The sequence below is a fragment of the Rhinoderma darwinii genome, chromosome 1, assembly GCF_050947455.1.
Source record: "Rhinoderma darwinii isolate aRhiDar2 chromosome 1, aRhiDar2.hap1, whole genome shotgun sequence".
Lineage (NCBI taxonomy): Eukaryota > Metazoa > Chordata > Amphibia > Anura > Rhinodermatidae > Rhinoderma > Rhinoderma darwinii.
In genome coordinates this window covers 150,471,770-150,543,858 of record NC_134687.1, presented here as the reverse complement: position 1 = coordinate 150,543,858, position 72,089 = coordinate 150,471,770, and the positions used below count along the sequence as shown (strand labels likewise).

The following is a 72,089-nucleotide window of genomic DNA, read 5'->3' as shown; positions in this document are numbered from 1 at the left end:
CTTTTAAAGTGTAGCTAATCGTTTGGCAAACTTCTGACATGTCATAGTGACATGTCAGAAGTTTGGATTGGTGAAAAATGAAAAATGTAGCTGGTCATTACAGTGATTTACGGGGAGTATATATACTAGTGTATATATACTAGTCCTTCTCAATGAATTAGAATATCATCAAAAAGTTAATTTATTTCAGTAATTCAATTCAAAAAGTGAAACTCATATTCTATAGATTCATTACACACAGAGGGATCTATTTCCAGCATTTTTTTCTTTTAATGTTGATGATTATGGCGAACAGTTAATGAAAACCCAAAATGTAGTATTTCAGAAAATCTGAATATTATATAAACCCAATTTAAAAAATTATTTTTAATACCGAAATGTTGGCCTACTAAAAAGTATGTACAGTATATGCACTCAGTACTTGGTCGGGGCTCCTTTTGCATGAATTACTGCGTTAATGTGGTGTGGCATGGAGGCGATCAGCCTGTAGCACTGCTGAGGTGTTATGGAAGCCCAGGTTGCTTTTATAGCGGCCTTCAGCTCGTATGCATTGTTGGGTCTGTTGTCTCATCTCCCTTTTGACAATACCCCATAGATTCTCTATGGGGTTTAGGTCAGGCAAGTTTGCTGGCCAATCAGGCGCAGTGATACTGGGGTTATTAAACCAGGTATTGGTACTCTTGACAGTGTGGGTAGGTGCCAAGTTTTGCTGGAAAATGAAATCAGCATCTCCAAAAAGCTTGTCAGCAGAGGGAAGCATGAAGTGTTCGAAAATTTCCTGCTAGACACTGCGCTGACTCTGGATTTGATATAACACAGTGGACCAACACCAGCAGATGACATGGCTCCCCAAACCATCATTGACTGTGGAAACTTCACACTGGATCACAAGACACTTGGATTAATGCCTCTCCACTCTTCCTCCAGACTCTGGGACCGAGATTTCCAAATGAAATGCAAAATTTACTTTCATCTGAAAACAGGACTTTGGACCACTGAGCAACAGACCAGTCCTTTTAAATGCTTAGGAAACCTTTTCAGGTGTTTTGTGTTGATTAGCTGATTAGAGTGTCACACCATGAGTCTACGATCTTCAACTTTTACCCAATATTCAAATTTTCGGAGACTAAATTTTGGGTATTCATTAACTGTTAGCTATATTCATTAACTTTAAAAGAAAAAAATGCTGGAAATAGATCACTCAGTGTGTAATGAATCTATAGAATATATGAGTTTTACTTTTTGAATTGAATTACTGAAATAAATTAACTTTTTGATATTCTAATTCATTGAGAAGGATCAGTGTGTGTATGTATGTATGTATGTATGTATGTATGTATAGATAGATAGATATAGAAAGTCCACCGTCCAGCAGCACCAGTCAAGATATGGGTGGGTGCGCGCCCAGGTGCTCGATCACAGCTCCAAATCTCCTATAGTCGTCCAAGAATAGGCAGCACTCCAAGTCACAGTGAAAAAAATTGCCTATTTATTAGCACATTTTTTTTCAATGTGACTTGGAGTGCTGCCTATTCTTGGACTATATATATATATATATATATATATATATATATGTATGTATATGTGTTTATATTTAATATATTTGACCCTTCTTTTTTTTTTTTTTTTTTTTTTTTTTTTTTAATAGAGCGAAAAAGACTTGGGATTGGTCAGTCCCCTGAGATGAATACTCTATTTCGTTTCTGGTCCTTCTTTCTCCGAGATCACTTCAACAAAAAAATGTACGAGGAATTTAAACAGCTTGCTGTGAACGAAGGCAGAGAGGGCTACAGGTGAGCAGTGTAATATTTCATAAACTCCATGCGTATTAGAGAAACCGCACCCTCGACACTACCGTTACTGTAAAACCTTGTGTTTACAAAGATGCATTACATCATGGTACATGTATAATTGAGTAGTTTCAGCTAGAGGTAATATAGAATAGAACATTGCTTAAATGAACTTTGTGCCCCTAAGGCCATGTTCAGACAGATTGTATTTGTTGTTGATCTTTGGTGTGGATTCCTGCACGAAATCCCACAAAATGCAAGAACAATAGGTTTTACAAAACCAGTAGAAAAAATGCCTACTGTGGAGGGCTCTTAATCTTACATTTCTGAACTGCTGACTAGTTGTTGAGGAGCAAGCATTATCTTATACGATGATTCCATCCTATTATTTGTGTAGGTTTTTTTTGTTTTTGTTTTTTAAATTTAATAAAAACTGAGGAGGTTTTTTTCAGCACTTGACATAAACGTAATAATATTCTCTTGCATATAGATATGGGCTGGAGTGCCTGTTCAGATTTTACAGCTATGGACTGGAAAATAAATTCAGACCAGATATATTCAAAGATTTTCAAGAAGAGACTTTAAAAGATTATGAAATGGGTAATTATCTAAAATATTTAATTGATCCAACTGTACACTATATTCTAAGTGTCATAGCCTTTTATTATTAGTACATTTATAATACAGATTACAGGGCATATGCATGATTGTGAATATACAGTATATGTCTAAAAGTATGTTTACACCTTAACATCACACCTATATATTGTTGGACGTCCCATTCCAAAAACATGGAGTTGCAACCCCCTTTTGTGGGTTTAACCTACTCCACTCATTGGTAAGTCTTTCCACAAGATTTTCTTAGGTCTGTGGGAATTTGTGCCTAATGAACCAAGAGGGTATTTGTGAGGTCAGGCACTGATGTTGCAACGAGAATGTCTGTCTGGCTTGCAATAGACATTCCAGTTCATCCCAAAGGTGTTCGTTAAGGTTGAGATCAGGGCTCTCTGCAAGCCATTCGAGTTCCTCCACAACAAATTCATCAAACCATGTCTTTATGGACCTGGGGTACAGTCATGCTGGAACAGGAACTAACAAACGGTTTCCACAAAGTTAGAAGCTTACTAAAATGTTATTGTATGCTGTAGCATTAACATTACCTTTCGCTGCAAAAAAGGGGCCTAGTCCAAACGATAAAAAAAAAAGCCTCATACTACTTTACCCCCATCAAATTTTACATATGTATCGCGGTAAGTAGCGTTCTCCTGGCATCTGCCAAATCCAGTTTCATCCATCAGACTGGCAGATCATGAAACTTGATTCATCTTTTCAAAGAACACATTTCCTCTGCTCCAGAGTCCTGTGATGACGTGCTTTACAACACTCCAGCCGAAGCGTGGCATTGCGCATGGTAATCTTTGGTTTGTATGCAGCTGTTCGACCTTAATTCCATGAAGCCCCCTTCCTGAGGCAGTTTGGTACCCTGTAGTGAGTGATAAAACCGTAGATAGCGATTTTAACACATTACTCACTTTAGCACTTGGCGACCCCGCTCTGTGAGTTTGCGTGTTCTACCACTTCATGGCTGAATGGTTGCTCCTAAATGCTTCCACTTGACAATAATAACACTTAGTTGACCAGGGCACTTTTAATTTCGACCCATACTACTACTACTACCACCGATGTTTGTCTATGGAGCTTAATTTTATCTACATGTTTGCAATGGGTGTGGCTGAAACATCTGAAATCCATAATTAGAAAAGGTGTCCACATACTTTTGGCCATATAGTGTATGAACAGAACCATTGGGAGCCTTAACAAAGCATGAAGGCATACAAAACGTCCATTGCTTTTTCTCTTCTGAGTTCTAACCTGCTGTGCTTAAACTGGAATAAAATAAAGTTAGTCTGGGTGACCAACTCCATGACCCCTTCTTGTCTTTTGGATATATTTGATAGACATTTTTGTCGCACAGTAACACCCCTAGATTAGATGAAATGCCCCATGTGACGTCCTGGTCTAGCCTGTAGAGCAGTGCCGATCATATTACGAATATACTTCAACCGCAGCAACATTTTGTTTTTACATTAGTTTTATTTCCTTTTAAATAGGTCAACTGTATGGATTAGAGAAATTTTGGGCTTTCCTCAAATATGCTCAAACCCAAAATTTGTCTGTAAACCCTACATTAGAGAACCACCTGAGCAAGTTCAAGAGACTGGAAGACTTCAGAGTTGATGTAAGTGATTGAAAACTAAGCCAATGAACAGTGATAATGGAGCATCGGCCTCTTTATACAAACAAGTTGAGTGTATTTATCAAATGTTCAGCTCATATACTTGATATTATGTAAATGTATTTAAAAAGTTTAAAGGGGTTGTCCAGGATTAATTCTGCTCAATCATATACACTGCCACAATGTTCTGTAACGTATGCCTACTGTAATATCATTAACACCCTACTGTAATATTGTTTTGTTACTCTACGTTACAGATCTATCTATAAGAAAGCAAGAGCTCTTTGATAGAAAGCTAGAAAAGCATATATGTATTTTCATATGGGTATTTCTCTATCTTTTACAGCCACCAATAGCTGAAGAATCTGGTCGACACAGACCTCTATCAAATTCTGCAAATGAAGAGACTGGCCGTCGTAGGCACCGTTCAGGGTCTTCAAAAACAGGGGCTGTCTCAAAACACTCGGCTGCTATACATTGTCGTGGTCCCACAGATTTCCACCATAAAGTAAACGCTCATAAGGCCTTCTACTTTGAGCGGAGAAATGGACCCTCTAATCCAAACTAAGGGTATGTTCACACGTGCACGTCCGTTACGGCTGAAATTACAGAGCTGTTTCCAGGCGAAAACCGCTCCTGAATTTCAGACGTAATGGCATCTGCAGGCGTTTTTCGTAGTGTCCATTACGGATGTAATTGGAGCTGTTTTTCTATAGAGTCAATGGAAAACGGCTCCAATTACGTCCCAAGAAGTGACATGCACTTCTTTGACGCGGGCATCTTTTTTACGCGCCATCTTTTGACAGCGGCGCGTAAAAAAAATGACGGTCTGCACAGTACATCGTAAAACCCATTCAAATGAATGGGCAGATATTTGCCGACGCTTACAAGCAGTATTTTCGGCCGTAATTCCAGGCGTAAAACGCCTGAATTACGTCCGTAAATATTGCGTGTGAACATACCCTAATAGATAATGCCGCAGTATTTTAGCTAGAGATGCTTCAGAGTTGTGTGGAAGTTGTGTGATCAGCATGACCAGGACAAGCAATGAAGTTTTAAGTGTTGTGTATTGATTGGTTTGCAAGGTAAGAAAGTATTTTTATACATGAGATGGCTCAAATGGTTTTCAGACTTTGCATTCTTTGTACGTATTCAGGTATCAGAATGCCTTATGTTTCTAACAAGTGCTTAGAAGCATTTTTTAAAGAAGCCATATTAGGCTGTCCTTGCCTGATAATGGCATATTTCTGTAAAGAAAAATAGAATTCCAAGGAATATAAACATTTAATGCATTATAGTATTCCGTCCATTGCCATCATTTTTCCTTTTGTTTTTTTTTGACATCCTAAAATTGACAATTGCAGACACATCAGGTGCTATGGGCTTTTCATTGTTCTTTCCCATAACTGAATTTCTACAGACATAATTATTACAGCAATACATTGGAAATATAATGCAGTTTTCATAATATATTATTTAAAGAAGACCGGTCGGCTCTCCTGACATGACAACAATGCTGGGAAATCTATTATTGAAACTGCATTGTGCCATTCCCCTGTTATTACTCATGGAAATGTATGAATAAATTAACAGCAACGTGTTTCCAGTCTTGGTCAATATGGTGTGTCCCTGTACGGTCAGTACTGATTGGACAGTGTCACCTTGTGCAGGGTCATGCCCATGTGACCAGGGGAATGGTAGCACCCAGTTGTTAATTTATTCATACATTTCCAGGAGGAATAACAGGAACAGCCCAACACAGACTTATAAGAAAAGATGCTCCAGCATTATTTCATGGGGTATAAAGGTATCTACTAAAACAGACTTGTCAGGAGTGCGAACAGGTCCTCTTTAATGTAAAATTATTATATTGATCAATGTTCTTCTAAATTGTGTAAGTCATTTTAAAACATTCAATGGTATGGTCATCAGAACTAAGGGCAATCATGTATTCTGACTATATTTTTAAGCTAATTCTGTTTCATGTGCAGTATATTGCTTGATATTCTTTTAGGTAATAAAAATGGTGTAACTGTAGGGCATATTTTTCATGGGCAGGCTTAACATATGGTTCTTTTGGATTGGATTGTTTTTTTTCTTTTTAACTCATTTTAAAATCAAATATTGAATTTTTTTTTAAGGGCCTCCCTTGAAAAACTTTTTGTTTTTAACTAAACAAAATTATGTGCGGATTCACTTTTTTTTTAAAATATATATATTTTAATAACATTCGGAACTGATACAGATCTCCAAATTACCTGCGTATAAATAAAGTGCAGTAAACTAAGCTTCCACTAGTGGTAGCTGCAAGCAGCCAGAATTTTAGCATTAAAGGCTATGCACATCCTATATTTATTTTTATTTTTTATTTTTTCCTGTGTGTGATTTGGTGCAGCTTTCAAAACCCTTTTTATTAAAAAATATTTTAACTTTTTGAGATACAGCTGCTTTGTATCCGGTTTACAGAGCAGCTGTATCGTGCGCTAAGACCTGAATCCGTCAGGTCCACGGGACTGACCGGTTCAGTGTCAGGGTCCTGTTATGAACTTGATGTGATCAGTAACAGCTCGATCCTGCGTGTCCGAGACACGCAGGACCCACTGACCTGACGGATACTGGTTTCAGCGCTAGATACAGCTGCTCTGTATACAGAATACAAAGCAGCTGTATGTCAAAAAGTCGAAATTATTTTTAAAGACACTCTGTCACCACATTATAAGTGCCCTATCTCCTACATAAGGAGATCGGCGCTGTAATGTAGGTGACAGCAGTGCTTTTTATTTAGAAAAACAATCTATTTTTACCACTTTATGAGCGATTTTTAGCTTTATGCTAATTAGTTTCTTAATGCCCAAGTGGGCGTGTTTTTACTTTAGACCAAGAGGGCGTTGTACAGAGGAGTGTATGACGCTGACCAATCAGCGTCATGCACTCCTCTCCATTCATATACACTGCACTAGCGATATAGCTAAATCGCTATGTGCAGCTACATACACACACTAGAACATTACTGCAGTGTCCTGACAATGAATATACATTACCTCCAGCCAAGACGTGATGTGTATTCAGAATCCTGACACGTCTGAATCTTTTCTGTGAGATTTCCAGCAAGGCAAACGTAATCTCGCGAGATTACAATGTAAACTGTCATTTAAAACGAGATTACGTTTGCCTTGCTGGAAATCTCACAGAAAAGATGGAGGTAATGTATATTCATTGTCAGGACACTGCAGTAACGTTCTAGTGTGTTTATGTAGCTGCACATAGCGATATAGCTATATCGCTACTGCAGTGTAAATGAATGGAGAGAAGTGCATGAGGCTGATTGGTCAGCGTCATACGCTCCTCTGTACAACGCCCACTTGGTCTAAAGTAAAAACACGCCCACTTGGGCATTAAGAAACTAATTAGCATAAAGCTAAAAATCGCTCATAAAGTGGTAAAAATAGATAGTTTTTCTAAATAAAAAGCACTGCTGTCCTCTACATTATAGCGCCCATCTCCTTATGTAGGAGATAGGCCACTTATAATGTGGTGACAGAGCCTCTTTAATAAAAAGTATTTTGAAAGTTGCACTAATAAGGCCAAGTTTACTCTACCGTTAATATGCATTTACCGCTCTCCCGTTTGACTGAAGCAAAAGTGCTGTCTGCAGAACTTTTGTTTCCGTGATAAAAAACGGAAACCTAGCGAACAGAGACAAACTGAAAGTAACTGAAACAAAATAATTACCATTGAAATCAATGGTAATTCTAATGGAACCATTGCTTTCCTTTTAATCTTTCGATCTGTTCTTCCTCTGACTGAAGAGAGGTAAACATATACGAACGGTAGTGTGAAAGCCTAACACTGACGTTTTTATTTAAAAAAATAAAAAAAATATTTCAAATGTGTACGTAGCCTTTAATCCTTTCCTGCCAATGCCAGGAAAATGGAGCTCCGACCAATACACAGGTATGTAAAGAAGTTAACCAGCACAGAATGTTGTACCTAATGACATGTTAAAGATGGGGAGATTCCTTTTAGGGTGCTTTTACCAGTGCCGAATGTCACACTTTTTTTTTGTCCGGAGGTTTTTGGTCACATGACTTCTATGGGTGAAACAGATTCTTTCAACATGCTTCGGAGAAGCCGTGCGGCCAAAAACGCGTTGTAAAACTCATGCCGAGAGGTAAATGGCCATGCGGAAAAAAGATGGTGCCCTTCGGCACGTATCAAAGCACCCTTCAGAGCTGTAGGATACAGACCACAAGTGAAATAAATTGTTGATTTCATTCAGTATTCTCTTTAATTTACAGATGCACATTTGGTATCTGGATCTCATTGTCTTAAGAGTAAATACAGTTGGTCCACAAAGTATCTCTTTATATTTTTAGCTCCTACTTCATCTTACAGATAACGAGAAATTAAGTTCTGCATTAAGTGTACATAGAAATGTCTAAAGCATAGATGGGTTTGGTTTGCAATTAAATATGTAGAAATGTGTGAAATTGTGTCATTTTTCCTAAATAAAAAAAATATATTTTTCTGCAACTGGTTTGTGCTTTTTTTTTCCTTCCACGGTGATAACTTTATATAAATTTGTAATTCTGCTTTTGAGGACCATGGACACATACAGTAGTGTTAAAAAAAAACAAAAAACTAGCAGTCCAACATCATTAACCTGATAAATCTGTGTTTTTGTAGAAGTGATATTTCTACATAGCAAATAACTTACTTGTAAGTGTAGTAGAAAAAAAACCAGAGCCAACAATTCGTACATGCATGCCACTCATTCTGAGTAATGGAATCATTAATTGAAAGGGGCTTGTTCAAAACAATAGCAGTGAGGAGTTAAATTGGTGGTCGTTCTTTCTGTGGAATAACGAGTGTAAATTTTGGCCCTTATTTAAAGAGGCTCTGTCACCAGATGTTCAAACCCCTATCTCGTATTGCAGCAGATCGGCGCTGCAATGTAGAGAACAGTAACGTTTTATTTTTTTCAAAAACGAGCATTTTTCGCCAAGTTATGAGCATTTTTATATTTATGCAAATGAGCCTTTCTGAAGTACAACTGGGCGTGTTTAAAGTTAAGTCCAAGTGGGCGTGTATTGTGTGTGTAACATCTGGGCGTTTTTACTTCTTTTACTAGCTGGGCGTTGTGAATAGAAGTGTATGATGCTGACGAATCAGCATCATCCACTTCTCTTCGTTACCACCCAGCTTCTGGCAGTGCACAGACACACAGCGTGTTATCGAGAGATCACGCTGTGACGTCACTTCCTGCCCCAGGTCCTGCATCGTGTCGGACGAGCGAGGACACATCGGCACCAGGCGACAGAGGCTACATCGACTTACCTGCAAACGCTGATGCTGCTGCAGAATCAAACCCCTATCTGCAATACGAGATAGGGGTTTGAAAATCTGGTGACAGAGCCTCTTTAAGGTAGGAGAGTGGCAAATGTTGCACATGTTGGTTATAGTGCACTTCCTATTGAAATACTGGGAAAAATGGGTCGTTCCCGACATTGTTCTGATGAAAAACGTACTTTGATTAAAAAGTTGATTGGAGATGGAAAACAAATAGAGAAATGGAGCAAATTATAGGCTTCTCAGCTAAAATTATTTCAAATGCCTTGAAGTGGCAACCGAAATCTGAAAGACGCGGAAGGAAGCGGGGAACTACTGTTCGAATGGATCGAAGAATAGCCAAAATGGCAATGGCTCAACCAATGATCACCTCCAGAAAGATCTAAGAAGATCTGAAGTTACCAGTGAGTACTGCTACAATCAGAAGATGATTAACTCCTTAACGCCGAAGGACGGATATATCCGTCCTCAGCAGCTGCTAGTTCGCGCAGGAGGACGGATATATCCGTCCTGTGATGGCGCGGGTACTGAGACTGTACCCACGCGATCAGCGGCAGGAGCACGGCTGTTATACACAGCCTGGCTCCTGCTGCAACTGCCGGAATCGAAGCGCGCTCCGATTCCGGCAGTTTAACAATAGTGACAACATTTAATGTGTTTGACAGAGGGAGGGAGCTCCCTCTGTCACCCGATCGGGTCGCCGTCGGGTTTCCATGACAGCCGGGGGTCTAACAAAGACCCCCAGGTCTGCCTTCAGCATCTGCCTCTTAGGCGATGTCGGAGGCATGACCTAATAGGTTGCCTGTCAGTTTTACACTGACAGGCAATAATGCTTCGGTATACTAAGTATACCAAAGCATTATATATGCGATCAGGAGATCGCATGGTGAAGTGTCCTGATGGGACTTTAGAAAAAAATGACAATCAGTTAAATAAAGTTTGTGAAGAAAAAAAAAAAAAAAGTTACAGTCAAAGTCAAATAAAACTACTTTTTTGGCCCAAAAAGTGGTTTTATTTAGTAAAACTGTCAAAACAAATCACACATACACATATATGGTATCCCAGCGATCGTAACAACTTGACCAATAAAATGAACGCATTAATTAAACCGCCGGATGAACGGCGTCCAAAGAAAACGCAAAAAACAACGGCAAAATTCTCTCTTATCTCCCATTCCCCCCATAAAAAATAAAATAAAAGTTAATCTATAAGTCCTATGTACCCCAAAATAGTACTAATGAAAACTACACATTGTCCCGCAAAAATCAAGCCCACATATGGCCACATCGACGGAAAAATAAAAACGTTACGTCTCTTGGAATGCGGCGATGCAAAAACAAGTAATTTTTTTCGAAAAGGCTTTTTATTGTGCAAACGTAGGAAAACATATAAAACCTTTACATATTTAGTATCCCCGTAATCGTGCCGACCCATAGAATAAAGTTAACATGTTATTTACGCTGCATAGTAACCGGTGTAAATTTATAATGTGAAAATCAATGCTGGAATAGCTGCTTATTTTCAATACTCTCCTAAAATAAAGTTAATAAAAGTTAATCAATATATTATAAGCATCTAAAAATGGTGCAAATACAAAATACAACTCGTCCCGCAAAAAACAAGCCCTCATACGGCTATGTCGACGGAATAAAAAAAAAGTTACGACTCTTGGAATGAGACTATAGAAAAAACAAGAAATAATCCTTGGTCATTAACGTGCAAAATGGCCTGGTCATTAAGGGGTTAAGTGAAGCCAAGTTACCAGCAAGAACTCCCTAAAAAGTCCCATTGTTGTGAAAAAAAGACATGTCCTGAATAGGTTAAAATTTGAAAAGGAACACATTGACTGGCCCAAAGAGAAATGGCGCAACATTTTGTGCACGGATGAAAGCAAAATTGTTCTTTTTAGGTCTAGTGGTCGCAGACAGTATGTCAGACGACCCCAGAGCACTGAATTCAAGCCACAGTACACTGTGAAGACCGTAAAGCATGGTGGTGCAAAAATCATGATATGTAGATGTTTCTCATACCATGGTGTTGGACCTATTTATCGCATACAAGAGATCATGGATCTGTTTGAATATATCAAAATACTTGTGATCGTGTTTCCCTATGCCGAAGAAGAAATGCCCTTTGAAATGGGTGTTCTCAACATGACAATGACCCAAAACACAATCTTGGTTACAAAGAGATTTGAGGTAATGGAGTGGCCAGCCCAATCCCCTGACCTCAATCCCATAGAGAACTTGTGGGGTGACATAAAAAATGTGGTTTATGAGGCAAAACCCAAAAATGCAGAAGAACTGTGGAATATAGTAAAATCTTCCTGTACTGGAATACCTTTTCAGAAGTTGGTCGACTCCATGCAACATAGATGTCAAGCAGTTCTCAGAAACAATGTTTAGGCCACTAAATATTAGTTCAGTAAAGTGAAATCTGAAAAAAAAAATTCTGTTTATACATTACATTTTTGCGTTCTCGGGTATGTTCACACACAGCTTCCGTTTGCATCAACATCGATCTCAATGGTGACGGAAACATTGCTTAATGGTTTCCGTTTGTCATAGTTCCGGCAAGTTTAATTTTTTTTCGATGGAATCAATATCGCAGTCTCCTGCACAACGGAGACCAACGAAAACCATTTTCACATGATCCGTCAACATTGAAATCAATGGTGATGCAAACACAAACCTCTAGCTTACGTTTGTTTCAGTTTGGACTCCGTTCATGGGTGGTCCATTCATGAATGGAGCCCAGAGTGAGATGTGAACGAAGCATAATGTATGCTTTTAATTTTTTTGAGAATTTCTTTAGTCCATGTTCACACAGGGCGGATACGCCTAGTATAATGTACACAGCATATCTGCCTTGGCAACCCCAGGGAATGCCAGCAGAAATGTCGTTCTTCGAAATTAGGGCCTGTTCACATCAACATTGGCTTTCCGTTGAGGGGTACCGGCGGAGTCTTCTGCCGGAACGGTGACAAACGAAATCCATTAGGAATGTTTCCGTCACCATTGATATCCATGGTGATGCAAACGGAAGCTAAGTTTTCCATTTTAGTTTCCATTGAGGTGTTCACAAGACAGAAACCTCTGACGGAACCCCTCAAAGGAAAGCTAATGCAGATGTGAACAGGGCCTTACCTGTGCGGACAGGGTGGATACACTGTGTTCACACTAACGTTGCCCTTCCGTTGAGGGGTCCCAACAGAGGTTTCCATATCCCCTCAACGGAAAGGCCAACTGAAAGGTACGCTGCAGCTTTCCTCACCATTTAACTGAATGGTTTTGGAAACCTAGCTGTAGGTTTCCGTCACCTAATCTGGCCCTTATCGGCAGCGTATGTGTTAGGGATCTGCCAGGTATTTCATCTAGCTATACTCCTGGGATTAATCAATCCACACCTGAGGCCAGACCTGTTCGACTGACACCATCTCCCACCAACCAGGGTGGCAGGCTCAGGAGTGGGAGAGCCTATCGCGGCCTGGTCTCTCGGAGTTAGCTCCGCCCCCTGCCCTTTATTACCTGCCCTGTGCTCTCCCTCAGTGCTTGTAATTCTTTTGGATTCCTGGCCCCACTGCTGCTTGCTCCAGCCTGCTTCTGCCGTGCTTCTGCCTTGCTGCAGTTCTGCTTGACCTGCTTTGCTTTGCCCCTGGCTTGCTTCTGTCTCCTTGCCCGCTCGGGTGTACTCACTTCGTCCAGGTCCTGACTGTTCGTTCGCCGCCCCGTTTCCTCGTGGCGTTCCGTGGCTACTGCCCCTTCCCTTGCGTGTTCCCCGTTTGTCTTCCAGTGCACTTAGCCAGCGTAGGGACCGCCGCCCAGTTGTACCTCGTCGCCTAGGGCGGGTTGTTGCAAGTAGGCAGGGACAGGGCGGTGGGTAGATTAGGGCTCACTTTCCCTTCACCTCCTTCCTGCCATTACATAATTACAAGCCCTTACCTAGTCTACCCTTTCTCCTACGCTGACGCTATCATGGACCCCCTTGAGACCCTGACCCAGCAGATGCAGGGCCTCTCCCTACAGGTCCAGGCCCTGGCCCAAAGGGTCAATCAGGGTGACGCTGCTTTAGTAGTACCCCTCACCTCACCTCTAGAACCCGACCTCAAGTTACCTGACCGGTTTTCAGGGGACCGTAAGACGTTTCTCTCCTTCCGGGAGAGTTGCAGACTGTATTTCCGCCTAAAGCCCCACTCCTCAGGTTCCGAGAACCAGCGGGTGGGTATCATCATATCCCGACTCCAGGAAGGGCCCCAAGAGTGGGCCTTCTCCTTGGCTCCTGACGCCCCTGAACTTTCCTCTGTTGATCGTTTTTTCTCTGCCCTCGGACTCATTTACGACGAGACTGACAGGACTGCTTTAGCCGAGAGTCAGCTGGTGACCTTACGTCAGGGTAGGAGACCGGTTGAGGAATACTGTTCTGATTTTAGGAAGTGGTGCGTAGCTTCTCAGTGGAACGATCCGGCCCTAAGGTGCCAGTTTAGGTTAGGATTATCTGACGCCCTGAAGGATCTGCTGGTTAGCTACCCCTCGCCTGACTCCCTTGACCAGGTTATGGCCCTAGCAGTACGACTTGACCGACGTCTCAGGGAACGTCAGCTAGAACGCTTCAGTGTGCTCCCCTCTGACTTTTCTGCGATTCCCCCCGAGGTCCCGTCTCCTCGCCCCTCCACGGAGGACTCGGAGGTACCTATGCAACTCGGGGCCTCCATGTCCCCTCGACAACGTAGGGAGTTTCGCAGAATGAATGGTCTCTGCTTCTACTGTGGGGACGACAAGCATCTACTGAACACCTGTCCCAGGCGCAAGAATAAGAAGCCGGAAAACTTCCGCGCCTAAGTGATCATCGGGGAGGTCACTTGGGCGCACAGGTATTTCCCGTTAATGTGAAACGCAATAAAATTTTGCTTCCCTTTCAGGTCTCGTTTGCTGGCCGGTCTGCCACGGGCAGTGCTTTCGTGGATTCTGGCTCATCTGCTAATATCATGTCTGGAATTTGCTATGTCTCTAAAGATGCCTTGTATTGATTTACCTTATCCTATCCCTGTAGTAGGAATCGACTCAACCCCCCTTGCTAATGGTTATTTTACTCAGCATACCCCTGTTTTTGAACTCCTGGTTGGCTCCATGCATTTGGAGCAGTGCTCTGTACTGGTGATGCAGGGATTATCGTCTGATCTGGTATTAGGTCTTCCCTGGTTGCAGTTGCATAATCCCACGTTTGATTGGAATACTGGGGATCTCACCAAATGGGGTAGTGAATGCCTGATGTCATGTCTTTCTGTTAACTCTATTTCTCCCCGGGAGGAGGTAAACACGCTTCCTGAGTTTGTTCAGGACTTCGCCGATGTGTTTTCCAAGGAGGCCTCTGAGGTGTTGCCCCCCCATAGAGATTACGATTGCGCCATCGATTTGGTGCCTGGTGCCAAGCTTCCTAAGGGTAGGATATTTAATCTTTCATGTCCTGAACGTGAAGCGATGAGGGTATATATCCAAGAATGCCTGGCCAAGGGTTTCATTCGCCCCTCGACTTCTCCTGTAGGTGCTGGCTTCTTCTTCGTGGGGAAGAAGGATGGTGGTCTTAGGCCGTGCATTGATTATCGTAACCTGAATAAGGTCACCGTAAGGAACCAGTACCCACTTCCTTTGATTCCGGATCTTTTTAATCAGGTTCAGGGAGCCCAGTGGTTTTCTAAGTTCGATCTACGGGGGGCATATAACCTTATCCGCATCAAAGAGGGGGATGAGTGGAAAACTGCGTTCAACACACCCGAGGGTCATTTCGAATACCTGGTCATGCCCTTTGGGTTGTGTAATGCCCCTGCTGTCTTCCAGAATTTTATTAATGAAATCCTGAGAGATTACCTGGGGATATTTCTTGTTGTGTACCTTGATGACATACTGGTGTTTTCCAAGGACTGGTCCTCCCACGTGGAGCATGTCAGGAAGGTGCTCCAGGTCCTTCGGGAGAATAATCTGTTTGCTAAGACTGAAAAATGTGTCTTTGGGGTACAGGAGATACCATTTTTAGGGCAAATCCTCACTCCTCATGAATTCCGCATGGACCCTGCCAAGGTTCAAGCTGTGGCGGAATGGGTCCAACCTGCCTCCCTTAAGGCGTTACAGTGTTTTTTAGGGTTCGCCAACTATTACAGGAGATTTATTGCCAACTTCTCGGTCGTCGCTAAGCCTCTTACGGACCTCACCCGCAAGGGTGCCGATGTCCTCCATTGGCCCCCTGAGGCCGTCCAGGCCTTTGAGACTCTCAAGAAGTGCTTTATCTCGGCCCCCGTGCTGATTCAGCCCAACCAAGAGGAGCCATTTATTGTGGAGGTTGACGCTTCCGAGGTGGGAGTGGGGGCCGTCTTGTCCCAGGGTACCAGCTCCCTCACCCATCTCCGCCCCTGTGCTTACTTCTCTAGGAAGTTTTCGCCCACGGAGAGTAACTATGATATTGGCAACCGCGAACTTCTAGCCATTAAATGGGCGTTTGAGGAGTGGCGGCACTTCCTGGAGGGGGCCAGACACCAGGTAACGGTCCTTACGGATCACAAGAATCTGGTTTTCCTAGAATCGGCCCGGAGGCTTAATCCTAGACCAGCTCGGTGGGCACTATTCTTTACCAGATTTAATTTCTTGGTTACCTATAGGGCTGGGTCCAAGAATATTAAGGCTGACGCTCTGTCACGTAGTTTCATGGCCAATCCTCCTTCCGAGAAGGATCCCGCTTGTATTTTACCCCCTGGTATAATCGTCTCTGCCACGGATTCTGATTTAGCTTCTGATATCGCGGCTGATCAGGGTGCAGCTCCCGGGAACATCCCTGGGGACAAACTGTTTGTTCCCCTGCAATACCGGCTGAGGGTACTCAGGGAAAACCATGACTCCGCTCTATCTGGTCATCCTGGCATCTTGGGCACCAAACACCTCATTACCAGAAACTATTGGTGGCCTGGGTTGCCTAAAGATGTTAGGGCTTACGTCGCCGCTTGTGAGGTTTGCGCTAGGTCCAAAACCCCTAGGTCCCGACCTGCGGGCCTACTACGTTCCTTGCCCATTCCCCAGAGACCTTGGACCCATATCTCCATGGATTTTATCACCGATTTGCCTCCATCTCAGGGCAAGTCGGTGGTGTGGGTGGTAGTCGACCGCTTCAGCAAGATGTGCCACTTTGTGCCCCTTAAGAAGCTACCTAACGCCAAGACGTTAGCTTCTTTGTTCGTGAAACACATCCTGCGTCTCCATGGGGCCCCTGTCAATATCGTTTCTGACAGAGGGGTACAATTTGTTTCCTTATTTTGGAGAGCTTTTTGTAAAAAGTTGGAGATTGATCTGTCCTTCTCCTCCGCCTTCCATCCCGAAACTAATGGCCATACGGAAAGGACCAACCAATCCCTGGAACAATATTTAAGGTGTTTCATCTCGGACTGTCAATTCGATTGGGTCTCATTCCTTCCCCTTGCTGAATTTTCCCTGAATAACCGGGTCAGTAACTCGTCAGGGGTCTCCCCGTTTTTCTGTAATTTCGGGTTTAACCCAAGGTTCTCCTCCGTCTCCCCTGGTTGTTCCAATAATCCTGAGGTAGAGGAGGTTCATCGGGAACTGTGCACTGTCTGGGCCCAGGTTCAGAAGAACCTAGAGGCGTCCCAGAGCGCACAAAAGATTCAGGCGGATAGTAGACGTTCTGCTAACCCCCGGTTTGTCGTCGGGGATTTGGTCTGGTTGTCGTCCAGGAACTTGCGCCTTAAGGTCCCGTCCAGGAAGTTTGCTCCCCGATTCATTGGACCTTATAAGATCATTGAAGTCCTCAACCCTGTATCCTTCCGTCTGGAGCTCCCCCCATCCTTTCGCATACATGACGTCTTCCATGCCTCCCTCCTTAAACGCTGCTCCCCGTCCTGGTCCCCCTCGAGGATACCTCCTGTTCCCGTTCTCACCCCTGAGGGGGTGGAATTCGAGGTGGCCAAGATTATGGACAGTAGGATGGTCCAGGGCTCCCTCCAGTACCTGGTCCATTGGAAAGGATACGGGCCGGAGGAGAGGACTTGGGTACCTGCCCGTGATGTTCACGCTGGGGTATTGATCAGGAGGTTCCACCTCCTCTTCCCCACTAAACCGGGTCCCCTTAGTAAGGGTCCAGTGGCCCCTCATAAAAGGGGGAGTACTGTTAGGGATCTGCCAGGTATTTAATCTAGCTATACTCCTGGGATTAATCAATCCACACCTGAGGCCAGACCTGTTCGACTGACACCATCTCCCACCAACCAGGGTGGCAGGCTCAGGAGTGGGAGAGCCTATCGCGGCCTGGTCTCTCGGAGTTAGCTCCGCCCCCTGCCCTTTATTACCTGCCCTGTGCTCTCCCTCAGTGCTTGTAATTCTTTTGGATTCCTGGCCCCACTGCTGCTTGCTCCCGCCTGCTTCTGCCGTGCTTCTGCCTTGCTGCAGTTCTGCTTGACCTGCTTTGCTTTGCCCCTGGCTTGCTTCTGTCTCCTTGCCCGCTCGGGTGTACTCACTTCGTCCAGGTCCTGACTGTTCGTTCGCCGCCCCGTTTCCTCGTGGCGTTCCGTGGCTACTGCCCCTTCCCTTGCGTGTTCCCCGTTTGTCTTCCAGTGCACTTAGCCAGCGTAGGGACCGCCGCCCAGTTGTACCTCGTCGCCTAGGGCGGGTCGTTGCAAGTAGGCAGGGACAGGGCGGTGGGTAGATTAGGGCTCACTTTCCCTTCACCTCCTTCCTGCCATTACAGTATGCGTCCTGTGTGAACATACGTTTTTAGTGGATTTTATGCAGCGTGTGAATGAGATTTTAAATCTCATCCACTCTGCTTCTACTGTACGCTGCAGATTTTCCACTATGAAATACCTTTCATCTGAACATACCCAGTGGCGGTTGATAAATTGTGTGTGCAGGACAATGTTAGTTGAGTTAATAAACTGACCTTTCAATTGTATTTTATTACAGGTCCAGTCACATCCCTGCCTATGGGACAAAGGCACGGCCGGGTACAGTGACCGTAATCTGCGTGGATTGAACTATGTAAGGCATTGTAGCCGGCCTGGACTAGCCTCTCACCTGTTCAAAAAAGGCGTAACGGTGAGTATGTCTTTTTATTTTTTTAAATTGCACTTTTTTTCAACATGTTTTTTAAAGTATTTTAAAAACCAAGTTCAATTTTGTCTTTGCAGACGAAGATGTGAAAAAAAGGTGGAAGAGTGTGTGAGACCGCTTCATGAAGGAGGTGTGGAAGGCCGAGAGGAGTGGGGGCTCTCCATTGAAAATCATGATGAGCTGCTATTCATCTTGCCTAGCAAGGGAGAACAGCCATAAGTATTGATGCGTATGTTTTAATTTTCCTAAATAATTTTCCTAGGTACTTAATGTTTTTTTTATTTTTCACAGAACTGAAGGCAATTTTCAAGAGCCAGAGGCCCCTGCCACCGAAGATGAACAGCAGCAGATGGAGAGGGAACACACTCCCTCAACATCCACCCAGCATGAAGCGGAGGGGGAAGAGCAACTGGCGGGACGCTTGGTGGCCACAGACATGCCGCTGGGGGAGGAGACGCCTGTCTCCTCACCCTTGCCGGTCTCTCATCTTGATGCCCCCTTGTGGCCACCCAGGTCAGTGATCCTGCCCCCCCCCCCTAGCTGCACCTCTTCCACGCGGGGACTTAGAAGGACCCCGCCCGGGTAAGGGATTGGCAATTGGATGTGGAGACTGAGGCCACGCCTGAGGGTGGACGGCGACAACAAATTTGATTTCTTTGGGTATGCGTTGGCATCTTCCTGATGCCAACGGAAAGGCAAGACCACTTTGTCATTCTGTCACGCCATGGCGGCAAACTTCTGTAACGCCCCCGCCCTGCCGGAACTGGGTGTACTTCTCATCCAGTTCCGGCAGGCTGTACAGCTTCATCAGGCCCAACTTTCTGGTGTGGTCTCCACCGCCACCCAGAGCCAACCCCTTACCGCTCCTGCCCCTTACCCACTGCTTGTGGCCAATTTTTCCATTCCTTTTTCCCATACCACCCTACCAGCAGTGGGCCACAGCTTACTGGCTCAAACCCCCCCACACCCCCCTCGTTGCTACAATTTATAGTTTAGCTGTGGGTGGGGGTGGACATGTTTTTGGTTTGCAGACATGAGTTTGCAGACATGTCGTTTTTATACACATTTTTACGATTATGTAACAAATTGACGGATGTCATTAAGATTAATGTATAATTCACCTGGGAGACACTGATCACGATTTTCACTGGCTGAAATGTACCATGTGATTATTTGCATTCACCTATTTAAGATGATGTTTTTAGACATAATGTTAGGCTTGACAAAGACCCTACACTCATTATGGGTCGAACCGTTGCCTGTTTGTCGTGGATGTTTTGACAATAAAACCACTTTGAAGATCTGGAGACGTGTGCTGTTGTCCTACTATTTGTCTTGGAATTTGCATTATGCCGGAGTGGGTTTGCCTGGCTTCACAGCGTGCACCGCACCAGACTCGGAACTTGTGCTGCTTCAAAACCTTATACTTTTCTTCATATCTAGTGGATAGGTCATAAATGACCCTCATGGGAAAACCCCTTTAAGGGATACATATCTCATTAGGGTAAATCCACTCTATTTAGCCTTCGTTCAGATCTGCGTTGCGGTCCCGTTGTGACGTTCCGTGGGAGGTTTCCGTCAGAACGGGACCCTAAGTAGACACAAACTGACCCCGATGGAAACCAGAGGTTGATTTCAATGGTGACGGAGCCGATGCCCGTGGTTTACGTTTGACTCTTTTGTGCACCAAACGCGTCGTTTGGCTGGAAGCAATAGCGTAGTCGAGTACGACTGATCCAGTGCACAAAAGAGGCAAACGTAAACCACCAGCTCTGTCACCTTTGAAATCAATGGTGATGGAGACGGAGACCATCTGGTTTCTGTCGGTGTCACTTTGTGTCTGCTCAGATGTGATCAAAGCATAAGGTACATTTCCGCAACCACAGAACTGTAGAGTGTCCTGGTCAGACAGAAAAGACTTGGGCTGACCTTGACACTATACCTTATATGGCTGCATTAATGGAACTGTTTTATGAAGGCCTAATCCCTAGTTTAATTTGTAATCTGTAGTGAACAGCTAAGTGACTATTTGTTCATAACATTTCAGATTACAAATTAAAAATAAAAGTTTAGCTAAACTTTTACAAGCTTCTGACATGTGTAAAGTTTTGATTGGTGGGGTCCGAGCACTTAGAACCCCTCCAATCGCTTAAACAAAGAAGATGAAGTACTCGTGTGAGCACTCTTGTGTTTGGCTTTTTCTGGAAATCCAATGTATTGGAGTTCGGGCTCATAGACTTTTTATTGAGCCCGTCCTCCGATACATTGATTTACGTAAAAAGCCAAACACACACGAATCTGCTGAGCGCTGACAGAAGCACTTCAACTTCTTAGTTTTACTGATTGGTTGCGGACCCCCACTAATCAAAACTTCGGCAATGTCACTGACATGTCAGAAGCTTGTTAAATATCTAGCTACACTTAAATATGGATTATCCAAATACATGAAATTCACACACAGCCACAGGATCGGTTACAAATATTTCATGGTTTGTCCACATGTAGCGTAATTGCTGCGTATTTTCCGGCCAGAATTTTGTGGATGGAAACTACGCAGCTGAATACAGTAACAGCAAAGTGGATGAGATTTAACAAATCTCATCCACACACTGCACAAAAATTCAAAGCAGAACTTGACCTGCAGTGTCTATTTTTTGGACCGCAGCGCGTCAATTCCTGCTGCGGAAAGTGTACTGAATTTGAGCGTTCTTTGAGCAGCAGAAAGTCTGCTACAATTGCTAATCAAATTCCGTTCCGTGTGGACAAGCCTTCATTCAAACTTATAGGGGAAAAAAAAACACAACACATGTATTGCAACACAAATTTAATTTTATTAAAGTATACAAGGCCTTTAAATTAAACCCAAAATATCAATGTACATAACACAAAGCCAGCAACCGAAATGGGCTGTAAGTGCTGCCAGATCACTTGGCATGTACTCCTCACAATTCCAGAGATGGTAGGTTTACCAACCCGGAATTGGAGGTGCAGTGATGCGTAACTCTCCCCAGTTTCCAAAAATCTGAAAGAGAATAAAATTAGTACATGGAGCAATCACGTTTATACAAGCCTATCTTGACCATACCTGCTAATATCATACAAATTTAATCGATGGTCAAGAAGGCAAAACACACCAAAAAGATATTTAAAAAATAAATAAATCACCGCAACATGATAAGCAGCCTATCCATAGGAGAGATGGCCCTCCTCATGGTGGTGTCCTGGCTCATCAGATGGCACTGCAGGATCCCATCCAGCCGATCAAATGTGCTCAGGCAATCGAATCAAATCTAAAAACTTCTCCGAATTGCTCTAAAGAAAAATCACAATGGATTAAGCATTTTTGGTTTATTAAGTTACAATTCAGTTTTTCCATTCACCACTATCTAACAGCCCCCCCCCCCTGTAGACCGTGTCACAACCCACTTGTGGATAGCGCACCCCACCAACCCCTTGTTGATAGCGCCATACAGCCACACCACCAAAATAAAACAAAAAAACATGATACTCACCTAGGCGATGAACTAAGCTGATCCACAACATCAACGACAACAGGATCCTTGCATAGACCGGCGTGATGCAGCGATGGCATCACGCCGGCCGGCGCAGGGATCCTGTCTCTGCGCATGATAAAGAATGCATTACAAACATGGAGGATGGTACGGGCACCCTCATGCAGTGTGCCCCGTAGCAGCTGATATGGTTGCTACAGTGCTAGTTACAACCCCGCTAACGGCCTGGATGCCGTGGATCCTATAAATCACGGCATCTAGTGATTGAAGGGACAGGATCATAGTTCTCCCTGTTCACATTTTTGTACCGTTGCAACTGCAAAAAATAAAACAACTCACCATCGTAGTTCTGCATACAGATGTCCAATGTGTCCCCTCTGTGGCCGCAATTCATTAATGGGGTGTACCCAATAACGACGGTGCCGTTCTCTCCGTCGTTCTTCCTCCTGTCAAAAATGAAGTGTTGAACAGAAATGAGTGCTTTGTCTAAATTTTGATAATAGAGTGTAGAAAAGTGTTGGTCAAAACTTACCTGACGCAACCTACGCCGACGCACAATGTTGATCACCACCTTCATGAGAAGGCGTATCTCACGCCTCCTCACGTTTATTTGTGGCTGTGGTAAGGCCACACTGCTGCGCTGTTCTGGATTTTGGTCTATAGTAGCAGTTTCTCCTTTCTCTAGCACTACTGGAACTGAATTTACAGGCGGAATTTCCGCCTGCAAAAAACTCAGTGTGAACCCAGCCTAATGTGTAGTATTTACAGTGCATTTGCATTTAGGCAAATAAAAGTTATAAAGTTAAAGTGCAGCTAAATGTTCGACAAACTTCTGACGTCATAGTGATCTGTCTCTTCACTGGCTGCCAATAGAAGTCTATAGAGGGGAGCAGGAGCAAAGTGAGTTATTCAGACACGCTGCCCATACAAGTCAATGGGAAAGGGAGCAGGCGCAGCGTGAGAGAATACAGAGACGTGCTGCCGATAGAAGTCTATAGAGGGGAGCAGGAGCAAAGTGAGTTATTCACACACGCTGCCTATGCAAGTCCATGGGAAACGGAGCAGGTGCAGCGTGAGAGACACGGAGACGTGCGGCAGTTTCCTGATAAGTGTTGCTATCTCACCCCAGTGCTGGGTTCTCAGCTACACTGCTTATTACTGCTGTATAATCTACATGCTGCCTTAGCTTCTATACAATACATACGGAAGGTCTTCAGAAGACCATTTTGTTATGTTGAGGCCTTGTGTTAAAATAAAAATAAAATCTAGTTTTCCCCCATCATTCTGCCCTCAATACCCCTTTTTGAGAAAGTGAAACCATAATGTTAGTAATTTTTGCTAATTTATTGAAAAGGAAAAACTAAAATATTGCATTGACATAAGTGTTCAGACCCTTTACTCAGTACTTAGTTGAAACACCTTTGGCAGCGATAACAGCCTCGAGTCTGCTTGGGTATGATGCCCCAAGGTTTGGATTTGGGGATTTTCTGCTATTCTTCTCTGCAGATCCTCTCAAATGCTGTCAGGTGGGATGGGGACCGTCAGGTCTCTCCAGAGATGTTCGATTGGGTTCAAGCCAGGACTCTGGCTGGGCCACTCAAGGACATTCACAGAGTTGTCCCTAAGCTACTCCTGTGTTGTCTTGGCTGTGTGCTTAGGGTCATTCTCTTGTTGCAAGGTGACCCCTTGGCCCAGTCTGAGGTCCAGAGCACTCTGGATCAGGTTTTCATTAAGAAAATATCTGTACTTTTCTCCATTCATCTTCCCCACAACCCTGAGCAGTCTCCCTGTCCCAGCCACTGAAAAACACCCCCACAGCATGATGCTGCAACCAGCATGCTTCATTGTAGGCATGGTACTGGGCAGGTCATCAGGTTTCCTCCAGACATGACGTTTAGAATTGAGGCTATAAAGATCAATCCTGGTTACATCAGACCACAGAATCTTGTTTCTCACAGTCCTTTAAGTCCTTTTTTATAAAGTCCAGGCGGGCTTTCATGTGTCTTTTACTGAGGAGAGGCTTCTGTCTGGCCACTCTGCCATAAAGCCCAGATTGGTGGAATGTTGCAGTGATGGTTGACCTAGAAATGCCTCCCATCTGCACCCAGGATCTTTGGAGCTCCGCCAAAGTAACCATTGGGTTCTTGGTCACCTCTCTTACCAAGGCCCTTCTTCCCTGATTACTTAATTTGGTGGGGCGGCCAGCTCTAGAAAGAGTCCTAGTTGTTTCAAACTTCTTTCATTGAAGAATTATGGAGGCCAGTGTGCTCTTGGGGACTTTCAGTGCATCAGAAATTTTTTTGTACCCTTCTCCAGATCTGTGCCTCCACACAATCCTGTCTCTGAGCTCTACAGGCAGGTCTTTCCTCATGGCTTGGATTTTGCTCTGATATGTATTGTCAGCTGTGAGACCATATAGACAGGGGTCTTTCCAAATCATGTCCAATCAAATTAATTTACCATAGGTGGACTCCAATTAAGGTGTGGAAACATTTCATAGATGATCTAGAGAAATGGGATGCCCCAGAGCTACATTTCATGTGTCATAGCAAAGGGTCTGAATACTTTTTTTGTCCATGTGACATTTGACTTTTTCAGTTTCAATAAATTAGCAAAAATTTTAATTCTGTTTTTACTTTGTCCTTACAGGGAATTGAGTGCAGAATAGAGAAAAACGTAATTTTGTTTTATTTTAGCACAAGGCCTCAACATAACAAAATGTGAAAAAAGTGAAATGGTCTGAAGACTTTCCGAATGCACTGTATGTAGCTGATAGATATAGCCCCTGGAAGAAGCTACGTGGGGGATTGATCCCCCACCCCCATAGTTTTGGCCTGTATGCCTCCTTAAATCATATTCTTTGGAATCTGGTTTTTATTATTATACTATTTTTTCCTTGGATGGTTTTCTATCCATATTTGACTCTATTATTATTATCTATGTAACAGTTCTTGCATGCACTATTTGAACTTTACTATATGAGGCTCTGGGACCTGACCTATGTGGGGATCCTTTTTTCATGGGCAATGTTACTGGCAATGTACTTATTTTTAACAATTTTGTCTTTCAATAAAAAATGTTTTATTTTTCGCTAGAAATGGTTCATGTGTGATTTCTTATATAGGTGTTGATAGATAGAGATAGGAGAGAAGGTTTCTCCTCTTCTCTATGTGCAATGTACAGGAGACATGATAGCCATTAGGTTTTGCCCACTAGCTCAGAGAAAACTGAGAATTCGAGATAGAGCCTGCAGAGGGGAAAACTGCTAAACCATGCAGGATATAATGGCCAGAAATAGTGTTCTCATGTACACACATATGAGAGCTTATTCTAAAAAGTCACCTGAAAAGTTAGGTATGCTTTAAGGCCCACAGTATCTCTTAAGAAACATTTACAAGGATCTATTGGTATAGATGTGTCCTTCCTTACCTTTTCCTCTTATCTCAACATATCCTGAGATGTGTAGCAAGAGCTTACCAGCTTTGCAGAAAAACATGATTTTGTGATACTCTGTCACAAAGATGTCTATGCACCCTGTGGTTGTGATGTAACTTGCAGCCTGTCAAGGTTTTTGCCAGCATATCGCGATATTGAGTTCAATTTGTTTGTTCAATTGGAGTACTTTACCTTTTCTTGAATTTGGTTAAGGTAGAAACTAATTTGGTGTAGAGAGAGAGAGTCGAGGCACACAGTATACGGGATCTATTCGTACAACGCAATTTAATTTATCTTTAATTACAAAAAGCACACCATGTAATATCTAATTAGATTTTTTTTTTAAAACAGATAGTGTATAGTGTAACTTTTGTGATTACGCAAAGAATTCTAACACCTGGCCAAGCACTCTAACATCTTGGACATGCCTGCATGGGACTCAGCGCCTTAGTAATGGCCGCTGGCTGATTGACAGTGTCCATTACTATGGCGGGGCTTAATGTTAGCCGGTGAAAAGGCTATCACTAACCCCCCATTATTACCCGGTACCCACAGTCACCAGGGGTGCCGAGAAGAGCCGGGTATGATCCAGTACCTGACCATCTTTAGTGATGGTCGGGCACTAGCGTGGCTGCAGGCTGGTATTATTAGAGTGGGACTTCCTACCCTGGTAATGCTAGGCTGCTGTGTTGTATCTGGCTCATTATGAAAAATGGAGAGGACGCCACATAGTTTTTTCTATTTAAAAATAAAATTACGGGGGGGTCCACCAATTTTTTATAACCAGCCAGATACAACACAGCAGGAGCAGGCTAGCATTACCAGGGTGGGAAGGCCCACTAGTTATCTAGGGCAGCGGTCACCAACCTTTTTTGCACAGAAGACCAGTATTATGCAAGACAATTTTTCCACGGAGCGGTGGGGTGTGTGGGTGTCACGCGCATTACAAAACACAGTAAAGTGCATATTATATCATTTAATTATTACATTTATAATGTAAATGTGACAACTCGCCATAATGCAGAATCAGTGGGAGCACTGAGCTTGTTTCCCTGCAACGAAACGGTCACATCTAGGGCTGATGGGAGACAGTGACACCCGAAGTGTGTTCCTTATGTCTAGTGTACTCCGTAATCTTGTTTTGGTTGCTGTCATTGCAGAAAAAGCCGCTTAACAAAGATAGGATGTTGGAAATGGAAGCAGGATTTTCAGTGCTTTAATGGCGATCTCAAGATATTCCGCCTTGACTTTAATCCAGGACGCTGGGAGATCTGAAGTCTTAAACATACTTTTAAGGCCACCATCATTTGCGATCTGAAGCAGTTGGTCTTCTTCCAGCACGGACAAGGTCGATTCACCCGGCTTGTTCGCAAATGGGTCACGGAGCCATTCCTTTCTAGTTAACGGGTCTTTTGTGGCTGGAAAGTAACGCTCAAACTCTTTAAAAAGCTGAACAAGGTGATTGTGCAGCAGCTGGGAGAATAAAGGCCCAGGCTCGGTCTTTTCCAAAATTCCTGCTAATGTTTGAAACATGTCAAACATCCCTATTTTCACTCGCCGTCCCCACAATTCCAGTTTGGCTTTGAATGCAGCCACTTTATGTGCCGACTTGAAGACTGTTTTCATTCTACCGTGAAGTGACAGATTGAGTTTGTTGAGCAAGTTGAATATGTCACACAAGTAAGCCAGCTTTGCACCGGCTAACACTAAGCCCTGCCTTAGTAATGGACGCTATCAATCAGCCAGCGGCCATTACTAAGGTGGTAGTAATAAAGTTTAAAACAAATACAGAGACACAGAAAAAATATTTTATTGAAATAAAAAAAACACACACAACACTCGTTAACCATTTTATTGAAAATAAAAAAAGCCTTCATCGAAGTAGTCCTTGAATCCGATGTAGTCCAACATCCGAACCTATAAAAAAAAGAAACACAAAAAAAAAAAACAACAACCATTAGTAACACTTGGTAGGCTTAGGGTATGTGCACACGATGAGAGGCTTTTACGTCTGAAAAGACAGACTGTTTTCAGGAGAAAACAGCTGCCTCGTTTCAGTCATAAATGCTCCTCCTCGCATTTTGCGAGGCTTCTCTGACAGCCGTAAATTTTGAGCTGTGCTTCATTGAGTTCAATGAAGAACGGCTCAAATTACGTCTGAAAGAAGTGCCCTGCACTTCTTTTGACGAGGCTGTATTTTTACGCGTCGTCGTTTGACAGCTGTCAAACGACGACGCGTAAATGACAGGTTGTCTGCACAGTACGTCGGCAAACCCATTCAAATGAATGGGCAGATGTTTGCCGACGTATTGTAGCCCTATTTTCAGACGTAAAACGAGGCATAATACGCCTCGTTTACGTCTGAAAATAGGTCGTGTGAACCCAGCCTAAGATAGAGGGACCATGTGTGATACTGTCTATTGGACCCTGTATTTAAGCCTACCACATGTTCGGTTTCGATACACGGCCCCAGCATTCAGTAATCTTATACATATACAGTATAAGATTACTGTCTGCTGGGGCCCTGTATCTAAGCCTACTATGTGGTATGCTTAGATACAGGGCTCATCACACTGGATCACATATGGGCCATATATCTAAGCCTACCACATGTGTTACTAATGGTTGGGGGTTTTTTTGTGCTTTTTTTATAGGTTCGGATGTTGGACTACATTGGATTTAAGGGCTACTTCGATGATGGCTTTTTTTATTTTCAATAAAATGGTGAACGAGCGTTGTGTTTTTTTTATTTCAATAAAATATTTTTTCGGAGGCTTTGTATTTGTTTTAAACTTTATTACTACCACCTTAGTAATGGCCGCTGGCTGATTGATAGCGTCCATTACTAAGGCAGGGCTTAGCGTTAGCCGATGCAAAGCTGGCTTACTTGTGTGACATATACAACTTTCTCAACAAACTCAATCTGTCACTTCAGGGTAGAATGAAAACAGTCTTCAAGTCGGCAGATAAAGTGACTGCATTCAAAGCCAAACTGGAATTGTGGGGGCGGCGAGTGAAAATAGGGATGTTTGACATGTTTCAAACGTTAGCAGGGATTTTGGAAGAGACCGAGCCTGGTCCTTTATTCTCCCAGCTGCTGCACAATCACCTTTCTCAGCTTTTTAAAGAGTTTGAGCGTTACCATGTGATAGGCTTAGATAAAGGACCCAGCAGACAGGATCACATCATGATTGATACGGTCTCTTGGACCCTGTATCTAAGCCTACCACAAGGTAGGCTTAGATACAGGGCCCCAGCAGACAGTAATGTTATACATTATAAGATTACTGTCTGCTGGGTCCCTGTATCTAAGCCTACTATGTGTTAGGCTTAGGGCGGATTTACACAAACGTGTAATACGTCCGTGCAATGCGCGTGCTTTTCACGCGCGTCGCACGGACCTATGATAGTCTATGGAGCCGTGCAGACTGTCAGTGATTTTTGCGCAGCGTGAGTCCAATACCAAATGATCCACGGCCTGATATTGGTCTGTGGCCCGGTGGTTGGGGACCACTGATCTAGGGGACCACTATCAGACTTCCTAGAGGGATTACTGTGCTAAGGAAATGGGTAAAAGTTCAAATGGCATGATGCGTGGTGACGTATGTATCCTACTACTACGACATACTCCTGTTATTCCACTACTCCTAAATCTCTTTCCCGCATAGATAATATGTTCTGCTCTGCGAACACTCTCCTTCAAATTACTAACAATCTCTCAAGGGGCAAATCTGATCATTCCCTGATGCTTTTGACAATGGGTATTTCTCCCCCACCAATTTCTATAAATTGGAGGTTTCATCCTTTATGTCTATCACAATTCCCGAACCCAGATAGGTTAAAGCAGAGTTTTCTTGATTAACTTGAGAAATGGAGGATTCAGCTAGGGAAAGTCTTGTCCAGGCTGAGGCTGCTTATGTTACTGATGCCAAATGAGTCTAATCATACTGCCTGCAGATGTCTTCAAAGATTATATATTCACCTCCTGACCCTTGAAGCTAAATGGAGATTTTTTTTTAGTAAACAGCGATATTTTGATCTGGGCAATCAATCTAGTAAACTGTTGACCTTTTTGGCCAGCTCCTCCCTCTATCTTGGCCATCTTACATTCCACAGGTGAAGTTTTCACCTCTGTAGCATCTACCTCTGATAATTGCTTTAACTCCTCTCCTGTCTCCAGAATAAATTATAATGCTGGACACTCCACTTACGCTAGATAAAATATCTTCGGCCATTTCCCTACTACTCTGAGGCAAAGTACCTGGCCCAGATGGTCTGCTCCCAGTGGCATAGCTATAGGGGTAGCAGTGGTCGCAGTTACGACCAGTCCCCTAAGCCTGGGGGGCCCATAGGGCCCCCCGTTGCCTCACAGCGAGCTAATGATTACATAAATTCTCTGTGCCGTGACGCTGGCACTTCCTGGTTACGGGCAGGGCTCCTTATACGTCACGGACACATGGTACACTCAGTGTAACATGTGACCGTGACGTCACGTGAGGGGCGTTCCAGCCGGTGTGGATGAGTCGGTGCAGAAGATCCTGGAAGACTCCAGGCAAGCTGCAGATGGGGCCCATAATGTATTGTGCTATCTGTGTTTGCGGTGGAGGAGAGGGGGGCTGTTAAATTGCAGTCCCCCCTCCTCTCTCCACCGCAAACTGTACAATACAATACGTTACAAACTGTGGGTCGCGACCCACTGGGGGGTCGTGTGAAGACCTCCGGGGGGTTGCGAGTCACTCACCGAGGTCCCGGTTCCATTCAATGCTGGAGCAAGGAGCCGTGTCGAAGCGTCATCAATATTAGAAAAGCTACGGGACTTCTGGGAACAATTCACCAGGTTTGAACTGCACGATTTCATACCGAATTTGAAATTAAAGTACCTTAGCAAGTTTTGGTCCCCAGATAACCCATTTAAATTCTGTTTAGACACTTACCGCTCAAGCAAGGTGAAAACAGTGCATACCAGCTATGGCTCAGGAGGACTTGGGTGACATGCTATGTTCACATCTCAGTGTTCCCTTGATTCTACAAATAGGCCTGCTCAGCTATAGATAACCCAATCAGTCGTACCTCACTCCATCCAAATTCTGCAAGGCCTTGATTGTTTATAGTACTGTCACAGATGCCATCAAGAGAGAACAGATTTCAGTCACTTAATGTGGACCTGGCACCCATAGCCCAATTCTGGAATGACATTTTATACCTAAACACAATTTTGGGCAGTCCCTACCCCCCTCTACTCAAAGGAAATCTTTAATCAATAATATCCTTGCCTTGAAAAGGTACCCATATCATAATTAAAAATGCCCATAAAAATTTAAAAACATATGGTCCTCTTGATCTGCATCTTTGCTCAGTCAATCCTGAACCTGTTTGATTTAATATTTCTATACATACTTTGTATTACGAGATTGTAACTTGCAGTCAGGTGCGTAAGCCCTCCTTATAAATAGTGCCCCCTGTAGACAGTGCTATACAGCCCCGCCTATAGACAGTGTCACACCCCATTTGTAGATAGCGCCCCCACCTCCATCTTGTAGATAATGCCATACAGCCCCCTGTAGATATCGCCATAAAGCCCCCACTGTATATAGCGCTATACAGCTCCCACTGTATATAGTGCCACACAGCCCCCTCCCTTGTATATAGTGCCACACACAGACCCCTGTAGATTGCGCCACAGCCCTCTCCCTTGTAAATAGTGCCATACAGTTCCCCCATGTGTATAGTGCCACACAGCCCCCTTTGTGTATAGTGCCACACAGCCCCCCCTTGTGTATAGTGCCACACAGCCCCCCTTTGTGCATAGTGCCACACAGCCCCCCTTGTGTATAGTGTCACAAGGCAATGGCGCATCCGAGAAAGTTGTATCAGCCAGGGAGATGTCACTCAAACATGGAAAGGTGGGTTTGGAGGCAGGACTATGTGACTCTTCAGGATAGTGGCACCGCCCCATGACCCTGAAATGATTAATTAGCATATAGTGTGTGCCATTTTAAAAGTGGATTTTAAAGATTTTGCTGCATATGAATAAAACATACAAGGGAATATTTGGAAATATTGTCAGGTCATGTATTACCGCATGGTGGCGGTACAAGGGTTTAAAACTACCAGACAGATTCCCATTAAATATACAATGAATTGAGAACAATTCCATCTGCCCTGCAATTTTGTTATTCTAAATATATCCTATATAATTACAGATCCAGAACCAAGCTCTGACATATATACAGTACCACAACCAAGCTCAGTGTGTATATATATATATATATATATATATATATATATATATATATATATATATATATATATAAAGCAACAGAACTAACCTCAGTACATAAATACAGCACCAGAACCAAACTCATTACATATATACAGTACCAAAACCAATCTCATACGTATATACAGCACCAGAACAAAGCTCAGTACTTACATACAGCATCAGAACCACGATCAGTACATATATACAGCACCAGAACAAATACAGCTCAATTTAGTGCAACCCCTGCCATATAGGTTTGTACGGCGTAAAACTACAGCTCCCAGCATGGCCCGAACAATGGTGAGGATATGCTGGGAGATGCTGTTTCACAAAAAAAAAAAAATCATACCACCCATCATCTCACTGCAGATCATACAGTGACTACAGTACTGATTAGAGGCAGAATAAACATTTACATTAAAGGGGTTGTCCGAGATAAAATGACTTTGTGTTAATGCCTGCAATTTATAAATGTGGCCCCGTTTCCAGATCCTGACCGGGGGAAATTGACGGGTGACGTCACTCTCTGCTCTGGCCGCTTTGTTGATCTTGAATTATTTTCCGGGAATACGACACGTCACTTGTGACGTGGTGTATATCAGCTTGTTCTGTTGTAATGCGCGGCCCATGCTGTTATCTCAAGAACAGCAGGGACCGCGAGAACAGCAGTGACAGCGCATGCGTGTTACGGGCTGTGAAGCAGAACAAGCTGATATACACCACGTCACTTGTGACGTGTCGTATACCCGGCAAAGAATTCAAGATCAACAAAGCGACCAGAGCCAGTGCAGAGAGTGACGTCACCCGTCAAGTTCCCCGCGGCAGGATCTGGAAACGGGGCCACTTTGAAAAATGTAAGTATATTACAAATGTATTTACATTTATAAATTGCAAGCATTAACACAAAGTAATTTTATCTCGGACAACCCCTTTAAGTGACTCACCGGTGACGTCTCAGATTCTAGTTCTTTTCTTCTCCCTCTGGTCCAGACCTCTATGATGGATTTCTCCCGGCCATGACCCATTTCCGCAGTTTTCCGCTCAGATGTCTTTAGCTTCTCACTTTTAAAACATTTCTGCACCTATAAACAAAGTTAAAATTCTCAACACCTCTAAATATAATAAAGCACCATAAACTGCACCTCTAACTATAGTAGCGCCATACACTGTGTCTCTGATTATACTAGTACCATACACTGTCACACTGTCTCACACACACACACACACACACACACACACACACACCCCCATGCCCCCAGTAGATAGTGCCCCCATAGAGCCCTGTAGTGACCCCATAGAGCCTCTGTAGATAGTGCCCACATATGGACTCCAGAGCTGCAAGGGAATAGTGCTAACCACTGAGCCACCGTGCTGCCTTACATATAGCTTCCCCTATAGACAGTGCTCCACGTATAGCCCACCTCTGTAGATAGTCTCACATATAGCTCCCCCCTCCCACATATAGCCCACCCCTGTAGACAGTGCCCCACAGGTAACCCACCCCTGTATATAGTGTCCCACACATAGCCCACCCCTATAGATAGTGCCCTAAAAAATAGCTCCCCTATAGTGCTCTAGATATAGCCCACCCCTGTAGTGTCTCACATATAGCTCCCCCTGTATATAGTGCCCCATATATAGACCCCCCTGTAGATAGTGCCCCACATACAGACTACCCCGGTATATAGTGATAGAGCCCCCACATGTAGACGACCCCTCCTGTAGATAGAGCCCCCACTTTAGATAATGCCACTCAGTTTTATTAGAAAATAAACTTTACATACACACATGATCCCGTTCCCGCGCAGTCCGATGGAAATGCAGACCTGCTCTCTTCTCAGCAGGCCTGCTGGAGCTCAACGACGCGTCCGTCAATGACACTGATTGGCGGGGCAGAATAACTTGCCCAGTCAATCAGCGCCTTTCAAGCACAGAAGCGGCGCAATGACATCCTCGCGCTGCTAGCTTTGTTGAAAGGCGCTGATTAGCCTCATAAATCTCATTTTTTATGTCACCCCACAATTTCTCTAAGGGATTGAGTTCAGGGGATTGGGCTGGCCACTCCATTACCTCAATCCTGTTTGTCTGTAACCAAGATGTTGTTCGCTTACTGGTGTGTTTTGGTCATTGTCGTGTTAAAATACCAATTTCAAGGGAATTTCTTCTTTGACATAGGGAAACATGATCTCCCCAAGTATTTTGATATATTCCAACTGATCAATGATCCCTAGTATGCGATAAATAGGCCCAACACCATAGTATGAGCAACAGCCACATATCATGATTTTTGCACCACCATGCTTTACCTTCTTCACAGTGTACTGTGGCTTGACTTCAGTGCTCGGTGTCGTCTGACTTACCGCCACTAGATCCAAAAGGAACAATTTTACTTTCATAAGTCCACAAAATGTTGCGCCATTTCTCTTTGGGACAGCCAATGTGTTCCTCGGCAAATTTTAACCTATTCAGGATTAACAGGACTTTGCAAGGAGTTCTTGCTGGTTTCAATGAATCGCCTCACTGGTAACTTCCGATCTTCTTTGATCTTTCTGGAGGTGATCATTGGCTGAGCCTTTGCCATTTTGGCTATTCTTTGATCCACTCAAAAAGTAGTTCCCAGCTTCCTTCCGCATCTTTCAGGTTTTGGTTGCCAAGCCATTTTTGATCAAGGCATTTGAGATCATTTTAGCGGAGCCGCCTATAATTTGCTGCACTTCTCTATATGTTTTTCCCTCTCCAATCAACTTTTTAATCAAAGTATGTTTTTCATCAGAACAATGTCTGGACTGACCCATTTTCCCCAGTATTTCAGAAGGAAATGCACTATAACCAACATGTGCAACATTTGCCACCCTCCTACCTTAAATAACGGCCAAAATGGATACCTGTTATTCCACAGAATGAAGGACTTTGCCAATTTAACTCCTCACTGCTATTGTTTTGAACAAGTACCTTTCAATTAATGATTCAGTTTCTCAGAATAAGCGGCATGCATGCCCTAACTGGTGGCTCTGTTTTTTTCTCTACTACACGTACAAGTAAATTATTTGCTGCGTAGAAATATCACCTACCAAATACACAGATTGATCAGGTTAATGATGTTGGACTGCTAGTTTTTTTTTTCTTTTTTTAATACTACTGTACATATAACCTCGAGTCCTTAACATCGCACGTGACTTAGGCATTATGACTGTTACTATACCCTGTAGCCTATGACAAAAGCTCCTTCCTATTTGCATGGTCCCTCCTTTGACACAATTTACCTGTCCTCAATATAATATATTGACTTGTACTGTCTCTGCTGTCAACGGACTTGTTTAGGCCCCATGCACACGTACGTAAAAACGCCCATAATTACGGGCCCATAGACTTCTATTGGCCACGGGTACCTCCCCGTATGCTTACAGGAAGGTGCCCGTGCCGTTGGAAAATATAGACCATGTCCTATTTCAGGCCGTAATAACGGCACAGTCAGGCCCATAGAAGTCTATGGGGCTCCCGTAATTACGGGTGGCTAAGTGTGTGCACCCGTAGTTACGGGAGCGTTGCTAGGAGACGTCAGGGGATAGCCACTGTCCAGGGTGCTGAAAGTTAACTGATCAGAAGTAACTCTCAGCACCCGGGACAATGACTACCGCTGGAGTTAATAGTATTAAAAGTTAACTTACCCAGAAATCTGATTCTTCTTCCTCCAGTCCAGCCTCCCGGGATGATGTTTCATCCCATGTGACCACTGCAGCCAATCACAGGCCAATCAATGGCTACAGCAGTCACATGGACTGCCGCGTCATCCAGGGAGGTCGGACTGGATGTCAAGAGAGAGAGACGTGTCGCCAAGACAACAGCCGGGTAAGTATGAATTTCTTTTACTGCGGAAAGGGCTGCCCCTTCTCTTTATCCTGCACTGATAGAGAGAAGGGGCTGCTGATTAGTGCAGTGAAATTTTGCAGCGAAAACGTGCCCGTAAATACGGGTGGAATACTGGTGACACCGGACGCGTATTTACGGGCACGGGTCCGTAAAAACTGGTGCAATACGCGTCGAATACGTGTGACCAAGGACCCGTATTTACGCCAGTATTTACGGGAGGACAAAAATACGTTCGTGTGCATGAGGCCTTATTGGTTGTTGTAAAAATCATAAATAAGCTGAACTTTTTCTGTTTAGTGTTCCTTAATGGGTTAATGTTATGGTTGAACAGTGTATATGCTCTGGGTAGTGCAGAATTGGGAAAAGTTCTGCTTAGGTCCCAATCACCTGTTAAAACATGCTAGTAATGGTGAGAAGTCACTATTTACCTTGGTGGTTGAACAGGTTAAGCGTTTTATTGGTGTAAGTTGGCAGTGTATCGCTGTACATAAGTTTGTTCTTTTGCTACTGACCTGGTCTGTGTTTCTATATAATATGGGAGGGGGGAAATCAAGCTGTCCACTTCTATATATTTTGTACTCAGTCCCGCTGTAGTCCGGCCTCCTGGCCGTTTCTGATCAGACTTATGCTCTCTATTCTTCTGTGCTATGCTCCCAATCCCATGATGCCTCAAAACAAAAAAATCACATACGGAGGTGGAGCCAGTACCAATCCTGCCTGCTGGGGAGGACAGTGTGATTATCATTTCCTCAATAAAATACAAGATTATCAGAGCCTGGAAGCATAATCTGTAATCCTCATAACTGTGCGACAGGAATCTGTCTAACCATCAACAGCAAATGTGATCAGAGTTTCTGCGCCCAATTCCCCTTCCTCTCCCTGGGTAGATCTGATTAAAAAAATAAATATTAAAAAGTTAACAAAAGCAAAACAACAATTTGTTCGTTTTCAGCCCTACAATTCTTGAAGACTGATGTGTGACAGTTGTGGATAAGCGTCTCTTCTGCTATGTACCATAGAAAATACCACATCTGGTTTATTGTACATGCTTTATTAAAATGGTACCCATATTTACATTTTCCTCAGAAAACACAACTCACATCTCTCAAAATACCCACACACTCTCCCAATCATACAAACTACTCCACATAAACATGTAGACTGATTTATTTATTTTTTTCTTCTGAGCAAAATAAAGCAGTGCTGGGGGCAGGAGGGGCTGCATTTGGCCATATAATGCGATCATTATGTAGAGCAACATATTATATGGCAATAATACTGAAGATTCCTTTTTTCCCATTCTATTTACACAGAATGACATTAAAGTTTTCCAGTCAATACAGAACATCAACTTCAGTATCAAAGCTGCTTGCAGTGACTCTGAACTAATACAGATTGGGTTTTTTATTCCCTTAAAGCGATTCAAGTCTTTACAAGAAGTAAGGCACATAGAGAACAGCTGGGCTGCTGGAGAAGGCGGCACTGCATTTTACCAATGGATCAGCGACCTCTTCAGCAGCAAAGCTGTTCATATTGATTTCATCATGAGTGCAGACGAACACTAGCCTACTATATGCTGAAAAGGTTGCCCTCAATACAAGTAGATTTATAAACCCCCTTTCACCAGGCCAGCACCTACGATTATCGCAGTGCTGGGCATTAGACATTGGAAAGAAGAAATAAAAGAAAACCTGCTTGACCTTTGTAACTTTCACCTGAAGTTTTCCCAGGAAAAAAAAAAAAAAAAAAAGACACTAATACCTGGCATTGCTAGTGAAAACTTACATACAAAATTACTGTGGATTTAACATCAAAACATTGGTTTAAGTAGTGCAGACTGACAAATGTCCAGAAGAAGGGGAAGGGGACTGAAGGATTTGGGAGGTCAACGTTTCTACTCATCACACAGGAACCAGGATACCACAAAGTGTATGTTTCTTCCCAGGCTGGATCGAATTGTACCTGCAACACTATGACATATTTCGTGCCCGGCTAGATTTACAGGGAGTTATGAACTAGTGTTGACAGATTTCAAATACAAGTCTGAAATGACTGACAAAACATGTAGCGCTATACATATGTTTTTCACAAAACGGTATTCCTGGACCAGGGTTCATTATACAGGAAAAGCAACTGGTTTGTGGTCAGGAGGGTGGAGGAAATAGTTGGCAGTAAGGATCAGAGAATGCTTATTATTAAAATCTTTGCAGGGTCATCTTTGTACAAAATCTGGACACTAGTGCGGAGCACATTATCCACCTGGAACGTCCGTGGGTTTTTTGTGTGGGAAGTTACAGGTTGTAGTTTCTGAAAGGCCCCTGACTTTGGTTGTGAAAGTTCATTCCTGCTTTGAGTGGTCTCGAACATCTTCTTCATCTGTATATTCAGACGGCTCTTCTCCTGGCTTCAATAATCGGCCAACATATTCATACTTTTCTGTTAAAAGGAAATGTCCGCATTAGAAACAGAACTTGCATCATAAACAAGAAATGTCTCCTCGGGTTCATTACGGTCAGGAGCTAGACACGTTCCACTGAACAGAACAAACATTAGTAGTTCTAGACAAGGACAGCATCAAGATCCAGGCTGATCCGTTCCACAATTCCTACAAATACTTCACATAAAACAGCCGCCATTGGCCTTACGGACAATATAATACACAAGTCCCTAAGATAACCAGTGGGTAGTGAGATCACGCCACACGACCACAGCAGTCAAACACGGTATGGTTATGTTGAACCCACGGGGCCGAGCAATGATCGTTCTGTAACGTTGATACCCCGCTACCCGAAAAAAAAAGGTCTCTTTCAGGAATTTAAAGGCTTTGACCACCTTCACTACGTTTTTTGTTCTATTTTTATTGTCCCAATAAATGTAAAATTAAGAATTTACTGTTCAATAGGTCTGACTTAAAAAATTCCTATATTTTTGTTTCTACAGCTCCTATGAATCTCCATGGTAACAGACAAACCCTGTAAAGTCAGATTCTGCAGTCATACTTCATTCCATTTGTCCCCTACTTTATGTTAACGTACGTTCGGTAAGTTAGAAATATCCCTATGGGATGGGTGGAAATCAGTATTCTGCAGGTACGCAGCAGATCAGACTAGTAAAGGTTTGTCTGTTGTCTGTACCAATAAGTAATCGGTCTTCATAGGAGCTGTAGAAACAAAACCGGCAGTCAGAGATTTTTAAGCAAAGCCTATTGCAAAGTTGTTTCAGTTTTCATTTTAGATGCATTGGGAAAATGAAAAAAAATAAAAATATGTTTGGTTGCTAGGGTGACCTCCACCTTATTTTTAAAGAGGACACCCCTGCTCATGCTTGCAAACAAACCTGCAGGATGCCCTAATCAAATCAATAAGTTGTCTGAATACATGTGTACGGTAGCTGGAATCCATATTGCTTCGAAATGGAAATGACCTCAGCATAGATGGTCAAAGGCAGATTCACCAAAATAATGTCTTAAGAAAAAATAAATGCCATAATAACAGACTAAGGAGGGATTGCGGAGGACTGGTAACCCTGGATAGACTTTATTTTATTGTCATTAAACGAATGGTATTCTTCTGCTAGATGTGCCTGGCCGCCCTGCAGCTGCCTCGCAGTGATTGGTCAGCAACAGAGGCAGGGAAGCTAGCTTCACTTCAGTAGAACAGGGGTAGTTTATGCCCCATTGGCGAACTATTGCAAATTAGCATATAGGGCGCAACACAACATGGGAGCCATATCTCTGGAACTCAGCGTTGTGTTGGCGCCCAGGGAAAAAAATAAAGACGCTGGAATCAGGGAGACAACGCTATTCAGGTCAGATAAGATCTACTTATGACCTAGTGACAGGTCCTCTCTAGGAGATTTTGTTATAGCAAGCAAAGTAAAAGAGGTTTTTCCAAAGTTAACTTTGTTCTTGGAAAACTTGTTTAATAATTGAACTCTGAGCTAAATTGCTATAACTGCCAAGACCGATTCTACTGAATGTAAACTTCACATGTTACAGCTATACTGTACCTTTAAACTGCATCTCCCACTCTCGAACACTTTCCATTTGCACAGCATTGAGGTCGGACAGGTCGTCATATTCATCTCTTAGTGCCTCTTTATCAAGACAAAAAGTGGCAAGTCCCCTGGAGGCATCTCTACCAGCAAATATCCCATACGGTCCATCTGCAAAGGAAAAAAAATAAAATCAAAATGCAAGGCACCACAGTGGCCAAGTTGCAGTGGGCTCCCACAGAGTGCATTTAAACCCCATTTCCCACATAAGCACAACTAATGGCAAAAAGGTCAACCTGAAGCACATATACAGTACTACCGAACGTGATACATACTAGGGATGCACGATGCATCAAAACTTCGATACTGTTTCAATACTGTGCATCCCCAAACGGTTCGATATCGTTGTTTCATGTATTTCGATACTGAGCTGTGCGGCCGCATAGCTCAGTATAGTAACACATGAATGCATGAGAGCGGGGCTGCGGCTGTGTAATACAGCCATTGTCCCGCTCCTGAGTCCTGACAAGTGCGCGCCGTCAGGATGATACGATGCGGCCAGCGCTCCACTAATGAGCGGTAGCACTGAGGACAGAACATGGTGGGCGCACTGCAAAACACCCCCCATGTTCTGTCCTCAGTGCCTGCGCCGCCGCTCATTAGTGCACTGCCAGCCGCATCACCTCATGCTGACCGCGCGCACACTTACTGTCAGAAGAGGGGCAATGACTATTACACAGCCGCAGCCCCGCTCTATAACGGCGGAGATCAGAGAAATCTCTCATCTCCGCCGCTATTCCCCTGAATGCTGCGATCAAAGCCGACTGCAGCATTCAGGGGAAAATGAGAAGGGGGGATGCCCTTTGCATGGCGTCACAGGGAATTCCTGTGACGCGATTGAGGGACATACCATATATGGGCAGACAGCCCAGGGTCCATTGAAGGACCCCAGGGCTGTCTTACCATATTTCCTGTTAGGGCATACTTCGTACACAGGCAGTTGTTAGGACATACCTATCAGTACACAGGCTAATGTACTGGCATATAGATCTATGCCATGACATTAAAGTTTAAAAACAAAGTAATATTAAATAAATAAAATACACACACACTATTTTTAAAATAAACATTAAAATAAGTCTCAATACATAAAATCTACACATATTCGGTGTTGAAAAAATCACTATGTGTAGGCGCTATCCTACACTGCTGGGTCACATCTCACCTCCCATACATGGGTAAGTGCATACTCTGGAATTACATTTTGGCTCTCTGTGCCATCTGTCTTTAGGCAATAACTACTCACTTTCTAGTCACTATAGACTTTTTTCAGAGTTAGGCATATTGCCTTTTTTTACACAAATTCATACTTTGATACCATTTTCATGTTTATGCACCCCATGTTGGAGTCATATTGAGTCATAGTAACTATGCATACCATCAGGGTTTTCTTATATATATATATATATATATAGACTCAATATACACTTCTGTGATCCGTTTTAGGACTATTTTTGGATTCTCTGTCTATGTCATTTTATGTATTTTATTCTTGTTCTTCAATAAAGATATTTAGTTTCATACATTGATATATATGGACTCGGTTTCTCCGGTTTATTATATATTGTTAGAGTCTTTATCTCTAATTTTCCATATGGGTGGTTGAGTGCCTCTCCCACCTTTATATGCATTTGTCCTGTGAGACATCCTGTCTAATCAATACATATTCGGTGTTGGTGCGGCCGTAATAACCTTCACAACTACTTCATTTATGATGTGTACGCTTTAAAAAAATAAAAAATAAAAACTGCTTTTTCACTTATTATCGTGCGGCACGAGGTGTGATGAATTTAACCTCCATGTGCCTCACATTAATAGTAATTAACCCCATCATGTTCCTTACACATTAACCCATTATGAATGAGAAACATGGATGGGGTTAATTACTATTAATATGAGGCACATTCAAAATTCAATAACACGTCGCGCCTCACATCAGAAAATGTAAGAATTATTTTTTTTATTACTGTTTTGGTATCGAAATCGCAATGCTACACAAAGTATCGGTATCAAAGTCCAAATTCTGGGAGGGATGGACGATCGCTTATAAAAACTTCCTTCCCAAGTAAAGAACCAGAAGAAGATTGAATCTCCCACTAAGAGTGCTTAAAGAAAGTACATGGCGAGGAACCAGCACCCTTAAAGATTTGCTTAAATCGAGGCATTCATTCGCTCAACCCAAAATGTGGCTAGAGCCCTGGTGGAATGAGCCTTTACACCTACTGGAGGAGTCTGAACTTCTGAGGTGTAGGCCAGAGTAATAGCCATCCTAATCCACCTAGCCGGGGAACTTTTGGTGGCCTCGCTACGCATTTTAGGACCCCGACACTGTAAAAACATGGAATCTGGCTCTCTCCATGTTGAGGTGGACTCTATACTGAAAACATTTCACAATATCTAGGGAATGAAATTAAAACCTGATTTTGAGAGATCATAAAATGAGGAAAGAATAATTTCCTGAGACTGGTGGAACTTAGAGGCTACCTTAGGTGGGAAAGCTGGGTCTGGTTTAATAACCACTCAGTCTTCCAATACAACGGGTAAAAGGAGGATTTACAGAAAAAGCAAGACATTCACTAATTCTCCTGAATGTTGGGGCAATTAGAGAAGTGGGTTTTGAGTGTCAGGATTTTAATGGGGACTGTACTTAAAGGCTCAATGGGGGAGGCTTGGTTAAGGCATTCAGCACCAAACAAAGATCCCAAGGAAGGACTCTAGGTCTATCAATTGGTCTGGACTCATAAGAAGCCTTTACAAACAAACTTAGAAGCCTTTACAAACAAACTTATCCAGGAATGGTCAGCAAAAAGAAAGCCCCCCCCCCCCCCCCAAGGCCGAAATCTGGACTTTTGGGATTTAGTAGTGAGAACCTTTAACCCAGATTCTAGAGTTTCTGAAAAAAGCTTGGAGAAAGTCTTATGTCCAGGTTAGAAAGATCGAAACAAAAAAATGTTTTCCATATTGCGTAACTTTTCGTAGTTACCCTCGGTCTACTCTTTAATAACGCCAATATCACTTCTGGAGAGAAGCCTTTGTTAGTTAGACTTTCCCACTTAAATTCCACGCCATCAGATGTAGGTAGAAAACAACTGGGCACTAGAACAGAAAACCCAGAATTTCTGGAATTACCCAGGGTTCTGTCACGGATACAGCCATTAGCCAGGTAAACCAGCGTCATGCACTTCTCTCCATTCATTTAGTCAGCGCATAGTGACACTGCGTTATTCACTATGTGCTGTCTTATACTGACACATTAACGTTACTGAAGTGTTTAGACCGTGAATAGCCATTCCTTCGTTAACGTTTGTGTGGGACTTATAGCAGAGCAAGCGTAATCTCGCGAGATCTCGCTGTAAATGACAGGTTACAGCGAGATTACGCTTCGCTCTGCTGTAAGTACTACAGAAACGTTAACGAAGTGCCGGGATTGTGAATAGACATCCCGTCCTGGCTGGAAGGAATGTCTATTCACGGTCTAAACACTTCAGTAACGTTAATGTGTCAGTATAAGGCAGCACATAGCGAATAACGCACGGGCACTATGCGCTGACTAAATGAATTGAGAGAAGTGCATGACGCTGATTGGTCAGCATCATACACTCCTCTGTACAACACCCACTTGGTCTAAAGTAAAAACACGCCCACTTGGGCATTAAGAAACTAATTAAAGCTAAAATCGCTCCTAACGTGGTAAAAATAGATTGTTTTCTAAATAAAAAGCACTGCTGTCACCTACATTACAGCGCCGATCTCATTATGTAGGAGATAGGGCACTTATAATGTGGTGACAGAGTCTCTTTAATGACCACAGTATTTTTTACGTTTTTCCATCGTTGCATTCCAAGAGCTATAACTTTTTTTTTTTTGCGTCTACATAGCTGTATAAGGTCTTGTTTTTTCGTGGGACTAAATTTTTTACTTTATTTTGTATTCCAGTGTATTACTGCCTGTCCGTTTAAAACTGACAAGCATCTGCTAGGACAAGCCTCTGCCATGACCTAGCAGGCATGCACTACAGGCAGACCTGGGGGCCTTTATTAGACCCCCGGATGCCATCAGAGACACAGATGCTCGGCGATCTTATCACCGGGTGTCGGCGGGATGAGAGGGAGCTCCATCCCTCTCTCCAAAACAACTTAGATGCGGCGCACGCTATTGAGCACCGCATCTGAGGGGTTAAACGGGTGAGATCGATACTGATATCGATCTCATACGTTCCAGCAGGGACGCCCCCAGCTCTCAGCTACATCTGGCAGCTGAGAGCAGGGAGATTTGACAGCTCCCTGCACTGTTTGTTTATTCTGATGCAGAAAAGTCTTATGCATCAGAATAAAGCCCATTAGTGGCTGCCGTGAAAAGGCGTACTGGTGGTCACTAACGGGTTAAAGATGTAGTATTTATAGAAAGGGTTCAAAATTGAAGTTTTTATTTAGGCCTTATGCACACGACCATAGAGGTGTGCACGGTCCGGGATTACAGCATGGATGGGCTATCCGAAATCACGGACCGTGCACACAAACAAGATGTGCATTGACTTCAAGGATGCGAATACATTAAAAGTAAAAAAAACAGTTGTAAATAAAGTACTCCCTTAATTGGATTAAAAAAAACAAAAAAAAATAATAAATACAAAGTCCAAAAAAAAAGTAATTATTTTGCATAAAATATATTTTAATGCCCCTACATTAAATAAAAATAAAAAAAAAACACACATTAGGTATCTAAACGACCGTAATAACCTGAAGAATTAATCGAACTGGTTATTTAGCGTGAAATGTGAACAGTATAAAAAAAAAACAAAGAAAGACTATGGAGAATCGCTTTTTCCTATATTTACGCAGTAAAAATGTATTTTTCTACCTCCAAACTGTAAAAAAAAAAATAGTACAATTTCACCCGCATAAAACAAGGCTTCATACGGCCACATCAATGAAAAAATAAAATAAGCTATAGCTGCTGAAAGGGAGAGGTAAAAACTGAAAAATGTAGCTGGTCATTAAGGCCTTTTCAGGCCCGGTCATTGAGGGGTTTAGGAGGATTGTGTGGGTTATTTTTATTTCAATAAATATTTTTTTGAACTTTTTTTTTAAACTATATTACTAATGCCTTAGTAATGGTCTTTGTCTGATTGACAGCGTCCATTACTAAGGAGGGGCTTAATGTTAGCTGGTGAAAAGGCTAACACTAACCCCCATTATCACCCCGGTGCCCACCGTCACCAGGGGTACCGGGTACGATCCAGTATCCGACCATCTGTAGTGATGGTCAGGTACTGGGGCGGTCACAGGCTGGTATTACCAGGCTGAGAAAGCCTACAAACCGTGGCCCTACCCAACCTGGTAATGCTAGTCTGCTGCTGCTACGTTAAATCTGGCTAGCTGTGAAAAATGGGGACCCCACATCGTTTTTTTTATTTAAAAAAACAAAACAAAAACAGACGTGGCCTCCCCCCATATTTTTTATAACCAGCCAGATACAAAATAGCAGCAGTAGGCTAGTATTACCAGGATGAGAGAGGCCACGGTTTTTGGGCTTTCCCAGCCTAATACCACCAGCCTACGGCCGCCCGAGTGCCCGGCCATCACTACAGATGGTCGGGTACTGGATCGCACAAGGCAATTCCCAGGAGCGGTGGGTATCGGGGTAATAATGGGCGGGTTAGGGTTAGCTTTTTCACCAGCTAACACTAAGCCCCTCCTTAGTAATGGACACTGTCAGACAGCAGCCATTACTAAGGCAGTAGTAATATAGTTTAAAAAAAAAAACAGACATAAAAAATATTATTTTATTGAAATAAAAATAAAAAAAACACACAACCCTCGTTAACAATTTTATTGAGAATAAAAAAAACAAAAACGCTGTCATCGAAGTAGTCCAACAACAGATACGGTTAAAAAAAAAACAAAAAACACATAATAAAGCAAAACAATTATACTTCCCTTTCCTGGGTCCACTCCTGGAGCTATGGGAAACTCCTGACGTCACTATCCATATATGGACAGTGACGTCAGGAACAGCGCCGGAGTCCCCAGAAAGAGCGCTAGCTGGTGCTCTGCTCGGGGATTCCAGGGCCAGTAAACTCCTGACATCACTGTCCATATATGACAGTAACATCAGGAGCAGTACTGGAGTCCCAGGGCAGAGCACTAGCTGATGCTCTGCTCGAGAACTTCAGGGCAGGAACCCTTTTTAAAAGCCGTCACTCGAATCGCATCCAAGTGACGGACGTTTTTCACACGGCCCCATTGAATTGCATGGGAGCTCTACAGCCAGGAGAATGGACCAAAATAGGGCATGTTCTATCTTTTGACAGCCCGGTAAAATGGGCTGTCAAAAAAATTAATAAAAAAATATATATATTGGCTGTGTCAATAGCCTCATTGAGGTTAACAGATTTTAACTCAGCTGTGTGACAGCCGTTAAAACAGAATGTCGTGTGAATAGGGCCCTTCTCGTCAAATGGCTCAACCCTTTTTTAGCTGTCCCCACATGCCACTGTGGTTCTCTTGATAGTGTTTTGCTAGGAGGGTGGGATTATCCGCTCTCCTGAATGTTTCTTCCATCTTATTATAGAGGCAAAAACAAAAAAAATGTGGCTGGTTATTAGGGCATTTTCAGGCCTAGTCATTCAGGGGTTAAAAGTTAAGCAATAAAGTAGCTATCCCACAATTAACATTTATCCTCTATCCACAGGTTGGGAGATAAATATTAGCTTGTGAGGGTCCAATACCGATCGCTAGAACTGGGCATCTCTGTCCCTCTTCATAAGAACGACCACAGTGGTGAAGAATTTTATGGAGCGGTGGCTGAGCCACTCTATCCTACTTTATGTGAGATACATAAACAGCCTAGCACACCTAAGAGGAACAGGGGCCCCACACTATAGTGCTGGGTGCGGCCCCAGCAATCAGACCGCCACTAGTGGATATGTGATAAATGTTACTGTGTGATCCACTCAAGAGATCCCACTTGCATAGAGGACATGTCTTAAAGAGGCTCTGTCACCAGATTATCAAATCCCTATTTCCTATTGCATGTGATCGGCGCTGCAATGTAGATAACAGTAAAAAAAAATTTTTTTAAAACTTTCATTTTTGGCCAAGTTATGAGCAATTTTATATTTATGCAAATGAGCCTTTCTAATGGACAACTGGGCGTGTTTTCTCTTATTTCCAACTGGGCGTGTATTGTGTTTGTTACATCTGGGCGTGTTTACTGGTTTTACTAGCTGGGCGTTGTGAATAGAAGTGTATGTCAGCATCATATGTCAGCATCATACACTTCTATTCACAACGCCCAGCTAGTAAAACAAGTAAACACGCCCAGATGTAACAAACACAATACACGCCCAGTTGGACATAAGAGAAAACACGCCCAGTTGGAAATAAGAGAAAACACGCCCAGTTGGAAATAAGAGAAAACACGCCCAGTTGTCCATTAGAAAGGCTCATTTGCATAAATATAAAATTGCTCATAACTTAGCCAAAAATGATAGTTTTTAAAAAAAACAAAAAAAAAACACGTTCCTGTTATTTACATTGCAGCGCCGATCACATGCAATAGGAGATAGGGATTTGATAATCTGGTGACAGAGCCTCTTTAAGTCAGTTATACACAGAAGACACAGGTATCAGCAGCTATTTCACAAGACCCATCCCTATGTTTATTTAAGCTGGGAGAAGGGAATAAAGGCCCTTTTACACGGGCCAATTTTTGGGCAAACGATCGTTCATCGGCTAATTATATTGCTTATGCTGCAAGAAATATAGTTGACGGCAGCACATCTCCCTGTGTGAACACGGAGGCGTGCTGCCAACATGATAAAAACGTATGAGGACGAGCGATCGTAGTACCAATCGTTCATCCCCAAACATAGCTCCCTGTGAAAGGAGCAAACGAGCACCGATCAACGAACTGTATCGTTGATCGGCGCTCGTTTACACGGCCCATGTAAGGGGGTTTTACACAGGACGATTATCGGGCAGACGATCAGCAGATGAACAAGCAAACGCTCAATCATCTGCAGATCGTATCGTTTTAAAAAAGTAAAACATTATATTTGTCGGCAGCACATCTCCCTATGTAAACAGGGGGACGTGCTACGTCATGAAAATATATGGGGACGAGTGATCGCAGTAACGACCGCTCGTCCCCATCCATAGCTCCATGTGACAGGCTCAAGCGAGCGCCGATCAACGATCTCTCGATCGGCACTCGCTGCACCGGCCAAGTGTTAGCCGGTGTAAAAGGGCCTTAAAGAGGCTCGGTCACCAGATTTTGCAACCCCTATCTGCTATTGCAGCAGATCGGCGCTGCAATGTAGATTACAGTAACGTTTTTATTTTTAAAAAACGAGCATTTTTGGCCAAGTTATGACCATTTTTGTAGTTATGCAAATGAGGCTTGCAAAAGTCCAAGTGGGTGTGTTTAAAAGTCCAAGTGGGCGTGTATTATGTGCGTACATCGGGGCGTTTTTAATACTTTTACTAGCTGGGCGTTCTGATGAGAAGTATCATCCACTTCTCTTCAGAACGCCCAGCTTATGGCAGATCACGCTGTGACGTCACTCACAGGTCCTGCATCGTGTCAGACGAGCGAGGACACATCGGCACCAGAGGCTACAGTTGATTCTGCAGCAGCATCGGCGTTAGCAGGTAAGTCGATATAGCTACTTACCTGCAAACGCTGATGCTGCTGCAGAATCAACTCTTTAAGTCTCGGCTACACACCTCTGGCAGTGGCTTATCTCCCAAGTGAGCATGTCAGATCCATCATCTCCCGACTTCTGCTATTAGGCTGCTCCCTTACGCATTAGATTGTGAGCCCATCCAGCCAAAATTGTCAGATTCAAAAGACAAAAAAAAAAAAAGGGAAGAAAAAGCCACACGAGGGCAGTAATAAACAGCTTTAATAGTCAATAACCTAAAACAGGACTGGACAAATCTCAGGAGGGATGTATTGCTGGTGGAGATTACGTTTTTTACTTATTTTCTTTTGTGGTCTACGAAAATTTCTACTGTCTGATTACTGAAAAAAATAAATGTAAACCGGCTCCTGGAATGGCCCGTCTGTTTATAACGACCATTATTTGTCCGCCCCAGTAACATGAGAGAAGGCAAAGAAAAATATGTAGTATATAGTGCTGACAAGTGAGATAAATTATAGGCCCCAGCTTATAAATTATTGCTGTCCCGACATGCAGGGTAGAGCAGTACAGTACAACCTTCCCCCATTATAACACTTTTACTGCCGCTAACCAGTAACCAGCACGAACAAATGTGAGATAACTGTGTGTACACAACAAAGTACTAATCCCTGACCATTAGAACCAGTCTTTGAAATAGTGAGAAGCTACCCAGCAATAGAGTTAGAAGTGCTATACCTTGTGTTAATATTAATGAAGGCCAAAAACATATGTACACAAGCGAGGTCAAAGACATGCAGCCCCCCATACATAGCCCCCCCACACTTACTGTTGACACATAGCAGCCCATGACAAAAAATAAAAATTCACCATTATGAAATCTAATGTCAATTTCGCAAGATCGCAATTATTTTGGCTCCTCAACCTCTAAATCAACCTACTCCAAAGACCTATGCACCGAGTGATAAGGATTGTTTCCCTGTATTTCTGGAATGTGCTGTGGATTTTACAATGTTTGCTTTGCTAATTGTGTATTTACATTTTTTGCCATTTGGCAGGAAAACACTGAGAAAAGAAAAATCACAATGCAAAAAAATGCCATGTGCCAGCTAAACTATGAGACTAGACGGTATTTCAAATCACGCCAGAGGACACAATAATATAAAGTTTCTGATCTTTCAGTAAGGCCCTGTTCACATGGAGTTTTTTTCGATGCAGAAACCACGTCAGAAAATCCGCCCAAAAACTTCTGAAAATGCCTCCCATTGATTTTAACAGGAGGCAGAGGAGGTTTTTTTTCTGCAAGCGGAAAAACCGTCTCGCGGGAGAAAGAAGCGACATGCCCTATCTTCGGGCGTTTACATCTCTAACCTCCCATTGACATCAATGGGTGGCAGAGAAAGCGTATTTCACAGCGTTTTTCCCCCGCTGCGCTCAATGGCCGCCGCGAAATATGCGGCAAACATCGTGCAGGCAGATCAAAATCTGCCTCAAAATTCCAGACGGAATTTTGAGACAGAATTTTCTGCCTGCAAAAAAACTGTGTGAACAGGGCCTAACAGAGCCAAGAAGCCGAGGGAGAATAAACCTCAAACATCTCCTGTAAACAGGTACAAGCCTAGGCCTGCTGCTCCATAAATAGGGTACAGTACAATCTGCCATAAACAGTCAGTATCAGACTTGCATGGGAATTTAAATAGCTGTTTCTGCAACTTCATAAGATATTCCTAAAAGGTTAAACTAACTATAATAATATTGTTATCTTTTTCTTCTGACATCTACATAGAGTGTATAACGCCAGCTGGGCGCGCTCTCAGATTTTCTTTTTTAACCCATTCCCGCCGCAGTCACTTTTGGACTTCCTAACAGAGCCCCATTTTTCAAATCTGACATGTCACTTTAGGTGGTAATAACTTTGGAATACTTTCCCCAATCAAAGCCATTCTGAAACTTTATTCTTGTGACACATTGTACTTTATGTCAGGGGTAAAATTTGGTCCATAAATTCAATCCTTATTTGTGAAAAAAAAACGTAGAGAAAATTTGCAAACATTTTTTTTCTAAAATTAAATGTATCTGCTTGTAAGATAGTTAAACCACACAAAATAGTTACTAGTTAACACTTTCCATATGTCTACTTTATGTTAGCATTGATTTTTGAATATCCTTTTAGGTTTCTAGGACTTTACAAGGCTTATAATTTTAGCAGCAATTAAAAAAAATTTCAAGAAAATTTCAAAAGCTTATTTATTTTAGGAACCACTTTTTATTATAAACCCCCATAAATCACCCCATTTTAAAAACTGCAACCCTCAAAGTATTCAAAACGGCATTTAGAAAGTTTATCCCTTTAGGCGTCTCACAAAAACTAAAGGGAAGGGGTCATAAAATATTTTTTTTTTATCATATTGCTTTTAGTATGATATTAACATAAATTGTATTTATTTGTGTTCTCGTGTTCTACTTTTTACTTTGTTCTTACTTTTACTTCTCTATGGGGGCTGCCATTTTTTTTTCATCTCTGTATGTATCGATTAACGACACATACAAAGATGGAATACGGTACATACAACCCCATAGAGAATGCGAACGGGAGTCGTTCCATTCTCTGCAGCGTACGTCGTCTGTGTGGAAACGGAGCAATCGCGCCGCTCCCACACAGACCAAAACGAAGCTCGTTCGCAGAGCGAAATCCAGCACCATTTTCATGTGGACCGGAAGCCACTGCCGGACAGTAAGACGACGACTTCCGGCAGCGGCTTCCGGCCATATGTTCAAGGAAGCGAAGGCACAAGGAATAGGGGCGGTGGGAGAAGGTAATTTATGTTCGTGTATGTGATGTGTGTATTATGTTCGTGTTATACTGTCTGCTGAGCACTGTATCTAATCCTCCTACACTGTGAAGTCGCTCAGAAAATGGCGGCACACAGTGTAGGAGATTTGAAGATTCGAAAACCCCTCCTTCTCCTGGCACTAGCCAGAATAAGGGAGGGGGGATTGTGTGAGGACACTAGAGAGTGTGTCTACCCCAAATTTGCAGCATAAAGCAATGAGGTTGCTTCAGCACATTGCCCATACTGCAATTTTGGGAACTGCTCCCTCTAGTGGCCAGCACATGGAAAAGTTAGAAATCTAATTAGAATCTAATTTATAATATTTCCTGACATGTGAAAAAATTAAAACAGTGTAATCACTCAAATAATAATTGTTTAACCAAAAAAAATAATAATAATTTCTAGCGACACATTCCCTTAAAGCAAAGTGGAGGTGAAATTTCAGTTTTTTTTCTCAGAAATTCCATTTCAATAAAAAAAATTTCTGTAAGGTCTCGCCCACACGTAGCGTAATTGCTGCAGATTTTCCACCCAGAATTGCAGACGGAAAATACGCAGCAGAATACAGTAGCAGCAGTGGGTGAGATTTAACAAATCTCATCCACACGCGGCGTATATATTCCAAGCAGAATTTGACCTGCAGTGCGCATTTTTCAGACTGCAGCTGTGGAAAGTTGACATAATTGCTGCGTTTTTCAGGAGATGTCACCATCTCCTATCATTGCGAAAAACGCAGCAAAATCTGCACCATTTTCTGCTGTCAAAAACGCAGGAAATAGTGCATTTTTGCCACAGCGGAAAATATGCTACTTTCAATGGAATTGCTGGAAACATTTTCTGCAGCAATTCCGTTACGTATGGACAAGTACTAAGGCCCTACTCACACGACAGGGATTCGCGGCCGTGTGATGGCCATTCCTTGAACGGCCGTCACACGTCCGCAGTAGGAACAACACACCCCAAATTGGGCTATTCACACGGCCGATTTTTGGACGGCCCAGTAAACCGTCAAAAAATGGAACATGCCCTATTCTGGGCAGATGTCCTGGCCCCCATAGAAGCCTATAGGACCAAGTACAGTACGGCTGCCGCTTGGATGTGGTCAGAGTAACGGCCATGCTTTCTGCCGCCCGCTCTCTTCTCATTCTCCTCACAGTGCAAAGTGCATGTGAGGAGGAGATTTTTTTTGCTCCCTGTAGGAGCGGAATCCCTAATCCCCGGCTACAGCTGTGGCCGGGAACTGCACTCCAGGAAAAGTCCCTTGACTTCACTGTCCATATATGGAAGTCCCTGACTTCATTGTCCATACATGGACCGTGACGTCAGGGACTGACCCTTAAGCGGAATCCCCAGTCACAGCCGTCCCGGACACAGATGTGGCCGGTGATTCCGCTCCAGGAGAAGTCACTGTCCATATATGGACAGTGAAGTCAGGGACTTCTCCTGGAGCGGAATCACCGGCCACAGCAGATTCCGCTTCAGCAGCAGGGGAACTCTCCAGGAGAAGTTCATGACGTCACTGTCCATATATGGACAGTAAAGTCAGGGACTTCACCTGTAGCGGTCCCCTACAGTGGCGCTATCTACAGGGAGGGGGGTGCTATGTAGAAGGGGCAGTGTGCGGCAAAAAATAATTGCCAAACGAAATTCGTCCATTTTAAAAACGAACAGAAAAAAAAAAAAAACTGATGCGAAATGGGTCAAAATCGGCCGTTAAAAACTGAAACATGGCCCAGAATGGAAACTATGCCAAACGGCCGAGAAAAACCAGACCAAAACACTGCCTAACACTGAAGGTTTTACCAGAGAAACAACTGAATATTAATTGCCCAGATTCTGCAGTTTTTAGAAATATCCCACACTTGGCCCTGGTGTGCTACTGGACTGAAATACAGGTCTCAGAAGCAAAAGGAGCACCCAGTGGATTTAGGGCCATCTTTTTATTAGATTATATTTTGGGCACCGCACCATGTCAGGTTAGAAGAGGTCTGTGGTGTCAAAACAAAGGAAACAAGCCAAAACAAAAATTTTGGGGAAACTGCAACCCACAAGGAATTTATCTAGAGGTGCAGTGAGCATTCTAACCCCACAGGTGTTTCATAGATTTTATTGGAATTGAGCAGTGAAAGTGAAAAAAAAAGACTTTTTTTGCAATAAGACGTAGCTTTAACTCAAAAATTTTAATTTTCTCAAAAAATAAAGAAAAAGCACCCAAACATTTGTAAAACAACTTCTCAAGTATGGAAATACACCTATGTGGTCATAAACTGCTGTTTGGGCACACGGCAGTGCTCAAAAGGGAAGGAGCACCATTTGGCTTTTGAGCACAGATTTTGCTGGAATATTTCTCGGGCACCATGCTGTGTTTGAGAGCCCCTGAGGTACCAGTACAGTGAAAACCCCCGAGAAGTGACCCCATTTAAGAAACTACACCCCTTAAGGCATTTATCTATGGGTGCAGTAAGCATTGACCCCACAGGAGTTTCACAGAATTTGATGCAAAGCATGAAAAATTGCTAATTTCTCGCAATTATGCAATTTTAGTGCGCAATATTTTATTGAAGATACTACTACCATAAATGATTAGGCAGGTTCTCCTGGATACGGCAATACCCCACATGGTGGTGGCCATTATCTGCTGCCTGGGCACATGGCAGGGCTCAGAAGGGAAGGAGCACCATTTGGCTTTTGGAGCACAAATTTTGCTGGAATGGTTTTCGGGCGCCAGGTCGCGTTTGTAGAGGCCCTGAGATATCAGTATACTCGAAACCCCCAATAAGTGTCACCATTTTAGAAGCTGCACCCTCAAAGAATTTATGTATGGGTGTGATTACTTTTATGACTCCCATTTTTTGGCTGAATTTATGAAGGGCCTCAAAGCGGATTCTGGTATTGTACTACGGTACAGAGAACAGCGATACAAAATGTCCTTGAACCAGTAGGATCTCACTTTTTAGCGAGACCCATGTTGAGGACTAACCCCGAATATTTTAGCATTTTGGCACAAATTGCTGGGCATAAAGGTTGGTATGGTCCACCATAAGCTGGATCAAATCATCACCAATAAAACAATTTTAAAAATCCCATTACATGCAGCCTTTCCTTCTGAACGTGAATTCCTGACGCAGCAATAAATTCTGGGATTTGGTGGGTGTAATTGGTTGGGGGGTGACCAATCAATGCTGGCAGTTCCAGAGTCAGGCAGAACCTGGGCACTAACCCTCCTGAGACTACGAGGAGGTTCCTCAGTGTCACTGTGGGACGAGAGCATGAATTCTGGTTCTTCATCGCTCGCTGTATCTGTATCAGCAGTGATCATGGCATACGCCTCTTCAGCGGTGTAAAGTCTCGCTGCCATTTTATAAATGTGTCCATATATATGTATATATAGTAGGGCTGGGCGATTAAACTAATTTCATTCATTCGCCCTCAAGGACTCTATGATTCTATTAAAAAACAGAATCGTGAGTCAATTCTTCAGTGGCGCCATCGCGCCGTGCTGCAGGAGGAAGCTTCGCCCCGCCGCCTCGTCACTCCCTGGTCCGCCCCGTTCTGTCTCTGCTCCCCGTACGGAAGAGTGCTGTTCTGTACTGAACAAAATGATACAGCACGGAACAGCAGTTCCGCAGGGAAGCAGAGACTCCTAGTACATAGCCACACCGCCCTGTAGATACCGCCCCGCTGTAGATGGCACCCCCCCTTGTACCTCACACCACTCAAGATAGCACCCACTTGCGAATCCCTCTGGCCGGGGATTCAACTCCTAGTGGCAGCTACAGCGGCGCGATCTACAGGGAAGGGGGGTGCGATCTACAAGGGAGGTGGGTAGGGCTGTGATCTACATGTAGGGATGCTATCTACAAGGGAGAGGGTGGTGCTGTGATCTACGTGGGACTGCTATCTGCAAGAGGGTGCTATATACAAGAGGGCGTGGCACTGACTACATGGGCACCGTCACTAAATGTGGGCACCGGCACTATGTGGGCACTATCTATCCTGACAAATTAAATCCATCCTTTTTTGTTTTTACGGCTCTGAAAGATGGACTGAAAAATGGACACTGATGCAAAATGGACATGAAAAACTGACCATTGATCAGCTTTTAATGGGCATTTTTTTTTCACTGTCGTGTGATTGTAGACTATATGACTATGATGCCAGGAGTCCCGTTCACGTGTACTGTGGTCGGGCCGGTTGAGACACGGACTATTTTTCACGGTCCAATCGCGGTCGTGTGAATCCGGCTGAGGTGGTGTCGAGAGGGATGTTAGTGCACGCAGCGCCTCATTGGATTATAGATTGTTAACCTGTTCCCTGCCGGGGAACACAGAAGTTATAATCAATTAGATATAAATTTTTCCAATTGTATTTATGATAAAATAAAATATTTGCAGAGGTTAAAAGTTGTGAAAGAGGCTCTGTCACCACATAAGTGCCCTATCTTCTACATAATGTGATCGGCGGCTGCAATGTAGATCACAGCAGTGAATGACAGCTTATAGCGAGATTACACTTGCTGTGCTGTAAATCACACACAAACGTTACCGTTGTCGGATTGTGAATAGACATCACGTCCTGGCTGGAGGTGATGTCTATTAAAGAGGCTCTGTCACCAGATTTTGCAACCCCTATCTGCTATTGCAGCAGATAGGCGCTGCAATGTAGATTACAGTAACGTTTTTATTTTAAAAAAAACGAGCATTTTTGGCCAAGTTATGACCATTTTTGTAGTTATGCAAATGAGGCTTGCAAAAGTCCAAGTGGGTGTGTTTAAAAGTACAAGTCCAAGTGGGTGTGTATTATGTGCGTACATCGGGGCGTTTTTAATACTTTTACTAGCTGGGCGCTCTGATGAGAAGTAACATCCTCTTCTCTTCAGAACGCCCAGCTTGTGACAGTGCAGATCTGTGACGTCACTCACAGGTCCTGCATCGTGACGGCCACATCGGCACCAGAGGCTACAGCTGATTCTGCAGCAGCATCAGCGTTTGCAGGTAAGTCGATCTTACCTGCAAACGCTGATGCTGCTGCAGAATCAACTGTAGCCTCTGCTGCCGATGTGGCCGTCACGATGCAGGACCTGTGAGTGACGTCACAGATCTGCACTGTCACAAGCTGGGCGTTCTGAAGAGAAGAGGATGTTACTTCTCTTCACAGCGCCCAGCTAGTAAAAGTATTAAAAACGCCCCGATGTACGCACCTAATACACGCCCACTTGGACTTGTAATTTTAAACACACCCACTTGGACTTTTGCAAGCCTCATTTGCATAATTACAAAAATGGTCATAACTTGGCCAAAAATGCTCGTTTTTTAAAAATAAAAACGTTACTGTAATCTACATTGCAGCGCCTATCTGCTGCAATAGCAGATAGGGGTTGCAAAATCTGGTGACAGAGCCTCTTTAACTCTCAGGACACTTCAGTAATGTTTTATGTGTGAGTATGTGACTGCAGTGCACATAGTTATCTAGCAAGATCACTATGTGCAGAGTAAATGAAGTTAAAATAGATCATAAATGATTGTTTTTCTAAATAAAAAAACACTGCTGTGATCTACATTATAGCGCCGATCGGATTATGTAGAAGATAGGCCACTTATAATGTGGTGACAGAGCCGCTTGAAGTTACGTACAATAATTATAGCAACATGTTAAAAATTATTTATATAAAGAAAATTTATTTAACCCCTTAGTGACCAGCCCATTTTAGGCCCTAATGACCAAGCTATTTTATTCGTTTTTCTATAGTCGCATTCAAAGAGCTATAACTTTTTTATTTTTTCGTCTACATAGCTGTATGAGGACTTGTTTTTTGCGGGATTAGTTGTACTTTATAATAGCACCATTTTAGGGTACATATAACTTTTTTAGTAACTTTTATTAACTTTTTTTGGGGGGGGGGGGATTATAAAAAAAACCTGAAATTCCGCCATTGTTCTATGCGTTTTTAAATTGACGCCGTTCACTGTGCGACGTAAATAACACGTTACCTTTATTCTATGGGTCGGTACGATTACGGCAATACCACATATGTAGAGGTTTTTTATGTTTTACGACTTTTGCACAATAAAAACACTTTTGAACTAAAATTATTTGATTTTGCATCGTTGCTTTCCAAGAGCCGTAACTTTTTTATTTTTTCCATCTTTGTAGTGATTTTTTGGGCTTGTTTTCTGCGGGACGAGAAGTAGTTTTGATTAGTACTGTTTTGGGGTGCATGGGACTTATTGATTCATTTTTATTATGACTTTTTTTGGGGGGCAATGGAAAAAAATTGCAATTTCGCCATTGTTATTTGAGGTTTTTTTTTTACGGTGTTCACCTTGCGGTTTAAATTACATATTAACTTTATTAATGGAGTCATTACGGTCGCGGCGATACCATATATGTGTACTTTTATTTTATTTTTTACACTTTTACTAAATAAAACCACTTTTTATGGAAAAAAATGGATTTTTTTACTGTAATTTTTATTATTAATCTTTATTTCACATTTATTATTTATTTCATTAGTCCCACTATGCGATCTTCAGATCGCTTCTATAATGCTTTGATATACTTCGTATACCAGAGCATTATTGCCTGACAGAGGGAGCGTATCTCCCTCTGTAAACAAGTTAAATGCCGCGGTCGCTATTAACGGCGGCATTTAACGGGTTAAACGGCCGCGATCGAAGTAAACTTCGATCGCGGGCGTTGGAGCAGGAACTCAGCTGTCATTAGACAGCTGAGCCCCGGCCCCAGCCTGCACGGGAGACCCGTGCAGGACTTAGACTAGGCTCACGTGAAAAGGCGTCAGCCCAGCCTAAGGCCCCTTAGTGACGAACGTGAAAAGGCGTATTGATGGTCACTAAGAGGTTAATTATCTCTTGGTATTTCCTGTTAAATAAACAGAAACAAGAAAAATAGAGATTCAAAATGTGGGAAAAAAAAAAATCTAGATTTTATTTTTGGGCAAAAATCGTGTGTGTGTGTGTGTGTGTGTGTGTGTGTGTGTGTGTGTGTGTGTGTGTGTGTGTGTGTGTGTGTGTGTGTGTGTGTGTGTGTGTGTGTGTGTGTGTGTGTGTGTGTGTGTGTGTGTGTGTGTGTGTGTGTGTGTGTGTGTGTGTGTGTGTGTGTGTACACAAACACACATGTAGCTCTGTGAACTGTAACAAACAGCTGTGTAACAAAGATTTTTTTCTCCCACATATAAAAAAAAAACAAAAAACATATTTTCCTGTATTCTTTAGAACTAGAGCTGTGATGACCAACTGGTGGCTGGCCTTGGCCTCAGGGGTACAGCTGCCACTTTATTAGCGATTTTAGATTTATGCTAATGAGTTGCCAAGTGGGCGTGTTTTTACTTTAGACCAAGTGGGCGTTGTACAGAGGAGTGTATGACGCTGACCAATCAGCGTCATGCACTCCTCTCCATTCATTTAGTCAGCGCATAGGGATCCTTTTAGATCGCTATGTGCTGTCTTATACTAACACATTAACGATACTGAAGTGTTTAGACAGTGAATAGACATTCCACGGGATGTCGATTCACAATCCCTGAACTTCGTTACTCTGTCTGTGGTAGTTACAGCAGAGGACGCATAATCTCGTTGTAACCTGTCATCTACAGCGTAATCTCGCGAGATTACGCTTCCTCTGCTGTAACTACCACAGACAGAGTAACGAAGTGCAGAGATTGTGAATAGACATCCCGTGGAATGTCTATTCACTGTCTAAACACTTCAGTATCGTTAAAGATCTAAAAGGATCCCTATGCGCTGACTAAAGTCATACACTCCTCTGTACAACGCCCACTTGGTCTAAAGTAAAAACACGCCCATTTGGGCATTAAGCAACTCATTAGCATAATCTAAAATCACTAAAATCACATAATCTAAGATCACCTACATTATAGCGCACATCTCCTTATATAGGAGATCGGGCACTTCTAATGTGGTGAGAGCCTCTTTAATAGACCTTAGGTCTTCCCTGTACAGTTTGAGATAGAAATATGATGCACTTTCAAATAAGCATATGTCTGCACATTACTTTTTTAGTACTGTATATTGACTGGATATGCCATGGCAGTCTAAACAGTAGAGGTACCACTGCACTGATAGATCCTTAGAGCACAGGCAGGTGCCTGTCCCCACTTCATGGTTTTGAAGGGGACAGACACGCTGGATCATTCTCTATTAGGCTATGTTCACACGGCGGCCATTGAGCGCCGCGGGCATAAAACAGCGCGAAATACGCTTTCTCTGCCTCCCATTGAAGTCAATGGGAGGTCAGAGGCGGAAGCGCCCGAAGATAGGGCATGTCGCTTCTTTTTCCCGCGAGGCAGTTTTACTGCTCGCTGGAAAAAGACGCAGACGCCTCCCATTGAAATCAATGGGAGGCGTTCTCGGGCCGTTTCTGCCGAGTTTTGCGACGCGGTTTCTGCGTCCAAAAACTCGGCAAAATACCCCGTGTGAACATAGCCTTAAAGGGGTATTCCAATCTTAGAAATTCATGGCATATCCATAGATTATGCCCTAAATGTCTGATACATGTGGGTCCCACCTATTTCCAGAACAGGTGTCCTCCAACCTGTCACGCCCTGTGAGACAGCAGCTGGCCACCGCACACGGCAGGGAACAATTGGAGAGGTGGCCGGGATTACAGAAACAGCCAAGCTCCACTGTTTTCTGAACTTTCTTTCACTTCTATTTGAGTTACAGAAACCACTTAACACAGCAAGCTTGAATGTTCCTGTAATCCCAGCCACCACTCCATTTATTATATGTGAGGCGTCCAGAAGTTGAGCACAGGGGTCCTCGGTTCTGTAGATTGATAGATGTGGGTCCCACATCCGTCAGACATTTATGCCATATCCTGTGGATATGCCATGAATGTCGAAGATGGGAAAAAGTCTTTACGGTCTATGGTAGATATGCAAAACCCCGTTTTTGGGACGGGTGGAGGTGCAATTGGTGGAACCCCCAGCTATCAGACTTTCATAGAATATCCAGAGGATTTGTGCCTGAAAACCCCTGTACGATTGCACTATTGCAGGACTGGACTACGTTTCACATTTGCACCCAGAGATGAAGACCTAGCCTGGACTCAGACGTGTCCTCCACCACTCATCCTGGAAACAGTAATTAAAATGTGATCCTCTGCTCCTGAGCCCACCTCCCCACAGACCCACGAATCCAGCCCTGTGCCCTTCTCTCACCGGGCCCGTAGAACTTGCTGCCCTCTGTCACGTCGAACACTTTCCCGTTGACAGCCAGCAGGATGCGGGGGTTCTTAGTCCCATCATAGTCTCGAAGCTGCTGCAGTGCGAAGTCTCTCCTCTTCATGCGCGGTAAGGCGCTGGCTGCTCGGGTCCCGCTCCCTCTCCAGCGCCCGTACACCCGCCAGGCCCCGTACATTAGCGCCGCCAGAAGCCCCGCGTTGAGTAGTAGTATCCACACATATTCCCAGCCCCACCCGGAGGCGTCTTGCTGCCCCTCCGACATGACCCGTGTCGGGTTCCTCCCGGGTCACCACTGGACGACACCCGCCGGGAGGAGGGGACTCGAAGTAGCAAACCCGAGACTGTGTTCCCACGGGAGAAATAAACGAGTGGCGTGTCCCGGTATACAGGGGTGGGGGCGGCACAGAAAGAACAGCGTAGCTTCGCCTCGCTGCTTACCAGGTGACGGCTACGATAAAGCGACACAGTGCGCTCTCTAGTGACGTCATCCAGGCTCAGGGCGCTAGCTGGAAGTCAAGGAGAGAACTGGGAGAGTACTTTTTTTTTTTTCTCTCGAAAACTTTATTTATCTACCAAATGTACAATGAGGCAGAGTTTATTCTCCAGTCTCGACACACAGACATATAAATGATTGACGTCACCAGTGGCGCTATCAGGACCTATTACATTTATTGTATTTACTAGAGGAATCACAGTAATTTGTTGTGCAATGGATAGGTCAGCAGTGGACAAACCCTTTAACTTCTTGTGAGGGCTTGTTTTTTTTCAGGGCAAGATGTAGTTTTTATTGGTACAATTTTGGGTCACGTGCAACTTTTTGATGACTTTTTGTTCCATTTTTTTGTGGGCGACAAGGTGACCAAAAAACAGGAATTCCGGTGTTTGTATGTATATTTCACGACGCTAATCGTGCGGGTTGAATAATGTTATATTGTTATAGTTCAGACTTTTAAAGACGTGGTGATACCAATTATGTGTACGGGAAAATATATTTTTTTAACTTTTAATTTGTTTTGTATATATAAAAACATTTTTTTTCTATTAGTCCCCCTAGGGAACTTGAACTACTGATCGTTGGATCGCTTGCACAATATACTGATATACCTATGCATTGTAGTATATTGTGTTTTTTTTACCGACTCCTATTAAGCCCTGCCTCCTTCATTAGGCCCTCAGGCTGCCATGACAACCATCGGCATCCCGCAATCGCATCACAGGGTGGCAATAGGCGTATAATTGATTTCTTTAAATTATATCTACAGTGGTATTTTTTGGTGCAATTTTAATATATAATTACACTTATAATACATATTGAATAACACAAGATACCCTAAGGCTATACATGGGTGTATTTAGGTCAGTGTTTTGCATCAGTACAGTGCACTGTATTTGTAAAGTCCTGTTCACATCAGCGTTGACCTTCCATTTGGGCTTTCCACTCATCTGTTACTTTAGAGGAATGGACAAACGGAAAGTACTGTTTCCGTTTGCAATACCATTGATTTCAATGGTATTTTTTTGGTTTCAGTTTGATTCAGTATGCCTCCGTTCCGCTAGGTTTCCGTTTTTTCACGTAAACAATAGTGCAGCACACTAGCGTAACGGAGGCAAACAAACCAAAACAATACCATTGAAAACAATGGTATTGCAAACGGAAACGATACTTTCCATTTGTCTCTCCGTTCATCTGTTCCTCTGACGGAACAAATGAACGGAATGCCGAACGGAAGGTCAACGCTGATGTGAGCAGGCCCTAAGCCAAAAACTAGGAGCGGACAATAAACAGAAAAAAATATAATGAACAGATTTGTACTTTTTTCAAGCTTTGGACCCATCAGGACGGGGGCCAGTAGAAATTTTTCTGGGCATTATCAAGTGGTAGTTTTGCATAATCAGACAGTGTGTCCGCAGAGATTTACATCCTATAGAGATTTGATAATCCTCCTTTACCCAGCCCATACAGACCTAGGATTGTCAGCAGCGTCAGGACTAGATCTAGTGTGGAATTGGTACTGATAAGAGACTGCAGCAGAAAAGACAGCAGCAGAGTGCCAGAGACACTCACATTCAGCAGCCGTCCATGCACAAATTGCCAGCCTGTCCAGCCCCGAAAGTATACAGATTGAGTTATAGCGAGTCATTGTCCGTCTGAGGCTGCCAGACCACTCTGTGTCAAGTCACGCCTTCAAAATCACAACTTTCAACCATGTCTAGGTGTATTTACAATCCTTGGTTTTGTGGCTTTTTCTTGCTGTGATTTGTGCCACATAACTGGCGAATGTAAACACTCTCATAACCGGTATTTTTCGGTGGAAAAGGTTGTAACCCTAGGTCGGATCTAGTGGGTAGTACACAATATGATTGTGCCACCATAAAATGTCCAGAACTGGAAAATGTAGTGTTAAACATGGGAAAGAATATCTGCTGCACATACTCTATTGGACATTTATAATTCATGCCATTTAAAAAAATATTGTAAACATTGAAGGCTAAAAGGGACCAAACCCAGAGCTGGCTATATACATCTAGCAAATGACTAAATATGAAATAAAAATGAGTGAAAACGCGCATGAATCTGGTCCGTTCTGCATGCGTTATTCACGCTCTCACAAAGCACATCTTTTTTTTTTATTATTTTCAATTGAATTGATGCATAAATCACGCACCCATTGACTTCAATGAGCGATAGGTGTGTGAAAGACACACCAATATAGGACATGTAGTGAGTTTTACGCAACAGACGCACGCTGCGTGAAAACTCCTGCATGTGTGAACGGCCCCATTGAAATCAATGGGTCCGTGTGCTGCGCGTGATTTCCCTGCGCAGCACACGGACGTTATTCACGTTCGCCTGAATGAGCCCTTAGACAGCTTCCCTGTATGGAAAAGACACGTGACCCTGGAGTGCAGCATAAAATCAAGTGAGTATGTATTCTGTGGATCAGTTTCTTTGTAAACCCACATTAGAATGGGTAAATTGAGTGATCTGAGCGACTTCGAACGAAGCATGGTGATCGGTTCTAGACTAGCCGGGGCCAGTATTTCAAAAACTGACAACCTTGTGAGATTTTCTCATGCCACGATGTCAATAGTATACCCAGAATGGTATGATTGAGGAACAACATCCAGCAAAAGGGGATCCCGTGGATGCCAGGTATCAAATTGTTTTGTACAGCATTGGGTAAAATCAACTTTTCATCTCTGGATATGAGTCTGCTCAGTACATAAGACTAATGGTTACTGTGTTTATTTAATAAAAAAAAAAGATATACACTTTTTTTATTACAGTAAGGGCTAGTTCACACAGCAGATTTCGGGTGGCGAGTCCGGCCGCAAAACCCGCTGCGGAACTATTCCTGCCGACGGCAGGAAGATTCCTCATTCCCATTGACATCAATGGGAGGTTCGGGCAGAATCCACCCGAAGATCAAGCAGGACGCTTCTTTTTCCCGCTAACTGAAGTAATCTGCTAGCGGGAAAATGAAGCGTTCAACTCCCATTGAAATTAATGGTAGGTGAAATTTTGCCGCAAAATTCCCCTGTGTGTGCATACCCTACCAGTTACTTTATTTTGTTTTGATTAGTCATTGTATATTTATACTTATAAACAATGTATGCTAAGTTCAGTGTTTACTCACAATCTAAGGCCTCATGCACACGACCGTATTTTTTCCCACCCGTAAATACTGGCGTAAATACGGGTCCGGTGTCACACGTATTCCACCCGTTTTGCACCAGTATTTACGAACCCGTGCCCGTAAATAGGGGTCCGGTGTCACACGTATTCCACCCGTATTTACGAGCACGTTTTTAGCGGCAAAATAGCACTGCACTAATCGGCAGCCCCTTCTCTCTATCAGTGCAGGATAGAGAGAAGGGACAGCCTTTTCTGTAATAAAAGTTAAAGAAATTCATACTTACCCGGCCGTTGTCTTGGTGACGCGTCCCTCTCTTCACATCCAGCCCGACATCCCTGGATGACGCGGCAGTCCATGTGACCGCTGCAGCCTGTGATTGACCTGTGATTGGCTGCAGCGGTCACATGGCCTGAAACGTCATCCAGGACGTCGGGCCGGATGTCGAGAGGGACGCGTCACCAAGGCAACGGGCGGGAGACCGGACTGGAGGAAGCAGGAAGTTGTCGGTAAGTATGAACGTCTTTTATTTTTATTTTTTACAGGTTTATACTGATCGGTAGTCACTGTCCAGGGTGCTGAAAGAGTTACTGCCGATCAGTTAACTCTTTCAGCTCCCTGGACAGTGACTATTTACTGACGTCGCTTAGCAACGCTGCCGTAATGACGGGTGCACACATGTAGCCACCCGTTATTACGAGAGCTCCATAGACTTCTATGGACTGTCCGTGCCGTTATTACGGCCTGAAATAGGACATGTTCTATCTTTTTCAACGGCACGGGCACCTTCCCGTGAGAAAACGGGAAGGCACCCGTCGCCAATAGAAGTCTATGAGCCCGTTATTACGGGTCGTGATTACGACTCGTAATAACGGGCGTTTTTACGGTCGTGTGCATGAGGCCTAAATTGTATATTATTTAAGGGCCTGTTCACATCAGCATTTGGGTTCTGTTCATCTGTTCCATTCAACCTTTCCGTCAGAAACAGATGAACGGGAGAGTCGACCGGAAACTATCGCTTCCGTTTGTATTACCATTGATTTCAATGCTAATGCTTCCGTTTCAGTTTGTTTCCGTTCTGTAAAGTTTCAGTTTTTTTCACGGAAACAATAGCATAGTCGACTACGCTATTGTTTCTCTGAAAAAGCCGGAAACTTTACGGAACGGAAACAAGCATTACCATTGAAATTAATGGTAATGCAAACCCAAACAATAGTTACCATTCGGCTTTCCATTCATCTCTTCCTCTAACGGAAAGGTTGAAGAGAACCCGAACGCTGATGTGAACAGGCCCTAAGATATGTATATTTTTGATTGGCTTTTGTAGTTGTCAATGAAACTTAGACCTATTTAATAGCTGCAGGAACTGCGGTCCTCACACCTAAAAGAAGCAAGGAATACTGTCAAAACGCGCACCGAGTGTTCGGTTTTATACATCTTATATAGAGTCAATTGTAAAGAAGAGGCCGTACTGCAGACAAAAAAGAAGAATAAGGGGAGGCCTCCCTGACTAAAATAGATGGGAGGGGTAACGAGTTGGTTGGCCTATGGGAAGTTTAAAATAGGGTTAGTAGGAGGGCTAGTGGGATAAGGGGTGGGGTGTTTAGGGGCTGTACCTTTTTCCCTGTTGTCTCTCTCCCTCTCTTCGCCAGGACGCTGAAGCAGGAACATGTCCTCTCCTCTTCCATCGTGGCGTCCGAGAAAGATCTTCTGCGGCAGCTGCGGACCGTCTAGGGGGCCTGGATGGCTCAGTGCGCAGGTAGCGGCGCTGATTGCGGGCCAGGATTCCTCTCCTAACCAGGAGTCATCGGAGGTTCAGGGTGCAGGCCCGGAGCGCTCCCCCGCAACGCCGGCTCCATCTCTGCAGGAGCAGACGGAGGTACGTGCACGGCGTTCCAGGGGGATGGGTGTGAGATGAGGAGAGCCTGTCTCCCCGGTTACGCCGGATGAGGCCGGCACTTCTGGTGCGACACGCAGCACGAGGGGCTCGCGATCGCCTGTCCGGCTGAGTCCAGAGGTGATCCCACGGACACGGTGCCGCAGGAGGAGACTCTGTGGACCCTCCTTTTTGGTCTTCAGGGCGGCCTGCTGCTGTTCCGAGGTCAGGTTCTGGGAGGAATCCCAGAACACGGAGGCGCCCAGCGGCTACTACAACGAGGATGTGGCCTTCACTTCCGCCCATCCCCCTCCATCTTCCGTTCGGGGTGGAAGTGTTTCATGGTAATGATCCAGCCAGAGGGCCGGCTGGGCTGGACGCGGCGATGCCTTTTTGTGACAGTAACGTTGGAGGACACAGGATGCGGTCAGTTCTTTGGGTGCTAGGCAACGTATAGCTTGTGGCTGGTTCTTCAGGCCAGTGGAGGAGTGACCTGGAGACGTGCCGTCAGGATGATGTGATGTCTTCTTCCCGGTTCCTGTCCAGGAGCTGGAATTACCCGTGCACATATTGCCAATGCGGACAGCGCCACAGTGGGACCGGAGCATTGGATGATGGTGACCCGGGGGCCTCTACACGTGGACATGCAGGTCCGGCTGACAGGATCACAGCCCCTGGGCAGCCTGGTGAGTTGACGCCTACATTACCTTTTCCTGCTTTATTGATGTCGGGTGTCAGTTCGGATTTAGTCGCATCAGGTGTGGTTGCGCGGGGGGGTCCGGGGTCCCCGAGTCGCAATCGAACGTGGGTCGGGAGAATCTGGTGGAGTTAGTGGATTGCTTAAAAGAGTTAGTGGGGCGGCTGGGGGTGTCCCCATCACTAGGGCAGGCGGTCGCGTCGCCGGTCGCAGTTTGGGCTGGTTCCCCCCTTAGCCCCCCCCCCTGGTTCTTAATAGTCCAGACAATTGGCAGGGGCTTTAGCACGGGTGGAGATGGATGTGGCAGGTTGCGCCAGACGTGGCAGATGGCAGCAGGTTGCGCCAGACATGGTGAATGACAGCAGGTGCAGCAGGTTGCACCAGACGTGGCAGGTGCAGCAGGTTGTGCCAGTCATGGCGGACAACAGCAGGAGCAGCAGGACACGACTCCAATCACGAAACAGGCTCCGGAACAATAACACAGCACAGGATACCGGTAGCAGGGCACGGGAACACTGGGAACAGAGTAACACTAAGGGACCGTTTGCAAGACTAATATGGGAATTAGGGTATGTTCACACGCTTAAGCGCATATTCACACGGGCTATTTTCAGCTGTTTTCCTGTCCGTTAACGCCCCGAAAAACGGCTAAAAATGCCCCCGGGGCTGAACGCCTACAAACATCTGCCCACTGATTTCAATGGGAAAAACGGCGTTCCGTTCCCACAGGGCGTTTTTTTAAAAACGGCCGTGTAAAAAAAGCCTTGTAAAAAGAAGTACATGTCACTTCTTAAGCCGTTTTTGGAGCCATTTTTCATTGACTCCAAAACAGCTCCAAAAACTTCCGTAAAAAACGACGGGGAAAAAAACGCAATTTGCTTAAAAAACGGCTGAAAATCAGGAGCTGTTTTCAGCAATTTTTTGTTAAACGTTTTTAAAAACCGGCTGAGTAACAAAATGCCCCGTGGGAACGGAACACTGTTTTCCCCATTGAAATCAATGGGCAGATGTTTGGAGGCGTTCAGCCCCTGTATGTTCAGCCATTTTTTGGGTCGTTTACGGCCTGAAAAACGGCTGAAAATAGGCCGTGTGAACGTACCCTTACAAACAACGCTCAGGCAAGGATCGAAAGGGCAGGACCCTTTTTATAGTTCAAGGTGATCTGAGCATAATTAATTATTTACATATGCGTGCTGGCCCTTTAAGGCCGGGAACCTGCGCGCCCTCTAGTTAACACTACGGGATAGAGTGGACGTATGTGCTGGAGGGAGGGAGACGTTGGCAGGAAGAGGAAGACCTGCGGGAGGCAAGTAAGGGAAGGTTACGGTCCGTGGCCGTAACAAATGGGAACCTGTCTGGTAGTTTTAACCCCTTGAACCTCTACCATGAGGTAATACATGACCTGACAATATGTAAGATCGATAGCATCGCATCCCCCACTGTAAATAGCGCCACCTGAACTGACTCTAGGAGCGGAATCCCCTGTGTCAGATGGCCGGGGATTCCGCTTCTAGACAGAGCCCCTGACGTCACTGTGACGTTAGGGGTTCTCTCTAGGAGCGGAATCCCTGGCCGACACTCTGGCCGGGGATTCTGCTATTGGAGAATCCCCCGGTGTTACTATCCATATAGGGACAATGACGTCAGCGGCTCTCTCTAGGAGCGGAATTCTCGGTGTCAGATTGCTCTGTATCGGGGATTCCGCTACTGGAGAAGCCCCTGGTGTTACTATCCACTATCCATCCCCGCTCTGGCAGGGGATAACGCTTTTAGAGTTAACCCCTGACGTCACTGTCCATATATGGACAGAGACATCAGGGGCTTCCTGTAGGAGCGGAATCTTCGGCCAGAGGGATACCGCTCCTACAGCGAGCTACAGAGATGCTGTTTACAGGAAGGGGGTGCCATTTACTGGGGGTGGGGTGGTATCTGCAGCGGGGATATTGCTTAATACAGGGAGATGTTGCTATCTACAGGGGGTGCTATATACAGGGAGTGTGGCACTATCTACATGGGTACTGTGGCATTATATTGGCACTATCTACAGGGGACACTGGCGCTATCTACATGGGTACTGTGTGGGGCACTAAGTGGGCATTATCTACAGAGAGAACTGTGGCACTGTGTGGGCACTATCTATGTTGGCACTGGCACTATTTATGTGGGCAATGTGGCACTATCTACAGTGGTATTGCATCACTATCTACATGGGCACTGTGGTGTGTTCAGGGGGTTGGGACAATAAGCCGTAACGAATAAAATGTATCCATTTTTTTAATGTCAATGAAAAACTGATGGCAAATGCCGGTTAAAAACGGTCAGACGGCTGGGAAATGGATTACAATTTTGAGACACGTTGATGCAAAACAGCCATGAAAAACTGACAGTTGAATCGTTGCTGACTGCCATTTTTTTCACGGTCGTGTGTATATAGCCCTCTTCACTCTCCCCTCACAGCGATCCAGGGTGACGGAGAGAGAAGAGGACTAATTGTGACAGAGCTCTACAGTGTATGTGTGTGTGTATATATATATATATATATATATATATATATATATATATATATATATACTACCGTTCAAAAGTTTGGGGTCACCCAGACAATTTTGTGTTTTCCATGAAAACTCACACTTCTATTTATCAAATGAGTTGCAAAATGACTAGAAAATATAGTCAAGACATTGACAAGGTTAGAAATAGTGATTTTTTTTATTTCAAATAATAATTTTCTCCTTCAAACTTTGCTTTTAATAAAGAATGCTCCATTTGCAGCAATTACAGCATTGCAGACCTTTGGCTTTCTAGCTGTTAATTTGCTGAGGTAATCGGGAGAAATTTCACCCCATGCTTCCAGAAGCCCCTCCCACAAGTTGGATTGGCTTGATGGGCACTTCTTGCGTACCATACTGTCAAGCTGCTCCCACAACAGCTCTATGCGGTTGAGATCTGGTGACTGCGCTGGCCACTCCATTACAGATAGAATACCAGCTGCCTGCTTCTTCCCTAAATAGTTCTTGCATAATTTGGAGGTGTGCTTTGGGTCATTGTCCTGTTGTAGGATGAAATTGGCTCCAATCAAGCGCTGTCCACAGGGTATGGCATGGTGTTGCAAAATGGAGTGATAGCCTTCCTTATTCAAAATCCCTTTTACCTTGTACAAATCTCCCACTTTACCAGCACCAAAGCAACCCCAGACCATCACATTACCTCCACCATGCTTGACAGATGGCGTCAGGCACTCTTCCAGCATCTTTTCAGTTGTTCTGCGTCTCACAAATGTTCTTCTGTGTGATCCAAACACCTCAAACTTCAATTCGTCTGTCCATAACACTTTTTTCCAATCTTCCTCTGTCCAATGTCTGTGTGCTTTTGCCCATATTAATCTTTTCCTTTTATTAGCCAGTCTCAGATATGGCTTTTTCTTTGCCACTCTGCCCTGAAGGCCAGCATCCCGGAGTCGCCTCTTCACTGTAGATGTTGACACTGGCGTTTTTCGGGTACTATTTAATGAAGCTGCCAGTTGAGGACCTGTTAGGCGTCTATTTCTCAAACTAGAGACTCTAATGTACTTGTCTTGTTGCTCAGTTGTGCAGCGGGGCCTCCCACTTCTCTTTCTACTCTGGTTAGAGCCTGTTTGTGCTGTCCTCTGAAGGGAGTAGTACACACCGTTGTAGGAAATCTCTCACATGGAATATCCTTCATTTCTAAGAACAAGAATAGACTGTCGAGTTTCACATGAAAGCTCTCTTTTTCTAGCCATTTTGAGAGTTTAATCGAACCCACAAATGTAATGCTCCAGATTCTCAACTAGCTCAAAGGAAGGTCAGTTTTATAGCTCCTCTAAACAGCAAAACTGTTTACAGCGGTGCTAACATAATTGCACAAGTGTTTTCTAATCATCCATTAGCCTTATAACACAGTTAGCAAACACAAAGTACCATTAGAACACTGGAGTGTTGGTTGCTGGAAATGGGCCTCTATACACCTATGTAGATATTGCATTAAAAACCAGACGTTTGCAGCTAGAATAGTCATTTAGCAAATTAACAATGTATAGTGTATTTCTGATTAATTTAATGTTATCTTCATTGAAAAACACCGTGCTTTTCTTTCAAAAATAAGGAAATGTCTAAGTGACCCTATATATATAATTACAAAAAAGTGTTTTTAATTTTTAGCGATTTGTCTGCTCATAGCAAAAATTAAAAACACTGAGTTAAGTAAGCTAATCTAGAAAATGAAATCCTCCTAAGTCTTGTAACAAACAAAGTAAAAGTAGTTGTGATATTCAAAGCGGTTCCAAAGATATTAGAGTTTAAAGAAGTGCATATCAAAAATGGAAAATTTGACCTGGACACAGGGGCATCAATGACCCTTGGTCATGAAAGGGCTAAGAGTCATGGGGCTATATGTCGCTATGTGTCGCTATCCTGACGGGTCACATAGTCCTGCCCCCAAACCCACCTTTCCATGCTTGATTGACATCTTCTTGGCTGTTAGGCCTTATTTACACGAACGTGTTTCACGTCCGTGATACGCGCGTGAAAATCACAGGCGTCAAACTAACCTATGTTAGTTAATGGGGCCGTGCAGACAATCCATGATTTTCACTCAGCGTATGCCCGCTGCGTAAAACTCACGACATGTCCTATACTTGGCTGTTTTTCGCGCATCATGCACCCATTGAAGTCAATGGGTGCGTGAAAATCGCGCACGGCACACGGAAGCACTTCGGTGTGTCGTGCGTGATTCGCGCAACAGTAGATAAAGAAATGAAGGAAAAAATAAAAGCACTTCCTTCATTTCTTTTTCTAAACAGCGAAACCGCGTGTCATAAGAATAGCATATGCCTGAAAATCACGCAGCCACGCACCATTCACTGATGACACACGGAACTGCAATGCGTGTAAAACGCTGCGTTTTTTGCACACGCTCGTGTGAATCCGGCCTTATGCATCACTGCCAGTCTCCTCCAACTTTCTCGGATGCGCCATTGCCTTGTACTTCTAGGGCACGCACCGTGCAGTGAGGTTTACTCTGCCCGGCTGCACCGTGCATGCCAGTACAAGGCAACGGCGCATCTGCAAGGGTTGGAGGAGGCTTCTAGTGATGTAGAACACCCAGGGGGATGTCAATCAAATTTAGGGGGCGCCATTTCAATTTTTGCCTCAAGCAGCAGAAAAGCTAGAATTGGCCCTGGTTCGTGTCACGTGATTGTGGCAGCCAGTCACCGCCGTACTAAGTAAGCACTGGCGTAGCTATAGGGGTCGCAGCGGTCGCAATTGCGACCGGGCCCCGAAGCCAGGGGGGCACACAGCCTCCCGCACCACATCAATAAAGTGTTACTATAGTAACTCGGGCCGCGGGCAACAGACTTTACTTATCTTCCTGGTTCCGGATCGAAGCGGAGGTCCTGACGTCAAGCGCTGGGCGCAGCGCATGACGTCACAGCGCTATGCGCCGCTCACAGCATCGAAACGACAGAACTACCGCCGCGGCTGAAGAGGAAGATAAGCTTAGCCCTGACTGGCGGGGTCCGACTCCCGGGACCCGCCAATCAGCTGTTTTG

At 43.8% G+C, this 72,089-nt stretch overlaps 2 protein-coding genes across 3 annotated transcripts in view; one reads left to right on the top strand and one right to left on the bottom strand.

Moving 5' to 3' along the window:
* The window catches only part of LARP1B (La ribonucleoprotein 1B), a 102,364-nt gene extending 95,619 nt beyond the window's left edge, over nt 1-6,745 (top strand). For both annotated transcript variants that reach the window (XM_075860456.1, XM_075860457.1), the window contains 4 exons: nt 1,649-1,793; nt 2,281-2,390; nt 3,902-4,029; nt 4,373-6,745. In XM_075860456.1, the coding sequence (XP_075716571.1) occupies nt 1,649-1,793; nt 2,281-2,390; nt 3,902-4,029; nt 4,373-4,594 (605 nt within the window). In that variant the 3' untranslated portion in view covers nt 4,595-6,745. The remainder of the gene's footprint in view (nt 1-1,648; nt 1,794-2,280; nt 2,391-3,901; nt 4,030-4,372) is intronic.
* A 29,848-nt stretch (nt 6,746-36,593) lies between these two features.
* On the bottom strand, nt 36,594-60,806 carry PGRMC2 (progesterone receptor membrane component 2). Its single transcript, XM_075849708.1, has 3 exons — nt 60,289-60,806; nt 39,567-39,722; nt 36,594-37,994 (listed from the first exon to the last, which is right to left on the bottom strand). The coding sequence occupies exons 1-3, from the start codon at nt 60,572-60,574 to the stop codon at nt 37,897-37,899; spliced, it is 540 nt and encodes a 179-aa protein (XP_075705823.1). The 5' UTR covers nt 60,575-60,806; the 3' UTR covers nt 36,594-37,896.
* Between the last annotated feature and the right edge of the window lie 11,283 nt (nt 60,807-72,089).

Bases quoted from the DNA above. Each gene is read 5' to 3' on its own strand.
- PGRMC2 (XM_075849708.1), bottom strand. From the start codon at position 60,574: ATGTCGGAGGGGCAGCAAGACGCCTCCGGGTGGGGCTGGGAATATGTG. The intron at 39,723-60,288 runs GTGAGAGAAGGG...TTTCCTTTGCAG, and splicing joins CAGCAAGTTCTACGGGCCCG to ATGGACCGTATGGGATATTT. The intron at 37,995-39,566 runs GTACAGTATAGC...TCCTTTTAACAG, and splicing joins GTGGGAGATGCAGTTTAAAG to AAAAGTATGAATATGTTGGC.